Source organism: Muntiacus reevesi, chromosome 3 (assembly GCF_963930625.1).
Source record: "Muntiacus reevesi chromosome 3, mMunRee1.1, whole genome shotgun sequence".
In the NCBI taxonomy this organism is placed as follows: Eukaryota; Metazoa; Chordata; class Mammalia; order Artiodactyla; family Cervidae; genus Muntiacus; species Muntiacus reevesi.
In genome coordinates, this window is record NC_089251.1 from 164,049,254 (window position 1) to 164,121,342 (window position 72,089).

Consider the following 72,089-nt stretch of genomic DNA (forward strand, 5'->3'; position numbering starts at 1 on the left):
CAAAACTTCCAACACTATGTTGAATAGTAGTGGTGAGAGTGGGCATCCTTGTCTTGTTCCTGATTTCAGAGGAAATGCTTTCAATTTTTCACCATTGAGGGTGATGCTTGCTGTGGGTTTGTCATATATAGCTTTTATTATGTTGAGGTATGTTCCTTCTATTCCTGCTTTCTGGAGAGTTTTAATCATAAATGAGTGTTGAATTTTGTCAAAGGCTTTCTCTGCATCTATTGAGATAATCATATGGTTTTTATCTTTCAATTTGTTAATGTGGTGTATTACGTTGATTGATTTGCGGATATTAAAGAATCCTTGCATTCCTGGGATAAAGCCCACTTGGTCATGGTGTATGATTTTTTTAATATGTTGTTGGATTCTGTTTGCTAGAATTTTGTTAAGGATTTTTGCATCTATGTTCATCAGTGATATTGGCCTGTAGTTTTCTTTTTTTGTGGCATCTTTGTCTGGTTTTGGAATTAGGGTGATGGTGGCCTCATAGAATGAGTTTGGAAGTTTACCTTCTTCTGCAATTTTCTGGAAGAGTTTGAGTAAGATAGGTGTTAGCTCTTCTCTAAATTTTTGGTAGAATTCAGCTGTGAAGCCATCTGGTCCTGGGCTTTTGTTTGCTGGAAGATTTCTGATTACAGTTTCGATTTCCTTGCTTGTGATGACTCTGTTAAGATCTTCTATTTCTTCCTGGTTCAGTTTTGGAAAGTTATACTTTTCTAAGAATTTGTCCATTTCATCCAAGTTGTCCATTTTATTGGCATAGAGCTGCTGGTAGTAGTCTCTTATGATCCTTTGGATTTCAGTGTTGTCTGTTGTGATCTCACCCTTTTCATTTCTTATTTTGTTAATTTGGTTCTTCTCTCTTTGTTTCTTAATGAGTCTTGCTAATGGTTTGTCAATTTTGTTTATTTTTTCAAAAAACCAGCTTTTAGCTTTGTTGATTTTTGCTATGGTCTCTTTAGTTTCTTTCGCATTTATTTCTGCCCTAATTTTTAAGATTTCTTTCCTTCTGCTAACCCTGGGGTTCTTCATTTCTTCCTTCTCTAATTGCTTTAGGTGTAGAGTTAGGTTATTTATTTGGCTTTTTTCTTGTTTCTTGATGTGTGCCTGTAATGCTATGAACCTTCCCCTTAGCACTGCTTTTACAGTGTCCCATAGGTTTTGGGTTGTTGTGTTTTCATTTTCATTTATTTCTATACATACTTTGATTTCTTTTTTGATTTCTTCTATGATTTGTTGGTTATTCAGAAGCGTGTTATTTAGCCTCCATATGTTGGAATTTTTAACAATTTTTTTCCTGTAATTGAGATCTAATCTTACTGCACTGTGGTCGGAAAAGATGACTGGAATGATTTCAATTTTTTTGAATTTTCCAAGACCAGATTTATGGCCCAGGATGTGATCTATTCTGGAGAAGGTTCCGTGTGCACTTGAGAAAAAGGTGAAGTTGATTGTTTTGGGGTGAAACGTCCTATAGATATCAATTAGGTCTAGCTGGTCCATTGTATCATTTAAGGTTTGTGTTTCCTTGTTGATTTTCTGTTTAGTTGATCTATCCATGGTTGTGAGTGGGGTATTAAAGTCTCCCACTATTATTGTGTTACTATTAATTTCCTCTTTCATACTCGTTAGTGTTTGCCATACATATTGCGGTGCTCCTATGTTGGGTGCATATATATTTATAATTGTTATATCTTCTTCTTGGATTGATCCTTTGATCATTATGTAGTGTCCTTCCTTGTCTCTTTTCACATCCTTTATTTGGAAGTCTATTTTATCTGATATGAGTATTGCGACTCCTGCTTTCTTTTGGTCTCCGTTTGCGTGAAATATTTTTTTCCAGCCCTTCACTTTCAGTCTGTATGTGTCCCTTGTTTTGAGGTGGGTCTCTTGTAGACAGCATATATAGGGGTCTTGTTTTTGTATCCATTCAGCCAATCTTTGTCTTTTGGTTGGGGCATTCAACCCATTTACATTTAAGGTAATTATTGATAGGTGTGGTCCCGTTGTCATTTACTTTGTTGTTTTGGGTTCACGTTTATACAACCTTTCTGCATTTCCTGTCTAGAGAAGATCCTTTAGCATTTGTTGAAGAGCTGGGTTGGTGGTGCTGAATTCTCTCAGCTTTTGCTTGTCTGTAAAGCTTTTGAATTCTCCTTCATATCTGAATGAGATCCTTGCTGGGTACAGTAATCTAGGTTGTAGGTTATTCTCTTTCATTACTTTCAGTATGTCCTGCCATTCCCTTCTGGCCTGGAGGGTTTCTATTGATAGATCAGCTGTTATCCTTATAGGAATCCCTTTGTGTGTTATTTGTTTTTTCTCTCTTGCTGCTTTTAGTATTTGTTCTTTGTGTTTGATCTTTGTTAATTTGATTAATATGTGTCTTGGGGTGTTTCGCCTTGGGTTTATCCTGTTTGGGACTCTCTGGGTTTCTTGGACTTGGGTGGCTATTTCCTTCCCCATTTTAGGGAAGTTCTCAGCTATTATCTCCTCGAGTATTTTCTCATGGCCTTTCTTTTTGTCTTCTTCTTCTGGGACTCCTATGATTCGAATGTTGGGGCGTTTCACATTGTCCCAGAGGTCCCTGAGGTTGTCCTCATTTCTTTTGATCCTTTTTTCTTTTTTCCTCTCTGCTTCATTTATTTCCACCATTTTATCTTCTACCTCACTTATCCTATCTTCTGTCTCCGTTATTCTACTCTTGGTTCCCTCCAGAGTGTTTTTGATCTCATTCATTGCATTATTCATTTTTAATTGACTCTTTTTTATTTCTTCTAGATCTTTATTAAACATTTCTTGCATCTTTTCAATCTTTGTCTCCAGGCTATTTATCTGTACCTCCATTTTGCTTTCAAGATTTTGGATCATTTTTATTATCATTATTCTAAATTCTTTTTCAGGTAGATTCCCTATCTCCTCCTCTTTTGTTTGACTTGGTGGGCTTTTTTCATGTTCCTTTACCTGTTGGGTATTTCTCTGCCTTTTCATCTTGTTTAGATTGCTGTGTCTGGAGTGGGCTTTCTGTATTCTGCAGGTTTGTGGTTACTTTTTTATTGTGGAGGTTTTACCCAGTGGGTGGGGTTAGACGATTGGCTTGTCAAGGTTTCCTGATTAGCGAAGCTTGCGTCAGTGTTCTGGTGTGCGGATCTTGATTTCTTCTCTTTGGATAGCAATGGAGTGCCCAGTAATGAGTTTTGAGATGGGTCTATGTGTTAGGTGGGACCTTGGGCTGTCTGTATGTTGACGTTCAGGGCAATGTTCCTGCGTTGCTGGAGAATTTGCGTGGTATGTCGTGCTCTAAAACTTATTGGCTCTTGGGTGGTGGTTGGTTTCGGTGCAGGTATGGAGGCTTTTGTACGGTCACTTATTACTTAAAGATCCATGTAGTCAGGAGTTTTCTGGTGTTCTCAGGTTTTGGGCTTAAGTCTCCTGCTTCTGGATTTCAGTTTTATTCTTCCTGTAGTCTCAGGACTTCTCCAACTATACAGCACTGATAATAAAACTTCTATGTTAATGGTGGAAAGTTTCTCCCCCGTTAGGGATACCCAGAGAGGTTCACCGAGTTACATGGAGAAGAGGAGAGGGAGGAGGGAGATAGAGATGGGCAGGAGGAGAAAGAGGGGGATTCAAGAGGAGAGAGACAGATCTACGAAGTTGTCTGATCCCAGAGTGTTCTCCGTAGCCCAGACACCCACAAAGATTCACAGAATTGGATTGGGAAGAGAAGGGGAAAGGAGGAAATAGAGGTGTTCTGAGGTAGAAAACAGAGTCAAGATTGGGAGAGAATAATCAACATACTCGTGAATAAAAATGGGAGTTGAATATTGGATTCTTAAATGTTCACAATTTATATCATATACTGAAAAACAAAAATTAAAAATCTAGAGTAGAGGTTAGACTCTTAAAAATACTATATTAAAAACAAAAACCAAAACACACAAAAGAAATTTTAGAAATATATATGAAGTTTGGTATAAAAATAGGGCTTCTCTTCTTCTTCTTTTTTTTTTTTTTCCCTTTCTTCTGTAAGGTTATAGTGGATTGAAAATGAAAATTAAGGTGTAGTAAAAGGAGTGCTAGAGGGCTTTAAAAGAAATAAGAGAAAAAGAAAAAGAAAATAGAAGAGAAGAAGAAAAAAGAACAGAAAAAAAAGAAGAAAAAGAAGAAAAAGAAAAAAAAAGAAAAAAGAAAGAGAAAAAAAATTGTTTTGCCTAATTAAAAAAAAATCGTAAAAATCTATGAAAGTTAAGGAGTAGTGGGGGAGTAATAAGGAATTTTTAAAGGAAAATAAAAGAGAATCAAGAAAAAAGAAAAAAAAATTTTTTTTTTCCTTACTTAAAAAAAAAAAAGAAAAGAAAAAGAAAAAATATATCTAGGAATTTCTCTGGAGCTGTTGCAGTCAGTGTGGGTTCGGCTCAGCTTCAGATAGCTCCCCGTTCCAGCTTACACTTCTCGATATCTACAGGCCCTTCCGGTGTAGTCAGTCGGTGGTTTCTTCAGGGATTTTAATCTGTTGCACCGGTCCCTTCTGAAGCGGTTCCCTTTGTTTATTTGGGTTCTGTTGCCGGTCTCTCTTCCGCGCCTAATTTCCGCCCTGACACAGGGGGCGGAGGTGGATTCTTATTCAGGTAGCTAGTTCCGTCGCGCTGCGGGGAGGGGCTGTGCGGGGAGGGGCTGTGCGGGGAGGGGCCGGCGCTCCCGGGAGAGGCTTGCGCTCTTTTCTCGGTCTGCGCTGCTCAGGCTCCGGGCTGTTCTGTCTGAAGCGCGCGCCACGCTGCGCGCGGCTCCAGCCCTCGGGCGATTCACAAAAGCGCGGCACACAAAGCTGGGCCCGCGCTCCGGCCCCACGCCGCCCGAGCGGCCCAGGCAGCCAGGCGCCTGACGGGCGCTCTCTCCCCGGGTGCGGCGCGTCTTCTGCCCTGCGCGGTCCGAGTCTCAGTCTCCGCCGGCGCCAGTCGGGCGTGCGCGCCCTCTGCCCTCCGCGTCCCCAGCCCCAGTTCCCGCCCGCGCCGGTCGGGCGCCCGCGCCCTCCGTCTCGCCGCGACCCTCCCGGCGGACTTCGGCCGCCCAGAATCTCGATCCCTTTGTTCTGCGAACGGCCGGCAGTGTGTTCGGGCCGGTTAATTTTCTCTCTCTTTTGCAATCCCACAGTTCAAGCTGGCAACTCACAAAAGCTCCCTCTGATTGTCCTCAGGGCGCTCAGGCCCGGATCCAGCCCCAAGTAATGCCGCCCGCTCCTCTCCGTTCCGCCCCCACTTGCTGGTGGCGGATGCGGGCGTCTGGGGTACTTTTCTGCTGGGAGTTGCTTTTAGGCTCGTAATCTGTGGGTTTTTTTTATTCTATCCCTCCCAGTGATTCAAACTCTTGAGATTCCAACACTTCCCCCAGGCCCGCCAGGTCGAGGGTTTCCCGGTGTCTGGGAACGTCCTCTATTAAGTCCCTTCCCGGGACGGATCTCCGTCCTTAGCTCTTTTGTTTCGCTTTTTATCTTTTATATTTTGTCCTACCTCCTTTCGAAGACAATGGGCTGCTTTTCTGGGTGCCTGATGACCTCAGCTAGCGATCAGAAGTTGTTTTGTGAAGTTTGCTCTGCGTTCAGTTATTTTTTTGATGAATTTCTAGGAGAGAAAGTGGTCTCTCCGTCCTACTCCTCCGCCATCTTGGCTCCTCCCCCCCCATGCCTTTTTTGAATTTGAAATATGATACAGGTGACAGCACAGATTACTAGAAAAGGATTAACTGTTCTGTAAGTGCTGTTGGGACCATTTGCTACCTAGATGGGAAAAAATGAAATTGGACCCAGACATACACAAAAATCAACTCCAGATGGATGTAAAGCTTTTCATATGAAAGGCAAAAGTCTCGAACCTTAAGAAAAAAATACTGGAGAGTGTCTTTAAGAATTTGGAGGCAGAGAAGTTTACATTAAGCATTAACTATAAAAGAAAAATTGATATGCTCAACTGCACTGAAAGGAAGGATTTTTGTGAGTAAGAATAAAATGAAATAGATAGTAAAAAATAAAATGAAACATGCTCCTGTCTAGAATGTGTTTTTTTTAAAACATTTAAGCAACAAGTGATGGTTACTCTTTGTACATTAAAAATTCCTTCACGTTGTCAGTGTAGTAAAAGTCATGTCCAACTCTTTCGACCCCATGGACTATAGAGCCCATGGAATTCTCCAGGTCAGAATACTGGAGTGGGTAGCCTTTCCCTTCTCCAGGGGAATCTTCCCAACTCAGGGATCAAACCCAGGTCTCCCACATTGCAGACAGATTCTTTACCAGCTGAGCCACAAAGGTAGCCGAAGAATACTGGAGTCAGTAGCTTATCCCTTCTCCAGCAGATCTTCCTGACCCAGGAATCAAACTAGGGTCTCCTGCATTGCAGGCGGATTCTTTACCAGCTGAGCTATTAGGGAAGCCCAGGGAAAAGAGAAATAATGAAATAAAAAAAATCAACTGGATATTTTATAGAAGAGGAAGTATGAATGGCAAGTAAGAATACAAATATAGTCAATATCTTTTTAAATCAGGAAAATGTAAACCAAGAACATGCAATATATACCTTGGCTGAACTGTATTAACAAAAATCAATACAGCTGAAAACACTAAGTACTAGAGAAGATCTAAATGCTGTAGAGGTGAGAATGGAAGCTGGTACAATCACTTTGGAGAAAAATGGGGCGTTATCTTCTAAAGCTGAGAAAGTGCTTAACACGCTCTCCAAGTCAGAAATTCCAATTCCACTCCCAGGAGTGGGTACATGCACCATAGAGAGCATCTGTGTATGGGGGTTGGAAGACAGGTACAATTGCATCCTTAATAGTGTTATTAGGGCAAAAACCCTGGAAACAGCCCGAATGTTCATTGTTCAGTTCAGTTCAGTTGCTGACTCGTGTCCGACTCTTTGAGACCCCATGGATTGCAGCATGCCAGGCCTCCCTGTCCATCACCAACTCCCAGAGTTTACCCAAACTCATGTCCATTGAGTTGGTGATGCCATCCAACCATCTCATCCTCTGCCATCTCCTTCTTCTCCCACCTTCAATCTTTCCCAGCATCAGGGTCTTTTCAAATGAGTCAGCTCTTCACATCATGTGGCCAAACTATTGGAGTTTCAGCTTCAACATCAGTCCTACCAATGAACACCCAGGACTGATCTCCTTTTTTCTTTTTAAATCTTTTATTTATTTATTTTCATTTATTTTTATTAGTTGGAGGCTAATTACTTTACAATATTGTAGTGGTTTTTGCCATACATTGACATGAATCAGCCATGGATTTACATGTGTTCCCCATTCTGAACCCCCCTCCTACCTCCCTCCCCATCCCATCCCGCTGGGTCATCCCACTGTATCAGCCTTGAGCACTTGTCTTATGCATCCAACCTGGACTGGCGATCCATTTCCTTTAGGATGGACTGGTTGAATCTCCTTGCAGTCCAAGGGACTCTCAAGAGTCTTCTCCAATACCACAGTTCAAAAACATCAATTCTTTAACGCTCAGCTTTCTTTAAAGTCCAACTCTCGCATCCATACATGACTACTGGAAAAACCATAGCCTTGAGTAGACGGGTCTTTGTTGGCAAAGTAATGTCTCTGCTTTTTAATGTGCTGTCTAGGTTGGTCATAACTTTCCTTCCAAGGAGTAAGCATCTTTTAATTTCATTAACGTTCATTGTTAGGACTGAATAAATGTATTGTACACCCATGCAATGGAATATTAAATAACAAGGAAGATGAATTAATTGAGCAACATATAACAAACGGCATGAATCTTGGAAAAAATTCTGAGTGCAATAAGCAAGTGAAAGAAGGTTGTATATTCACTATGGTACCTTTTTTGGGGGGGGGTGCAGATCTGCTTCTTATTTTATTTTCCATTTATTTTTAAGATTGGAGTATAATTGCTTTACAATGCTGCATTGGTTTCTGCTGTACAATAATGTGAATCAGCTATGCTATGCATACATCCTCTTCCTCTTGAACCCCCCTCCCAACCCCATCCCACCCCTCTAGGTCATCACAGAGCACCGAGCTGAATTCCCAGTGCTCTACAGCTAGCTTCCTGCTAGCTAGCTATTTTCATGGTACCATTTCTATAAGGCTCAAAAACAAGCCACGTACTGTTGAAAGATACATGTGTAAACTTATTTTTAAAAGGTGCAATGATAAACACAAGTTTTAGGATTTTCCTTATCACAGGTCAATCAGGAGGAAACAACTAGGTCACTTCAAAGGTATTGGTCTGGTTGTTCAGTGCTGGTTCTCAGCTATGTCTTTTATAATTATGTTTGATGACCAACATATAGTATGAAGTCAGTCAGTCGTGTCTGACTCTTTGCGACCCCATGGACTGTAGTCTACCAGGCTCCTCTCATGGGATTTTCCAGGCAAGAATACTGGAGTGGGTTGCCATTTCCTTCTCCAGAAGATCTTCCCCACCCAGGGATCGAACCCGGTCTCCCGCATTTTAGGCAGACGCTTTACCGTCTGAGCCACCAGGGAAGTCTGTACCCTGGCTATATTATTCCATTAATGAAGTATTTTGTTAAATATTTTAAGCATAAAAGCAAATCATCTGGTGACTTGTTGGCCTTATTACAAGTCTCAGACTTCATTTTTCCCACTCTTCTTTATCTTCATTTCCCCATTCTCATTTCCTCTGGGACTTCTGAGCATCTGAATAGTCACCAGCCAGATCAGGAGCCAAGTCATCGTGACTTAGTGAACCCTTCTGCCTGAAAAATAATCTCTGCTCACTTTAGTCAGCATCCCTTTTCCTGTCCAACTTCCTACAAACCCAAGACCCAAGCCTCCAGCTGACTGTTTGGAGAAACATTTTCTGAGATCTCATTAGGAGAGGCTCACATTCTGCCCATGATTTCTCCTCTTTCCTCCTCCTCGGAAGGCCAACAGTCACGAGGTTCATGGTTGGGGCTGTCCTCGGAGACCTATTATAGGAATGTGGGCTTCTCGGGGCTTGACTGAACCCAACGCTCTGGCCCAACAGGTGTGTGGGCGGCTTTATGAACTCACTGACTTTCTGTCTGCCTCCATTTTTTCTTTTCTTACATTAGTAGTGATTCTATTACCAAACGGTGGGGACCTTGACATTCAGACTTCATAAAACCCGCTGGAAATGTAAAGCAGAAATGTCCACAGAAGGGGGTGGACCCATCCCCCCACCTCACCTCAAGATTAGGTCAGCTTGGCACCTGCCTCGGAGAGAGCTGGAGCTATGATTCATCACCATCACTTGCAAAACTAAGATGGCAATCTTTCCCAGCTGCTGGCCAGGGCAGAAATCAACACGTCTGTGCACCCGTTCCAGATGAAATGAGTGGGACTCAGAGCTCCTTCAAAGGTTGCTGTGGTTCATGTGCACAAGGCCAAGTTTCAGTTGTGAATAACTCAGCAACTGGCCCATGTGGAAACTCATGACTGAGTTCATGGGACCAATTGATTATGGACATGACTGAATTAAAAGCAGCCTCTGTGTCCAATGAGCCATTGAGAAAACTTAAACTGGAAACGCTGAGTTCAGTGCATTGAGAGGGTAGTTTGGGGTCAGTGATACAGATGAAGCAAGGAGGGGGGCAGAAGAGGAGCCCACAGCAAAATCTAAGGGAACAGAGCAAGCAGCTCTGGGCATGGCAGCCAGAAGACCTCACAGGGTCTTCCTCTGTCAACATCTCATGCCAGGGTCTGGGTCCATCTTGGCGCCCCTTGTGGGCTTAGGGGATCAGGTGATATGGTTGGATGCACGGGCCAAGGTCAGCCCGGCACACCTCTCTGGGTTCCCAGCAGAAGCTGACTTTGGGAAAGACACTTAATCCCTCCAGGTTTCCTTTTATTCACCTGTTAATGAGCTTAATAATAGTGTCAGTCTCCTAGGAGGGTGGTGAGGATTAATTGATATTCTTCATGAAAAAGGACTCATTCCAAGTCTGGCACATGTTGGGGTTTAATATTGATCAACTGATGCTTGTGGTTGCTGGGCCACGAATCAGTGCCACAATGTCGCTGAGATCCAGTTCTGGTTGTCTCAGGTCACTTCTGTGTTTCTGAGTACCAACTTCTCTCACAAAGTCTGGGGCTGGGGGACCAGGGGGGTCTCACACAAGCACCTGGATCTGGGGAGGTGGAGATTGAGACTCAGGCCAGCTGTGAGCCTGTTATTTCAGCTGACAGATGATCATAAGGAGCAGCTTATGAGATTATCCTATTTTACAGTGGTTGCTCTGAAAGTCTGTCACTATGCCCTAAAAATGTAAGTTCAACCATGGGATGGGAAAAAAAAAAAAAAAAACAACCTACAGAAAGCTAGTTTTTACAAAGACACAAAAGAATCCAATGTAATTTGGTGAAACACTGATTTTAGAAAATGCCTTCACTGTGACAGGGCATGTTTTTAGAGCACTGTATCTGTGCATGTCCTCTGAGAGGCTGTGGAATGCTCTGATACCTCCAGAGGCTGAGCTGGGGTAAACAAACCCACCTTACCTGAGGCTTTCACCCTGTCCAGCACCACACCAGATGCCCCTCCAACTGCGCTGGCTGCTACTCCTGAATTATGGACCTCTCCCTGTATTTCTTCTCTTGGACACTTAACAGTTTTGTCATAATCAGGATTTCAAGGAGCAGTTGGCCACGTAGACTCTCAATAATTTCCCTGTGAATCCCATAAGCAGTGTGAGAGTAGGGCACGCAGGCCTCCAGGATGCTTTTCATTTGGTTTCGGGCTCCTGAGTGATCAGCTCCTGTCTTTGTAATGACTCAGTCCTGTCAGTTCCAAACTTGTGTTCTTCATTCAAAGTTAAACTCTCTTGATCTGGGCAGGAGATGGGCATGAAGGACCGCCCTCTGTCGTAAGCTGTGAGCTACCTTTGGGTGCCCAGCAGCCTCTTGTCCATGCAGAGAAGCCGGGCAGTGGGGAGGTGAGATGCTGGGTGAATGTGGGAGGAGGGTGATGTCCTCGGGCCCACGGCTCCTGAGTCAGCCTCCCTCACTTGTTCTGGGGTATCTGGGGGAGGAGGGTTGGAGCCCTACGACATCACAGGAAATGGTGCCTGCTTGCAGTGTTTTCTCACTCATGTTCTCTCAACGTGTTTTCAAAAAGTTGATTTTGAACAGGATGTCCTGCTGTGATGGGTGAGAGTTTTTCAACCAGAAGTTTCTCATTTGGTGGCAGAGAGATACCCCGGTCACATGCTCACAGAGCTACAACTCTAATTCAGCTCCCTGAGGATGGATGCTGGAAGTAGGTAAAAAGGCAATCAGACCAAAGAAGGCCACATAAATCAGTTTATGGACCACATAACTCAGTTTCAAAGTGCTTGTCTGGAGTTCCAGTGTCAAGAGGCTAACACACTCAAGTAGTTCTGTCTCCATTGCTCTGAACTCACAGTGCTCCAGACTAACCACGAGAAGCAGACAAGATCTCAGCTTCAGGCTTCACCCAATAGCCTAAAAGTTACAGAAACTTTTGATAGAAAGAGAAAAAACAGAGGCTGGAGGGTGGGTGGGGAAGACACACACAACACACACACACACACACACACACACACACACACACACTTGAAAACAGGTGTTTGTATTATCAGATTTTTACTTATTTATTCATTCATTCATAATAAACAATTTTGAATATGTGTGGTATACTATATTTTCATTTGGTAGAGGGAATATAGGCATGAATGTGATATGCTGTCATCTCAAAGACTGTATAAACTATTGAAGGAGAAAGGCATTTGTTACATGATACACTGTAAATAATAAATAGTAAAATGCCCTGTAAGAATCCACTAAAAACTGTATAGGCAATATGTGGTGGAAACATAGGTGAAGGGGTTATAAGTAAGCCTGCAATACCAGGGACATTTCCACAGAAGCAAGAATTAGGTCTTAAAAGACAAGAGAAATTCACCTAAAGAAGAAAGTAGGAATAATATCCAGACAGGTTCTGATTACTACAAATGGTTAGTTTAGTCTATACTGAATAATCAAGGCTAGATCATACTTGTGTCTGTGAGGGTTAAGTTGTTGAAAACAGAACCCTCTAGTTATTTTACACGGGCTTCCCTGGTGCCCCAGACGTTAAAGAATCCACTTGCAATGTTGAAGACCTGGGTTTGATCCCTGGGTTGGGAAGAGCTCCTGAAGAAGAGAATGGCTACTCACTCCAGTCTTCTTGCCTGGAGAATCCCACGGCCAGAGGAGCTTGGGGGGTACGGTTTACCTGCAAAGAACTTAGTACAGGTCTTTAACTGACTTAGAGAACCAGCGGCAGTGCTGAGGAAAGAGACTTCGTGCTGAGTTTTCAGGAAATATGTCCCAAAGGCACACATTGACCCACCAAGAGACTGCTGACTCCTCAACGATTCAGAAGCCCCTGGCTCCAGAAGCACAACCCCACAGTAAAGGGACCCTGTGATGGAGAGACAGCCACCGTCAGGAAAGCCGATGTGTCTGCTGCCTCCAGGACTTTCTGTGACCCACAGTATATGCCCTGTTCCTTGTCAGTTAACTCCCAAGGTTTACTAGACACTGATACCTCCACTAACGCTGATATAAAAAGGCTCTAAGCACATCTTTGACTGTGCCTCTTGGAAGCACAGCGTCTGCCTCACTCTGCCATCCAAAATTCACTCTAGACCGTCTGATGGTTCTCATCCTTGGTCACATACAGAACCCTAAATGCAAGAGCCTGAGAAACATGGGTAATAGTTGTCCAGATTCTGGGTCACAGAAACGTGCTCTGAAGCACGGTGGAATGGAGAAATAATAGTTAAAATAGAAACACATGCTTATACACATACAGATAGCTTATGTATATATTTGTGTGTCTTCCTTTTCAATGGATCCTTTTGTTTTTGTGAAATGTCCCTCTTTATCTTCTGTACACTCCTTGATTTAAAATCTACTTTAATATTAATGGAGTCATGCTAGTTTCTGAGTGCTTATATACTGTTTGTTTGCTTTATCTTTCCATCCTCTTAATACTTTCAACCTGTTTGTGCCTTATATTTTAAGTATATCTCTTACAGACAGAACATAGTTCGGTTTTGCTTTATAATCTCTACCTTTTAATTAATATGCCCAGTCCATTTTACTCAATGTAATTATTGATATGGTTGGTTTTGAGTCATGTATTTTACTTTACATATATGTTATAAACCTCATCTTATGATGCTAGTATTTTTACTTAAATAGTTATTTATCTGTTACAGAAATTAAGAAAAGATGTTTCTTTTGTATCTATCCATATATTTAACTATGTTCTTTAATCATTCTTGTGTATCTGTGTTTCCCTCTGATATCATTTTTTCTCATACTAAGTAGCTTCTTTTAATATTTCTTATAATGAAATTCTGCTGAAAATAAATTCTCTCAGCTTTTATTTATCTGAATATATCCTCTTTTTAAAAAAGATCTCTTTAAAAATTTCATAACATTGTCTTCTGGCTTCTGTTGTTTCTGATGAGAAGTTAACCATAATTTGAATTATTGTTCCTCTGAATGTAACAGATCATTTCTTCCCACTCTATTTTATCTTCCCTTCCATTTAAAAATTTTCTCTTTATCTTTCGACTATGATCCAGCTTGGCTTGGTTTTCTGGACATGTTGGCTGTGTGAGTTGGTGTGTTTTCACCAAATCTAGGAAAATTTTGATCATACTTTCTTTTTTCCCCTGCTCCTTGACTTTTCTTTTTTTTTTAATTAATTAATTTATTTTAACTGGAGGCTAATCACTTTACAATATTGTAATGGTTTTTGCCATACTGATCATACTTTCTTCCAATATATTTTCCTGCTTTTATTCTTCCTCTTCTTTTCTGGGATTCATTACATGCACTTTAGATCATTTGCTACCCATAGGTCACTGAAACTCTGTTTATTTTGGCTTGCTCTTACTTCTCTCTATTCTTCAGATTGGGTAATTTATATGAATCTGCCTTTGGATTCACTGACCATTTCTTTGGTCATATCTAATCTGACCACTAATTCATGTTTTCATTTTAAATTTGGTTGTTTTACTTCTGGAATTTCCATTTGTTTCTTTTTTATAGTTTCCATTTCTCTGCTGAGACTATCTCTTTGTTTATTGAGATCATAGTTTCCTTTAAGACTTTCAGCATATTTATTATACCAGTTTCAAAGTTCTTATATAGTAATTCTAATATCTGAGTCATTTCAGGGTCTGTTTCTGTTTACTATTTTTGTCCTTGATTGTGGGTAAAAGCTTTCTGCTTCTCACATGTCTAAAAATTTTTGTTAATATGCTGGACATTTTGGACAATACAAGCGGGCTTTAATTTCCAGAGCTGTACTTATACCTAAGGATAAGCTTTTCTGGTGCCTCAACTGAATACTTGAGATGTTAATAAGATCTCTCCACTGTGGCTGAGCTGAAATTCCACACTCTTTAAGAACTGTGTATCTTTAGTATGTCTGTTCTTCTTTCAACCTTGTAGCAACTCTCTCTGCTTAAGCCTATTGGAACAATATTGAAGCCAGCCCCTGACCAAGGACCCACTGAGAATTGTTATATACATTCTTGCTGCTTCCCACTTCTATCTTCCTTCTTCCCCAGGGCAACACCCTTCTCCCTTAAATTCTAAGCCCTGAAACCCAAACTATGCTTTCCTATCTCAGGAGGACCTCCCTCCTTGATCTCCTTGTTGTCCAAGGGACCCTCAAGAGTCTTCTCTAGAACCACAATTTGAAAGCATTAATTCTTGGGCACTCAGCCTTCTTTAGATCAAACTTTCATGTTGGTAAATGACTACTGGAAAATCCATAGCAAGGAGATCACACCAGTCAGTCCCAAAGGAAATCAACTCTGAATATTCATTGGAAGGACTGATACTGAAGATGAAGCTCCAATACTTTGGCTACCTGATGCAAAGAGCCAACTGACTGGGAAAGACCTAATTCTGGGAAAACTCGAGGGCAGGAGGAAGAAGAGAGTGACAAAGGATGAGATGGTTGGATGGCATCACAGACTCAATGGCCATGAGTTTAAGTAAACTTTAGAAGATAGTGAAGAACAGGGAAACCTGTGTGTGTGTGTTGCAGTCCACGGGGTCACAAAGAGTTGGACATGGCTTAGCAACTGAACAACAATAGGACTGCCCTACTCTGAATTCCATCTCCTCATGCCCGAAGTTAAGAAATTGTCCCCAGTTCAGACCCCAGTTGAGATCTCACCCCAGAGAGTGAGAATGAACATTGGGCTCACATTGTGTAGTTCCCTTTTCTCTGGGATCCCAGTGTGGCAAAGCCTATTGTTCAGTCCCTAAAAACAATGTAGTCATGTTGGTTCAGCCTTATAGTTGTGTGGGCTTCTCCTGTGGTTCAGTGGCAAAGACACGGGAGATGTGGGTTCAATCCCTGGGGCGGGAAGATCCCCTGGAGGAAGAAACGGCAACCCACTCTAATATTCCTGCCTGGGATATCCCACATACAGAAGAGCCTGGTGGGTTACAGTCCATGGGATCACAAAGAGTCAGACATGACTGAGCACCCATCCATATCGTAGTTGTTTGTGGTGTAATGGTAAATCTGGTACCAGTTACCCCAATCTGATGAGAAAAAGAAGTTTCTCTATATGTATATTTGAAATGCATAAAATAGTAAAGAGAAAAATCAAGATGTAATCATCTTAAGGCATCTCTTTTAATTCTAAATCAATTTTAATTTAAAACGCTATGTAAGTAAATACAGATGACATGTAAATTTTATGTTGTAAAAAAATCTAAATATAAGATTTATCTATTTAGAATTTTGCATTTGGGTGAGACAGGCAGGAAAATTCTTGTGTTGCTAACAACTCCTGGAGATTTTAGCATGAATTGAATAATCTTATTTTCCCATTGAGAGTTTCCAAGAATGAGGTGAGTGTTTCCTTTAATAAATTGGCCAGACCAGAGTAGCTTGGAATAGCATAAAATAAATGACTTCAAGAGAGATGATTTAAATAGAATGGAGAGGTTGAGGTGGAGATATAGAATGAGGTTGCTGTTCCATTTTAGATACTAAAGAAAGTGTGAGTCAAAGAGGAGACAACTCTTTATTTTAGCTGCTTGAACTCTGATGGGGGGAGTGTGTGATTGACATCCCAGAATACTATACAACCGTCATCCAGCCACTGACAGGCACACATAAGCCCTCTGGGAAATTCTTTATTTAATATTCTCTTTGCTTCAGTGGTCAAATTTGGGCTCTCCAGGGAAACCTAACGGGCCAGCCACATTTCAAGTTGGAACTTAATAAATGCAATGAAATTTTAAATGAGCTCATGTTTAAAGGAGTCATAAAGGAGATATTGTTATGTGCCAAATATATTGAAGAAAGACTGTGCCCATAACATAAATGAAAGGAAATGTCAGCTCTCTGTGCTTAATTCAATTGCAGGTAATTTTTCAGTGTCTGATTTAAATGATTGTTTCCTGTTAAAGTCAGCTAAGAGCTTTGGTCCTGGCAGGATGTATTACAGCTCCTGACCCTGAGGAGTATGTGGTAACCAGGCAGAGACAGCCTCCTATGTGAACCGCGGAGACTTATTAGGGTTCACCTGAGGCCAGGATTAAGGCAGGGGAGCGTGTGGCTGGCAAAAGATCAAGGCTGTGTGAGCTGGTGGTTAGAGCTCAGGCTTTGGAATCACACCCACCAGGGTCACAGTGCTGACTGTGACTCTCAGTAGGTTGACTTGACCTCTCTGAAGATAGTTTCCTTATCTGCAGAATGTTGATCATAATTGCATCGACTTCTCAGAATCCATGTGATTCTTCAACAAGACTATGGGTGTAAGGCTCTGAGCACAGATCTTGAAGATCTTTTTAAATTAATTAACTTTTATTTATTTTTTGGCTGTCCCGGGGCTTTGTTGCTGCACACAAGCTTTCTCTAGTTGTGGCGAGCAGGGCTACTCTTCCTTGTGGTGCCTGGGCTTCTCATTGCAGGGGCTTCTCTAGTTGCACACCACAGGCTCTAGGTGCACAGGCTTCAGTAGTTGTGGCTTACACACCCTAGAGTGGGGACTCCGTAGTTGTGATGCATGAGCTTCGTTGCTCCACAGCGTGTGGAATCTTGCTGGACCAGGGATCAAACCCATGCTCCCTGCATTGGCAATCAGATTCTTATCTACTGTACCACCAGGGAAGTCCTTTGAAGATCTTAATGTTCAGCGAGGGGTAGAGGTTATGAAATGCATGTCCCATGACCTCTCTGTAACCTGCATGCCACTAACAAAGCCAACACCTCATAGTTTCTGCAGTGTTGAGGTGCTAGTGGATCAGAGGTTAGGAATGAACAAGAGTCCGCTCCCTTTTCCTCCCCTCCCGCCTCCCCTGCAACCTTACCCTCAGGGGACCCTTTTTCTTTGCAGCACCTGGGCAGCCCCACATTGACCCACTGACTAGTTATCTGTCACTGTCATTTCAAAAAGCTTGTGTTGTTGATGTTAAGCAGATAATTGCACACACTGTTTAGGATAATGGCAAAGACTCATCCTGGAATCTTTGTTGATTCACCTGAATTGGGTGAGCAAAGCTTTTTGAGGCTGGGAAAGGGGGCCCCAGGAACGTAGGAAGTTTTTGGAAGAAGGCCACCCTATTTAGTTGACCACTGCTCAAAGGATGCTTTCTGGAAAGCAGGGTGCTGAGTAGAGCTCATTTAGTGCTTGAAATTTATTTGCATGAGTAACGCAAAATCCAGAGACACTGACTTTTATTATGTATTAATTAAGTATCAGTTGGACTATAAAGAAAGTTGAGCACCGAATAATTGATGCTTTTGGACTGTGGTGTTGGAAAAGACTCTTGAGATTTGTTTGGACTACAAGGAGATCCAACCATTCCATCCTAAAGGAGATCTGTCCTGGGTGTTAATTGGAGGGACTGATGTTGAAACTGAAACTCCAATACTTTGGCCACCTGATGCGAAGAGCTGACTCATGTGAAAAGACCCTGATGCTGAGAAAGATTGAGGGCAGGAGGAGAAGGGGATGACAGAGGATGAGATGGTTGGATGGCATCACTGACTCGATGGACATGGGTTTGGGTGGACTCTGGGAGTTGGTGATGGCCAGGGAGGCCTGGCGTGCTGCGGTTCATGGGGTCACAAAAAGTCAGACACGACTGAGCGACAACTGAACTGAACTGAATCAAGTATCTACTTAATTAATTAATTTTGTTGTATCTGCTGACTGGCTTTGCAAAGCTGTGAAGGTTGGGAAGGGACTTCAGTGGTGGGGGGCTGATTTGAAGGTCTTTAAAGGTAAAGAGGAAGTGGGACTGGTTAGAACCATTTGTTGTCTCACTGTCCTGGGACCACTGTGGTTTGGAGTCTCCCTGCCACAGCTTTTATATCGGGCCACTCTGCTCCCACCCTTCTCTTTGTGGAATATTTTGCTTTACTTCCTTTATCAAAATTGTGTCCATCCTTTTTGATCCCTTCCTTCCAGGACTTTTTCTGGTGTCTAATGAGTTAATCTGTGATAAATGAAGTGTGAATGGTTCAGTGAATAATCTGCTCTGCCCCCCTGCCAAATGTATTTTAAGGGGGGCTCAGAGGACTCTCACTCTAAAGTACTGATTGCGGTCACTACTAAGGGATAGCCCTCCTCAGAAAGGTGTAGAAGAATTTGTAGTGGGAGCATGGGTGGTGGTGGTAACTGTGGGGAGTGCCTAAAATCACATCCCATATTTGGCCACATACAGTGGTTGACGGGGAACAGAGGCTCTGGAGATGGGTTCATACAGCCAACAGGCCTCCTGGTCCTGGAATTTAGACCTGGCCATCCTCACCGTATGCTTCAACCACGTGCTGACCTCTGCAGGGGCTGCAGCCCTGGGCTCTGAGGAATCCCCTTGGGGTCCTGACGCGGTGTGAGGGGAGTGGCACATCACCAGCAATGTGAGGAGGCCTTTCCCTCCCCCGCCGGCCCGTCTCATCAGGTGTGTGAGTGCAGAGGCTTCTCCAAGGGGCTTCCCCGATGGTGTCCAGCCCCAGGCCCAGAGAACCCTTCAGGGGCAGGACAGGTAGCAGGGGTTGAGTGTGGCCACATGCTGGGTGGTTGGGTCTGATAGAACAAGGGCCTTCCTTCTCACTGGGAAAAAAAAGAAAAAAACATAAGGAGAATACTAAAGTACCACAGAAAACCCAGCAGTTTTTGTTTCTATGAAAAACCAACCAACCAACCCACTGTGGTAACTCCTTGCTGGACTTGCTGTTGAAAGAGGATAAACCCTAACTGCCCTTAGTCATGGTTTCCTGTAAGTGTCCTGTGAGTTCCTCAGGTCAGGTCCTCAGCCCACCAGGCTCTGGGATCTCTTGTTCCTGCCCTGATCTTCCCTGGGGTGGGAGGGCAAGTTTTTTTACATTATGGTTCGTGATGCTCTTTGACTTGATTATTAAAACTGCTCTTCAGCCCCTGAGTATCTATAGAGATTCCCTGACCGTCCACCACGCTCCCCACTCTGCTGGGGGTCCTTCTATTCATCACCCTTTCACACCCTGAATCTTGTCTGCAAGATGAGAAACATTTTAAATATCCTAAGATGTCATAGATACAAAATCATGTTCCCTGTAGATTAGTTTAGAAGCTAGAAAAAAGGGAAATTTCAAAATGACTTTTCATACTCACTCCCCCCACCGCAATTCACTTTAAGATCAGGTAAAATATGAACTTGGAAGTGGCAACCCCTGATGAACCAAAATGACAAATCTAGACAGCTTATTAAAAAGTAGAGACATTACTTTACCTACAAAGGTCCATCCAGTCAAAGCTATGGCTTTTCCAGTAGTCATGTAAGGATGTGAGAGTTGGACCATAAAGAAAGTTGAGCACCATGAATTGTGGTGTTGGAGAAGACTCTTGAGAGTCCCTTGGACTGCAAGGAGATCCAACCAGTCCATCCTAAAGGAAATCAGTCCTGAATATTCATTGGAAAGACTAATGCTGAAGCTGAAATTCCTATACTTTGGCCACCTGATGCAAAGAACTGACTCATTTGAAAAGACCCTGATGCTGGGAAAGATTGAAGGCAAAAGGAGAAGGGGGCAACAGAGGATGAAACAGTTGGATGACATCCCTGAATCAATGGACATAAGTTCAAACAAACTCTGGGAGATAGTGAAGGACAGAGGAGCCTGGCGTGCTGCAATCTGTGGGGTCACAAAGAGTCAGGCACAAATTAGCAACCAAATAACAACAACAGCAGGTTCACAAAGATCAAGTCACCCCTTTAAGGGAAAGGTGCTTGAGCAACTGAGTCATCCCAAAGAGAGCCTGTCGACTCTCTGATTTAGAGCCTGGATAGGAGGCAGTGCTGACCTGAGATCCTGCACATGGGTAGTCTCCTGAACCAGGGGGAGCTTAGTGCAAATACACTCGAGACATTTTTTACTTCCTTTTAAGAGGATGAACCATACATCTCTGGGTGTTGTCACAGATTTCCTGTGTGAAGGATTCTCTCAAGCGTCTCAATCAGAAAATGTTTCTATTGGGACCAGAAAAACAAATGAAAAGCATGACCCTCCCACCTGGGATGAGAGCAAGTCTCTGCCGCCAGCTCCAGTGGACACGCAGGAGCCGGGGTGCCGAGGCCAACAGTGACCTCAGCTCTGCTCCTCGGGCTCCCAGCCCAGGTCAGAGGGCCTCAGGGCCTTGACCCTGACCCTCGATTCAGCCCCAAACCCCAAGGTTCCCCATCCCAGCATCTGAAGAGGTCAGAGTGGAAACTTGATTGACTCACCGTGGGACTTTCCAAGTGGGAAGCCAGGCTCTTCTTCCCGTATATTACAATAATAAAAAATAATCACTGCTGCCATTGAATTTTTATGCTAACCGCACCAGGTCCAGACATCTGCATTAAACTAAGTTGCAGAACCTTGGGTAAGGATTTTTCCACAGCTGCAAAGCTCTGCAAAAACTAGGAAATGTCCAACAGCTGCTGCAGCCATGAAAATATTACAGGAATGAAGACATTTCAAATGTAAGAGAAATGGCTGATTATGCACATCAAAGCAGCCTTGATGAAGAGTAGTTTCTTTTGGCTAACACTACAGAAGTGAGGAATTAGCCATTAGTTAAAACTATGAAGATAAAGACCTTTCATTAATCATGTAGGAGACTGGAGAAGGGGGAGAAAGGGGTTTTCCTGAGCGGGATTGAGGAGATTATATTCAAATGAGAGGCAGCCTGAACAGCATGGGATGGGATAGAACCTCATTCCCATCAAAGAGGAAGAATCATCTGGAAAAACTTTGAAGAGGACCAATTTTAATGCTGTTTTTGAGTACCCAGTTTAGTATGATGGAAACTGAAAACATTATCATTACCCGATCTTGTTGCAGTAAATAAATATGGCGGTTGTATCTTTCATTAAGTGTGAAATCAATTGTCTTTTTAAAAAGAGAGCAAACTTGTAGCATTTGTAAAAGGGTCTCAGCCTCTCTTGCTTGGTGCACTCAGAGGTCAGTAGGCCCAACCTGTCCTGGGCAGGAAAGAAGTTGCTTTTCTGACTCAGCCACCCCTGCCCCACTGTGGACTACTTTCACCTTCCCAAATTATCCTTTTTCTGGATCCTGTGAGATTATTTAAGGGATACAAATCAGGATTCTCTGGAGAAACAGAACCAACAGGGTACACAGAAATGAGAGAGAGAGATTTGAGGCTAGAAAGTCCAAAGTCTGCAGGGTAGACCAGCAAACTAGAAATTCAAGCAACATTCTTATACTATAGTTGAGTCAGAAAATTCCTTCATTTTAGGGAAAACCATGTTAATGTTTTTAAGGCTTTCAACTGATTGGATGAGGCCCAACCACATTACGGAGGATAATCTTTACTTAAAGTCACCTTATGCTGAGCATATCTACAAAATACCTTCACAGCAACTCCTAGACTAGTGCTTCACCGAAAAACTGGGTACCATAGGCCAGTCGGGATGACACATAAAATTAACATCACACCCTGTATTCATTTCAAGAACATTCCAGAAGGTGCCAATGGGTGTGGAAAAATGTGGGTTGGTGGGATAGTGTTAATACTAATTCCCAGAGGTGGAATAAATGTGATTCTCTTATGTTCAAATTTTAATAACATTTCCAAATTCTAAAGACAATAAGGATTATTTAGGGCTAAAAGGATATTGCCATTTAAAATCAGACCATAGGTTGCTGCTACAGCAGCGAAGCCAGGTTGTGAAAGTGTGAAAATCTCTCCTTTGCTCACTCAGACACACAGTTCACACTGGGTGGTGTGAGGAGCTGGACTGGACAAGGCCCATAGCACACCTCCTATTACCCCTGGGCAGGGGGAGGCCCCTGGGCTCTGCGAAGGCAGGCTACCACCTGCAGTGCAGTATGAGGGGATCTATTTTCAGAAGGCGAACTGTTTAAGGCTGCCCAGAACTCTGTGTTGTGTTTTTTTTTTTTTTAGTTGGAGTATAGTTGCTTTGCAGCATTGTGTTATTAATAGTTTCTGCTGTACAGAAAAGTGAATTAGCCATATATATGTACACATATATCCCCTCTTTTAAAATTTCCACTGAGATCACCACTGAACACTAAGTAGAGTTTCCTGGGCTCCGCAGTAGGTTCTCAGTAGTTACTTATTTTATTCACAGTAGTGTAAATAGCCAATCCCCGTCTCCCAATCCATCCCACTCCCCCTTCCCCCCTTGGTGTTCATACACTCATTCTATGTCTGTGTCTCCATTTCTGCCTTGCAAATAAGTTCATCTATATCATCACCGACTCAATGGACATGAACTCTAGCAAACTCCGGGAGATAGCGGAGGACAGGGAGGCTTGGCATGCTGCAGTCCCTGGGGTTGCAAGGAGTTGGATATGACATAGCGACTGAACAACAATACTATTTTTTTAGATCTCACACATGTGCGTTAATTTAGGACTCTGTTTTGCAAAGTGTTTCCCAGTCATGAGAGATGGGGTCATTGGCCCCAGAGCCACGGGCATGCTGGGAATCCTGTCTGCAGGACCACACCCTTGTCCTTGATGTAGACCCTTCTCCATCCTTCTTGCCCAGGATGCCGTCTCTGGCAGGGACATTCATGACTTCTTGACCTTTAGGTTCTCGATCTGCAAATTCAGGAGGAGAAAAGCTTTCTGGTCTCCTTTTCTGTTTTTTGCCTGTGGAATCTGCCTCTTCCAGGGTGAGTGCAGTCCTTGGCTTCAGTTAAGTTCTCCAGGGCCCCTCTGGCCAGGACTGACCTCCCCCTCCTGTCTTCTTCTGGAGGCTTATTCTTTCTATCATTCATTTGAAAAACATCTGATCTGTCGCTAATTTTTAGGCCCAGATTTTGTCTCTTCAACAAGCTTGGAAACTAAAAGCTTAACTCAAGTGTCACCTGTATATAAAACCTGCCCTATACTGCTCCTCACCTCCCCTGCAAACACGGCCCATCCCTGCTACAAAAACACCCACCATGTGTACACACACACACACACACAAACACACACTGTTTCCAGAGCAGAAGTATCATAAATACTTATGAGTGATGCTGATGACTTAAACTGCTTTACAAACTCGCATATAGTAATTTGACATATAATGACAGTTTTTTCGGAAAAGAAGTTTACCTCAGAGTGTTATGTTAGGTAGTTTTACCACCTTAAAATTTCATTTATTGACCAATTCCTATGTGCTAAAGACCATTCTTTACATGTGTTGTCTTGTTAAATCTCACAACAGCCCTGTAAAGTGGAATTCATCTGAGCATTATTTATTTATTTACTTGTCTTTAATCATCAAGTTGTATTTATTATAGTACTTACTATATATTAGGTGTTCTATTAAAAGTTTAGTTTTAGTTTATTAACCCTGAATTCTACCACTTACATTCCTCTTCATCTTTATTTTTTAAAATTAATTTTTATTGAAGCTACTTGACAATGCTATGTTAGTTTCTGAACCAACCGTACATACATACGTCCCTTCCCTTTTGCACTTCCTTCCCATTCAGATCACTGCAGTGCATTGAGTAGAGTTCCCGGTAGGCACATTATTAAAATGGTTAATTGTGACTTAGAGTGCTTAAATAATTTGCCCAAGGTCACGGATACATTTTGCATCTAACAAGCAGCCCCTGACTTTAAGAGGCTAGAACCCCAAGATAGAAGAATCACAAGGAAAATCAGTCCCTCTGCTTTTCAATTTTCTTCTCACTTCTTGTTGCAACCCCCGTGACATCATGCAGAGATCGCTTCCAGTCTGTTATTTTCATTTTCAATTTTAGTATATGATTTTGGTTTTCATTCATATTTTTGTTAGGAAATAGTTTTTTGTCATGCAATGTCACTTCTGAGGCAGTACACATGAAGAGGCAAAGTTCATCACACTGACATTGATTCAGTAGAAAAGTCAGTCCCAGTTTACCAATTGACTGGTCCACAATAATCCAATTGACATACCAATGCAAGCAGAGAATGGAGAAGGGGGTACAGAGAGAGGAAGTGGGACAGGCATTTTAGAATTCATCAGGATATGAGTACTAGACTCTCTCTTTTTGTAATGACAACAAAACTCATTTTTTTGAAGGTAGAGTTCTTAAAGTTCTACTGAACATAGGAGGGACTTAATGTTTATTTTTTTCTTCTGAAAATGGACCACTAAAACAATATCAAATGGGGTAGAGACTGTTGCTGAAGCAGGCTGTGGAAGTGTCTGCCCACCCTGACCCTCCACCCTGGTTAAATCCATCCCCAACCACCAAGATCAGAACATCCCCCTCCCCCTCCAAACCCCAACCCCACTGCAGTCTGTCTGTCCATCCTGTCCCTGACCTGCCAGGATGTCACAGGCGAGTCTCAGAGGGGCCTCCTGGCACCTATGGAAACTAAGGCTCTTCTAAGGAGGATTGTGTAGTGGTAGGGTACGGCTGCGCTTTGCTGGAGCAGCCATGAAGAGATACCCCACATCTGAGGTAAGAGAAACTCAAGTAAGATGGTAGGTGTTGCGAGAGGGCATCAGAGGGCAGACACACTAAAACCATAATCACAGAAACTAGCCAATCTGATCACAGGACCACAGCCTTATTTAACTCAATGAAACTAAGCCATGCCGTGTGGGGCCACCCAAGACGGTCGGGTCATTGTGGAGAGGTCTGACAGAATGTGGTCCACTGGAGAAGAGAATGGCAAACCACTTCAGTATTCTTGCCTCGAGAACCCCATGAACAGTATGAAAAGGCAAAATAATAGGATACTAAAAGAGGAACTCCCCAGGTCGGTAGGTGCCCAATATGCTACTGGAGATCAGTGGAGAAATAACTCCAGAAAGAATGAAGGGATGGAGCCAAAGCAAAAACAATACCCAGTTGTGGATGGGACTGGTGATAGAAGCAAGGTCCAATGCTATAAAGAGCAATATTGCATAGGAACCTGGAATGTTAGGTCCATGAATCAAGGCAAATTGGAAGTGCTCAAACAGGAGATGGCAAGAGTGAATGTCGACATCCTAGGGATCAGTGAACTAAAATGGACTGGAATGGGTGAGTTTAACTCAGATGACCATTATATCTACTACTGTGGGCAGGAATCCCTTAGAAGAAATGGAGTAGCCATCATAGTCAACAAAAGAGTTCAAAATGCAGTACTTGGATGCAATCTCAAAAATGACAGAATGATCTCTGTTCGTTTTCAAGGCAAACAATTCGATATCATGGTAATCCAAGCCTATGTCCCAACTAGTAATGCTGAAGAAGCTGAAGATGAACGGTTCTATGAAGACCTATAAGACCTTTTAGAACTAACAACCAAAAAAGATGTCCTTTTCATTATAGGGGGCTGGAATGCAAAAGTAGGAAGTCAAGAAACACCTGGAGTAACAGAGTACAGAATGAAGCAGGGCAAAGGATAATAGAGTTTTGCCAAGAGAACGCACTGGTCATAGCAAACACCCTCTTCCAACAACACAAGAGAAGACTCTACACATGGACATCACCAGATGGTCAACACCAAAATCAGACTGATTATATTCTTTGCAGCCAAAGATGGAGAAACTCTATACAGTCAGCAAAAACAAGACTGGGAGCTGACTGTGGCTCAGATCATGAACTCCTTATTGCCAAATTCAAACTTAAATTGAACAAAGTAGGGAAAATCACTAGACCATTAAGGTATGACCTAAATCAAATCCCTTATGACTCTACAGTGGAAGTGAGAGATAGATTTAAGGGACTAGATCTGATAGACAGAGAGCCTGATGAACTATGAACAGAGGTTCATGACATTGTACAGGAGACAGGGATCAAGACCATCCCCATGGAAAAGAAATCCAAAAAGGCAAAATGGTTGTCAGAGGAGGCCTTATAAATAGCTGTGAAAAGAAGAGAAGTGAAAAGCAAAGGAGAAAAGGAAAAACATTCCCATTTGAATGCAGAGTTCCAAAGAATAGCCAGGAGAGATAAGAAAGCCTTCCTCAGTGATCAATGCAAAGAAAAAGAGGAAAACAACAGAATGGGAAAGACTAGAGATCTCTTCAAGAAAATTAGAGCTATCAAGGGAACATTTCATGCAAATATGGGCTCAATAAAGGACAGAAATGGTATGGACCTAACAGAAGCAGAAAATATTAAGAAGAGGTGGCAAGAATACACAGAAGAACTGTACAAAAAAGATCTTCACGACCCAGATAATCATGATGGTGTGATCACTCACCTAGAGCCAGACATCCTGGAATGTGAAGTCAAGTGGGCCTTAGAAGGCATCACTACGAACAAAGCTAGTGGAGGGGATGGAATTCCAGTTGAGCGATTTCAAATCCTGAAAGATGATGCTGTGAAAGTGCTGCACTCAATATGCCAGCAAATTTGGAAAACTCAGCATTGGCCACAGGACTGGAAAAGGTCAGTTTTCATTCCAATCCCTAAGAAAGGCAATCCCAAAGAATGCTCAAACTACCACACAACTGCACTCATCGCTCACACTAGTAAAGTAATGCTCAAAATTCTCCAAGCCAGGCTTCATCAATACGTGAACCGAGAACTTCCAGGTGTTCAAGCTGGCTTTAGAAAAGGCAGAGGAACCAGAGGTCAAATTGCCAATATCCGCTGGATCATCAAAAAAGCAAGAGAGTTCCAGAAAAGCATCTATTTCTGCTTTATTGACTATGCCAAAGCCTTCGACTGTGTGGATCACAATAAACTATGGAAAATTCTTCAAGAGATGGGAATACCAGACCACCTGACCTGCCTCTTGAGAAACCTGTATGCAGGTCAGGAAGCAACAGTTAGAACTGGACATGGAACAACAGACTGGTTCCAAATAGGAAAAGGAGTATGTCAAGACTGTATATTGTCACCCTGCTTATTTAACTTAGATGCAGAGTACATCATGAGAAACGCTGGGCTGGATGAAGCACAAGCTGGAATCAAGATTGTGGGGGGAAATATCAATAACCTCAGATATGCAAATGACACCACCCTTATGGCAGAGAGTGAAGAGGAACTGAAAAGCCTCTTGATGAAAGTGAAAGAGGAGAGTGAAAAAGTTGGCTTAAAACTTTACATTCAGAAAACGAAGATCATGGCATCTGGTCCCATCACCTCATGGGAAATAGATGGAGAGACAGTGGAAATAGTGTCAGACTTTATTTTTGGGGGACTCCAAAGTCACTGCAGATGGTGACTGCAGCTGTGAAATTAAACGATGCTTACTCCTTGGAAGGAAAGTTATGACCAACCTAGACAGCATATTAAAATGCAGAGACATTACTTTGCCAACAAAGGTCCATCTGGTCAAGGCTATGGTTTTTCCAGTGGTCATGTATGGATGTGAGAGTTGAACTGTGAATAAAGCTGAGCACAGAAAAATTGATGCTTTTGAACTGTGGTGTTGGAGAAGACTCTTGAGAGTCCCTTGGACTGCAAGGAGATCCAACCAGTCCATCCTAAAGGAGATCAGTCCTGGGTGTTCATTGGAAGGACTGATTTTGATGCTGAAACTCCAATACTTTGGCCACCTCACACGAAGAGTTGACTCACTGGAAAAGACCCTGGTGATGGGAAGGATTGGGGGCAGGAGGAGAAGGGGACGACAGAGGATGAGATGGCTGGATGGCATCACCGACTCGATGGGCATGAGTTTGAGTAAACTCCGGGAGTTGGTGATAGACAAGGAGGCCTGGCATACTGCGATTCATGGGGTCGCAAAGAGTCAGACATGAGTGAGCAACTGAACCGAACTGAGGGTAAGTGCTCTCCAGACTGTCAACTCGTCCTGGTTTGCCTGAAACTTTCTTAGTTGTTGCCTTGAAAGACCTGTGTCCAGGGAAACCCCCTTAATCCTGTGCAAGCATTTGGTCACCTTACACTCTTCACCATAATATCTGTCCATGGGACCAGGTCCCACCCCATACCCAAGAGACAAACCTTTTTAACTAGAAAGAATCCAAAACATGACTGTATTGCTTGTTAGGTGAAATTATGAGCCTGAGGATTTCCAGAAGTTGCTATTTTTTGTCTTAAAAATCTTCTAGGGTCTTGTTAAGCCAAAATGATGTCAGAAAGTAATGTTTTTAAGTTGTGCCCCACTCCCAACCTCACTGCTCTGCTTGGCTTTTCTGTAAGAAGCTTCATCAGCTCTAATGACACTTCCTTTTTACTTCCTGTGGTGACCCAAGGAAAAAGAGCCAATAAAACCAAGGAGTGTCTTGGAATACAAGAGCAGAAAAAACCAAAGAGGGTCTTGGAATGCAGGAATGGAAAAACCAGACCCTTATCATTCTTCCCTCCCATTCCGATGTTGTAACTATAATGAATTTCAGGTCCTCCTGACCGGTATAACCTGTCTCCCCTCCTTCCCCATATAGGGAGAAGGTGTTTGCCTTACTACCCCCCACTCCCCCTCCCCCACCCAATATACCTACCTTATCCATTCAGCGAATGAGCCACAAGACTCCTATCCCTCTCCTTACACCCTGGGTATAAAAACTAATCAAGGACCCTGTTCACCATTGGCTCTCCCTGACTATCAGGAAGCTGGCCCACAGTGCTGGCAGTGACCCTCTCCTCCCCACTGTAACAAACCTTGTTCTTCTTTCATTCTGCCTCATGCCTGGAAATTCTTTTCCAACACGCGCCTGGACCATGACACTTCCCTTCTGTCTTTTGAATACCAAGAATTTCTACATCTCTATTACCTCTGCTCAAAGACATTTCTTGTATTGTTTCAGGGACAACATTTTAAGATCAAGCTGACCTTCTCTTTCGAGCATTTCTGGTAGAACCTGATTCACATTATATTGAGTTCTTTTATAGTAACTGTGAAACCCCAGTCTCTTAACTCTCAGCCATTTGCTTTCGCCTTCAGGGGCGGGGGTTCCAGCTGTCACAAGACCAGCACAGAGTCAAGGCCACTCCAGATGCTTTTCTGTACTTGCAGCTTCCATTCCCGCCCCCTGCCCCCTGGCCCCCCGCCATCGTGCACTCACTCAGAGACCAGGATCTGAGGATGCCCCTCCTTGCCTGACACTTGCCTCTGGTCCTTCAGAACCACCCATCCCTGGTCTCACTCAGCCTTCCTGGAGAGTGAGGACACACACAGAACATCTCTCTATGAGTCACTCCCTGTGATCCTAAGCAAGTCACTTAACCTTCCTGGTCTCAACTTACTTTAAATAGATGATTAAAATGCCTAACACTTAAAATTATTGGTACGAAATGTTTATTAGAAAAGCACTCCAGAAATTCTGAATCACATCAGTTCAGTTCAGTTCAATTCAGTCGCTCAGTCATGTCTGATTCTTTGTGACTGGAGTATGCCAGGCCTCCCTGTCCATCACCAACTCCCGGAATTTGCTCAAACTCATGCCCATTGAGCTGATGATACCATCTAACCATCTCACCCTCTGTTGTCCCCTTCTCCTCCTGCCTTCAATCTTTCCCAGCATCAGGTTTTTTGCTAATGAGTCAGTTCTTTGCATCAGGTGGCCAAAGTATTGGAGCTTATGCTTCATCATCAGTCCTTCCAATGAATATTCAAGATTGATTTCCTTTAGGATTGACTGGTTTGACCTCCTTGCTGTCCAAGGGACTCTCAAGAGTTTTCTCCAACACCATAGCTCAAAAGCATCAGTTCTTCCACACTTAGCTTTCTTTATGGTCTAACTCTTACAACCATACATGACTACTGGAAAAGTAACAGCTTTGACTAGATGGACCCTTGTTGACAAAGTAATGTCTCTGCATTTTAATATGCTGTCTAGGTTGGTCATAACTTTTCTTCCAAGGAGCAAGCATCTTTTAATTTCATGGCTACAGTCACCATCTGCAATGATTTTGGAGCCCCCCAAAATAAAGTCTCCCACTGTTTCCATTATTTCCCCATCTATTTCCCTCGAAGTGATGGGACCAGATGCCATGATCTTCGTTTTCTGAATGTTGAGTTTTAAGCCAACTTTTTCACTTTCCACTTTCACTTTCAAGAGGCTCTTTAGTTCCTCTTCACTTTCTGCCATAAGGGTGGTGTCATCTGCATATCTGAGGTTGTTGATATTTCTCCCGGCAATCTTGATTCCAGCTTGTGCTTCATCCAGCCCAGCATTTCATATGATGTGCTCTTCACAGAAGTTAAATAATCAGGGTGACAATATACAGCCTTGACATACTCCTTTCCTGATTTGGAACCAGTCTGCTGTTCCATGTCCAGTTCTAACTGTTGCTTCTTGACCTGCATACAGATTTCTCAGGAGGCAGGTAAGGTGATCTGGTATTCCTATCCCTTGAAGAATTTTCCAGAGTTTGTTGTGATCCACACAGTCAAAGACTTTGGCATAGTCAATAAAGCAGAAGTAGATGTTTTTCTGGAACTCTTCTGCTTTTTCAATGATCCAACGGATGTTGGTCATTTGACCTCTGGTTCCTCTGCCTTTTCTGAGTCTAGCTTAAATATCTGGAAGTTCTCAGTTCATGTACTGTTGAGGCCTTGCTAGGAGAATTTTGAGCATTACTTTGCTAGCATGTGAGATGAGTGCAATTGTACAGTAGTTTGAATATTCTTTGGTATTGTCTTTCTTTGGGATTGGAATGAAAACTGACCTTTTTCAGTTCTGTGGCCACTGCTGAGTTTTCCAAATTTGCTGGAATGTTGAATGCAGCACTTTCACAGCATCATCTTTTAGTATTTGAAATAACTCAGCTGGAATTCCATCACCTCCACTAGCTTTGTTCATAGTGATGCTTCCTAAGGTCCACTTGACTTCACATTCCAGGAATGAGGCTTCACATTCTGGCTCTAGGTGAGTGATCACACCATTGTGATTGTCTGGCTCATGATCTTTTCTGTACAGTTCTTCTGTGTATTCTAGCCACCTCTTCTTAATATCTTCTGCTTCTGTTAGAGCCATACCATTTCTGTCCTTTATTGGGCCCATCTTTGCATGAAATGTTCCCTTGGGTTCTCTAATTTCTTGAAGAGATCTCTAGTCTTTCCCATTCTATTGTTTTCCTCGATTTCTTTGCATTGATCACTGAGGAAGGCTTTTTTTAAAATCTCTCCTTGCTATTCTTTGGAACTCTGCATTCAGATATGTGTATCTTTCCTTTGCTCCTTTGTCTTTAGCTTATCTTCTTTTCTCAACTATTTGTAAGGCCTCCTCAGATAGCCATTTTGCCTTTTCACATTTCTGTTTCTTGGGGATGGTCTTGATCCCTGCCTGCTATATAATGTCATGAACTTCTGTCAGTAGTTTTTTAGGTACTCTGTCTATCAGATCTAATCCCTTGAATCTATTTCTCACTTCGACTGTATAATTGTAAGAGATTTGATTTAGATCATATCTGAGTTGTCTAGTGGTTTTCCCTACTTTCTTCAATTTAAGTCTGAATTTGGCCACAATCAGCTCTCGGTCTTGTTTTTGCTGACTGTATAGAACTTCTCCATTTTTGACTGCAAAGAATATAATCAGTCTGATTTCGGTGTTGACCATCTGGTGATGTCCATGTGTAGAGTCTTCTCTTGTGTTGGAAGAGGGTGTTTGCTATGACCAGTGCGTTCTCTTGGCAAAACTCTATTATCCTTTGCCCTGTTTCATTCTGTACTCCAAGGCCAAATTTGCCTGTTACTCCAGGTATCTCTTGATTTCCTATTTCTGCATTCCAGTCCCTATTAAGGAAATGGACATCTCTTTTGGGTGTTAGTTCTAGAAAGTCTTGTAGGTCTTCATAGAACCGTTCAACTTCAGCTTCTTCGGCATCGTTGGTCAGGGCATAGACTTGGATGACAGTAATATTGAATGGTTTACCTTGGAAATGAACAGAGATGTCTTAGTAAGGATTTGGTGTTGATCTGATGGGAGGCAGGACCCCAATGACTTCTGGAGGCCCTGCTCTTCAGTTTAGTTCAGTTCAGTCGCTCAGTCGTGTCCGACCCTTTGCGACTCCATGAATCGCAGTACGCCAGGCCTCCTTGTCCATCACCAACTCCCGGAGTTTACTCAAACTCATGTCCATTGAGTCGGTGATGCCATCCAGCCATCTCATCCTCTGTCGTCCCCTTCTCCTCCTGCCCCAAATCCCTCCCAGCATCAGGATCTTTTCCAATGAGTCAACTCTTCGCATGAGGTAGCCAGAGTATTGGAGTTTCAGCTTCAACCTCAGTCCTTCCAATGAACACCCAGGACTGATCTCCTTTAGGATGGACTGGTTGGATCTCCTTGCAGTCCAAGGGACTCTCAAGAGTCTTTTCCAACACCACAGTTCAAAAGCATCAATTTTTCAGCACTCAGCTTTCTTCACAGTCCAACTCTCACATCCATACATTCTCTGCTTTTAGATGCATTTAAAAAGGAAATGGGGAACAGACACACTGTTTTATAAATAGCAACAGATGTGAATTGAGTCAACCTCCCACAGTGGTTGGTGGGTCCTATAGTTAGAAACAGGAGAGATTAGTGTATCAATTCAACTGTGATGGTGCAAAGACCCAACATGAGGAGTCCACAGCCAGGCTCCTGCTCACTTGAGCACACATCAACCCTGGGGCACAGTAAAGGCGGGGACGGAGGGTAAGGGGATGCCGTGGGCTTTGAGGCAACCCTCCATTTCCAAGGAGAGCTGAGAGCCAAGAAAGAGCTTGCAGATGGTTCTTTAGGAGCTCTGAGCAGGAATCTGCAGAACATCCCAAAGCAACAAATATTTGGTGAGATCCACTCAGGATGGGGTTTCTTTTTTGTCTTGCAAATCTGACCAGGGTCTCCTGCAGAGTCCTAAACACCTTTATTCAGATACAGACATGGAAAATCCCCAATGGCACTGCTCTGTTTGGGTTTTCAATGACTATTTACTGAACTAGAGGGTTTTAGGGAGTTATTAGTGACACAACTATCTGAATAAATCATTCCAATCTTGTTTTAAGTACTACCCTCCATGGGGTTAAGATCTAATTCTGCCTTCATGATAAAATCCTCTGTAGACCACCAATTTTAACTAACCACTTTGTAGGGCCACTGTAAGTTCCAAGCAACAGAATGCCTGACTGAAAGCAACTTAAACCCTAAAGTGGTTTGTCTCACATAGTACATTTGAAAATAAGGGTCCAGGTTTGGTGCAGGAATTCTGAAAATGTCATCAGGATGCAGACTCAACCTTCTAGTCCTTGAGATATCAATATTTTATACCCAGGCTTGTATCCACAAAATAGCTGTCACAGTTCTAATATCAAATCCTTCCAAGAGACATTTAATTTAGAAAGAAAAAAGATTCTGGATGAAAAAAAGGGATTTCCTTTTACAACAGAAGAAAATATCTCCCAGATAACCCCCTAGCAGCTTCCTCAAACCATCTCATGACCAGATTTGGGTCTGCTTTTTTGCAAAGCAGTCTGGGAAAAAGAGTATGTGGCAAAGATGAAAGATTGTCATAACTGGCCTAAATTCATCATGAATCATTGTCTGGGGCTGGTCAAATTGCCACTCTGAATAAAATCAGGGTTTTTGTTAGCAAAGAAGAAGGGTGGGAATAATTATTGGTAGGCAGATTTCACCGCAACTGAATAAAGCAGCTCCAAGTTTTGAAATTCCAGTGGTGATGTAATCACCTTTATGTGGCTACAAGTCAATGGTCTTGAAGGACCAATGACAGCTGTGATGGAATTTAATATTTATGACTTAACAATAGAGTTTGAAGCAAGAATAAAAGGTTTTGTATTGGTGTTATGAAACAACAAAAATTAGACTGAAGGGGAATTTAGTCGTTGGTATATCAACTCTGTATATTCAGAGTCAAGATCTTCCAAATGAATCCAATGGATTATTCATATACTTTTCAACTTCAGTTATTTATTTTTATAAAACAAAAAAGGCAATGGTAAATTTTAGTAGAATATTTCTGAGAAACAAGATAGGTAGTTAATTTCTGTGTGGAGCTTTTAAATATTGGCGCAAGAGAGAAGGAACATTTGTATTAAAGCAAATGGCTTGGAAACTGTGTCAATGAGTAGCTGATCTCATAGGTTAAGTGCTGTTGAGAAATAAGCCCCAAAGAACTTAATTCAGGTGCTCACTCAGGCTGTGAGTTTCAATCATGGGATAAGCTCTCAAGTATAGTTCCTCTTGAAAAAAAGCCACATGTTTTTCTGGTTCCACTGAGCAGTCAAGAAAGAGAAAACACTTAGCATAAATTCATCATTACTGACTCAGTGGACAAGGGTGGAGCAAATTCCAGGAGACAGTGAAGGCCAGAGAAACCTGATGTGCTGCAGTCCATGGGTTCACAGAGTCAGACACGACTTAGAGATTGAACAACATTATTAGCAATACCTCTGAGCCGTTCTTACTTTCCCTGTGCTTTACTTTCTCTGTTAATTTTCACTTTTCTTGCTGTTATGTATGTAGCTGTTAAACCAACTCCCATCCTGTCTGATGCAGATGGTAGGGTATAAACCAAAACTTATCCAATCAATCAGACTCAAAACATGCAGCCCACATGAGTTCAGTGATATTGTGACTATAAAGAAAAGTCTTGCCTTCCATCGTACAGGCCATTTGTAATTTTTATTTATTCTATTATGTATTTATATTTATTACTATAATTTGTTATTATTCATTTATTTTCCCTTCACTTTCTGTCACTAGAGTTGTATCATCTGTGTATCTGTAGTTGTTGATATTTCTCCCAGCAATCTTGCTTCCAGCTTGAAACTCAACATTAAAAAAAATAAATAAATAAAATAAGATCATGGCATCTGGCAACTTCATGGCAAATAGAAGGGGAAAAAATGGAAGCAGTGACAGATTTTATTTTCCTGGGCTCCAAAATCACTGTGGATGGTGACTGAAGCCATGAAATTAAGACACTTGCTCCTTGGAGAAAAACTATGACCAACCTAGACAGTGTATTAAAAAGCAGAAATATCACTTGCCCACAAAGGTCTGTATAGTTAAAGCTATGGTTTTCCTGTAGTCACGTATGAATTTGAGAGTTGGACTGTGAAGAAAACTGAGCACCAAAAAATTGATGCTTTTGAACTGTCGTGTTGGAGAAGACTCTTGAGAGTCCCTTGGACTGCACGGAGATCCAACCAGTCCATCCTTAAGGAAATCAGTCCTGAATATTCATTGGAAGGACTGATGCTGAAGCTGTAGCTCCAATACTTTGGCCACCTGGTAGGAAAAGCCGATTCTTTGGAAAAGACCCTGATGCTGGAAAAGATTGAAGGCAGGTGGAGAAGGGGGTGACAGAAGATGAGATGGTAGGATGGCATCACCAACTCAATGGACATGAGTTCAAACAAACTCTGGGAGATAGTGAAGGACAGGGAAGCCTGGTGTGCTGCAGTCCATGGGATTGCAAGGAGTCAGACACGACTTAGCGGCTGAACAACAACAACAATTTATACTTTTATGTATTTATCTTTTATGCTTACTATGGATTAGGCCAGTGTGTTATGTAAGTAATAGTAATATCAGACTACTGTAATATCTCTGTAGAAATGGAGCAAGCATTCTGAAAAATTGAGATTGCTAATATAATGTCATGATTCAGGGTTCCCTGATGACTGTAGTTAGAAGTCATCCAAACATAGCTGTATTATGCAGACAGTAAAAGACATCTGGGCTCATGTGGTGCAGGGGGAGGAGAGAGAATGGAGGGAAGAAAGAAAAAGGAAGGGAGACAATATGTAACAAAAAGAGACACACAAAGAGAAAAAGATGCTCAATACCTAAATTCTCATTAGGTTCGATAAAGTTTTCTTTAACAATTAAACTTTTAGTCTTTTTAGACTGAATTTGGAAAATCTTAAAAAAAAAGAATCCTAAGAACACAAGTAAAAGCACCAATGAATTCAAATGGCCTAACTCAGAGTATTTTTTTAAAATTAACTTTTTTTGGCTTATAGTTGCTTTCCAATGTTGCATTAGTTCCTACAGTTCAGCAAAGTGAATCAGCCATCTGTATACATACATCCCCTCTTTTTTTGAGATTTCCCTCCCATTTAGGAAAGAAAAATGTAAATATACTTATACATAAAAAATATGTTTATCTATAATTAAATATAATGAATTAAGTTTCATCCCCAAAGTGTTGAAGGATATTCTAATTTTAGTAATATAGATTTGTGCCAACTTGAAGATGAGCATGGAAACAAGAATGCATCCTAAAGCAACCGGTTGGTCTTCTGACTTTTTTTCCCCTTAATCGTCAGCACCGTGATAATGAGAGCAAACATCCCGGCCTTCATGGGACTGGTGCTCACCCTCCCCTCACTGCCCATTCTCTGATGCATCCGCTGTGTTTCACTTCAGTGTTACTGAGTTTCACTGAGCATCAGAGACTTCTTCCCCTTTTGGTTTGATTCTGTGTAGGACCAGCCTCGTGGCATGTGATCTGGGTCATCACCCAGGTCCCTGCTAACCAGGGCCTCAGGCTTAGATCAGGGCTCTGTGGTCAGCAGCCTGAACGCCTTAATACTTTCTGTACAAGGCAGTCCCGATTCATTTTGCACTGGATCCAGTAGCCGGTTGCACCCTTGTGCTCCCCAGACCTCACCCCTTTTTCTTCCTCATCACATCAGAGGATGTAACTAAAGAACGTGGGACTCTGCGCTCTGTTCTGACCACTCTTCTGTGTGTTAAATCTCAATTTTTATAAGCTTTGGGACTTGGACGGCACCTCACAGCCAAGAACTTTCCACCATCAAATTTCATTGTGGCTTGCCTGACTGTGGGCGTATTTTACCTCATTTCTCCAGCTGGCAGAGAACAGGAAGAAAAACAGGATGCCCAGGTTAGGGATGAAGACGGCAAGAGAAATCAAGTCTTCCTAACTCTGGTCTCCAGTCAGACAAGCCAGAACAAGCAGGAAGCAGTCAGGAGCCCCCGATATGAAAGTGCTGGTCGCGGGACTCTGTGTGTTTGTGAGAGAGATACTCATTTTGTTCTTGTTGTTCAGTTGCTAAGTCACGTCCAACCGTGACCCCATGGACTACAGCACACCAGGCTTCCCTGTCCTTCACTAGCCCCCAGAGGTTGCTCAAACTCATGTCCATTGAGACGGTGATGCCATCCAACCATCTCATCTTCTGTCACCCCCCTCTCTTCCTGCCTTCAGTCTTTCCCAGCATCAGGGTCTTTTCCAGGGAGTCAGCTCTTCCTATCAGGTGACCAATGTATTGGAGCTTCAGTTTCAGCATCAGTCCTTCCAATGAATATTCAGGGTTGACTTCCTTTAGAATTTATAAATGTATATCATATATATATATATATATATAAATCACATAGAAAATATGTTTCTGGCACAAAAGAAGTCTCAAAAATGTTTGTTGGATTCAAATCTATATATTGATGAGTCAGATACACTGTTCTCTGTAAAATTTAGAAAAGACCTTAGCTATCTGTCTTCTGTTTTTCAAATTTGACTTTGTCTTTCATGGGTCCACTGAAGAGGCCTCACTTCTCTCGCCAGGCAATGGTTTTGTGAAGTTGTATTTTCCAAGTGAGGAAAGGCTTTCGGCTCCAGGTGTAGGATTAAACTCAGGTGAAATGCCACAGCAGGATATCAGAAATATCCATTTTCTACTTTGTAGTCCCTGATACCCATTTTCGGTAAATCACAAAGATTCTTGCAATAAAGACTATTCCTCTAACAAAAATAGAGAAACGTGATCTTCCCCCATTTCTTTTTACTACAAACGTCACAATTTTCTCTTAGAGAAAAAGGTCTAGTGTGCATGATCCTGACAGCCATTTAAATGTACAAAGCAAGGCTCCTCCAGTCCTAAACAGACCCCCTTCCCCTTTCTGGAGCTCTAAACGTCCCCTCTTCGTTCTCAAACGCTGAAAGCAGTCGTAGATTTTCAGGAACACTGGCACATTTTCAAACATTCCCTAGAAAGGGTGTAACCCTGCATTTCTCATTTATCTCCTCCCCTTACATCAGCCTGACACTTGCCACCCCAGGCATTTTTTACTGTGGTTCATTCAAGGGTGAACCAGAGATAACTTGCTGCTACTCAGAGGGGAATGCTGAACTAGCGAGGCATCTTCCAGGAAGCGAGTTGACAAGTAAGACGCAGCGCCATGATTTCCATCCCTTCTCCAAAGCTGTTTTCTTTCTAATCCCCCCCCCTTTTTTTTTCATACATTTTGACTCCTTCAGAAAAGCCTTGCTATTTTCTCAGAAAAGTCTCCAGTGGAGCAAGCTTTCCAAGCCCACTGCTCACTGTGTGCCAGGTCAACACATGAGAGGCCATTTGTTTACAGAGATGGAATCAACTCTCGGATCACTCTTCATCAAGACCTGTATCCCCACAGCCCCTTCACTAGCAGGAGACTTGCTGGCGTCTAAGGAACACACTTCTTGGAAGCCATTTATTCTCTGGCCTTCTTGACAGCTAGGATGATGTCACATACACTCCTCTTGTTTTATTCCAGATGTATAACATTAACACAAATGTTGGCGGTCATTGCTTGTCTTTTCATAGTCCTCAAAATGGCTTGCACTTCTAAAAACGGAGCTGGCATCATTTCCAGCATTGACACAATTGGAGGTTTGGTGGGTGTAGGAGGTGGGAAGGGGGGTGAGGTAGGCCTCCTTCCATTCACTGGAGACCCCAATAACATTATAGACCCAAGAATGCATCTAGTTCTCAAAGTAGCAGTTTGTTTAGCTATTCTCGTGGATCAACGAGAAGAGCCTCGGATTGCTTTTACCAGGTTATAGAAGGGTTATTGAATGCACTTACTGGGTTGGTTGATTGCAGAGACACTTGTATATGTACAGTGACACTAACTATCAGCGTCTCCATCATGTCTTACCTCCAGTCACCCCACATGAAAACAGAGTGCTCTGGAAGCAAGCAGAGCTGGATATAAGTCCCCTAGACTCCTCTTCCAGACAGATGGCCAAGCCCCCATCCTTGTTATTTCTTTTATTGAGGTTCACACAGGCTGGGAATGAAAACAGTGGTCTCAAGAAGGCTGTGCATTAGTTTTCTGTGGTTACATAACAAATGATTCCAAAATTTAGTGGCTTGAACGATTATCCTTTTATTATTTCTTTAAAAAATAATTTTTAAAAAATTTATTGATTTTTGACTCTCTGGGGTCTTTGTTGCTGCACAGGCTTTTCTCTATAGTCGTGGCGAGCAGAGGCTACTCTCTAGCTTCAATGTGCAGGCTTCTCATTGCGGAGGCTTCTCTTGTTGTGGAGCACAGGTTCTAGGGCACGCGGGCTTCAACAACTGCAGTGTGTGGGCTCAATAACTGCAGCTCCCGGGCTCCAGAGCACAGGCTCAATAGCTGGGGCACACAGGCTTTGCCACTCCATGGCACGTGGGATCTTCCCGGATCAGGGATGAAATCCATGTCTCCTGCACTGGCAGGCAGATTCTTTACCACTGAACCACCAGGGAATCCCCTCCACCCCCAACCTTTTTTAAAATTTCTGACAGTTTCTGTGCATCAGGAATTTGGTTAGGGCACAGCTGGGGTGGCCTGTGTCTGCTGTGTGGCTCCTGGGGCCTCAGATGGAAGACTCGAAGGTTGGGGGTTGAAATCATTTGAAGGCTCACAACTCTCATACGTGGTCGTTGATGCTGGCTATTAGCTGGGGGCCCAACTGGCACTGTGGGCCAGGACACTCCCATATGACCTGGGTGACCAGTGTCTAAGTGTGACCATCTCTAGACAAAGAGAGAGGCAGATCTGTATGCCTTTATGACCCGGCCTTAGCAGGCCTGTGGCATCCTTCCCACTGTGTTCTATTGGCCAAGGCAGTCTCAGAGTTCTGCCCTGGCTCAGGGGGAAGGAATGCAGATGCCCCCTCTCTTTGTAGGTGCATCAGTCACACAGTCAGAGTGCATGGGGTAGGATGCGTGTTGGTTCACCTCTGACAAATCCAACCTGCCGTGGGTACCTCCATGTACACTGGCTTCCCAGCGGAAGTGGTGGACTCGTCATCAACCCTAAACAACAATGTCACTTCCTGAATAAATCCTAGTGGAACTCTGAGATCGGCAGGGACTCCAGGTCTCCTGCGGAAGACAACAGCGATCAGAAAGCCTGATTCAGTGAGAGCCCTAGACGAACTGGCCAACTGGAAACAGCCGATTGCTGGACTCTTCTCCCAGCTAGGATTTTGGACCAAGGTCTGGAGAGCACAGGGCTCAGCTAGTCAACAGCCAGCTAGAGCAACATCATAAAGACAGCACCCTGCATTGGACTGCGCCTGGGCTTTCTGTAAGCGTTGCCGCATCCGATTCCCCAGAGAGCAAGCCGATGGCAGTGTGAACGGTTTTTCACAGAGATTCCATGGGAAACAAGAAAGACACTTCCCTGTCTGAGGATTTCACATTCTAACTGGAGGAGATGGAAAATAAACACAACAGAGTAAGCAAAGTAACAGGTGAGTGAGAAAATACCAGCGAGGGATGGGCATTGTGGTAACACTGGCCCGGTGTGATGGTGGGGACACAGCCAACACATGTCTTCAAAAGGTTCATGTAATGCATGGGTTGTGTGGGTGCTTAGTCACTCAGTCGTGTCTGACTCTTTGCAACCCCATGGACTGTAGCCCACCAGGCTCCTCTGCCCACGGGATTCTCCAGGCAAGATACTAAAGTGGATTGCCATGCCCAATTCCAGTGGATCTTCTCAACCCAGGGATCAAATCTGGGTCTCCTGCATTGCAGGTGGATTCTTTCCCATCTGAGCCACCAAAGAAGCCCTATCCATGGGTTCCCACCTCTTAATTCTCTCCCCTCCCTTCATTAGCCCAGAATTCTAAACATTATGAAAAGGAAACTGATGAAAAGAGGAGAAACAACTTATGGCTGTTGAAAATATTTTCACCATATTTTTAAAATTTTTCAAATAACACTGTGTATAAGTGTTGTTCTCTTCATCTGGAAGAAAGTAAACAGACCTGAATTCAGCCCAACCAAGAAAGAAGTTTCCTTGGGAACCTTGGGGACAGTCCAGTCATGAGGCTCCTTTTGTCTTCTTTCCACCTTGACTGATGTGGCAACCTCTCAGGGGTCTCACACCTTCATCTCCCACCGAAACCCCCAACTCCAGGATCTATAAACAACAGCAAGGCAAACACCAGATGCTCACCATTTGCTTATCTTTCTTTTTAGGTGATGGGATTATGATTTCTCATTTTTGTAAATTATGTTCAACTTTCTTAGTGTTTTTTGTGCTCACTGAGTTTTTTTGATCAATGAGCAGGCAGTAGTTTATACTAAAAAAAAAAAAAAAAAAAAAAAGGATTCACAACTTTTGAATAGCAAATGCTGTTACTCCTCAGCTTAAAATCCTTCATCGGCCCTTCCTTGACTCTTCATTGCCTGAAAGAGAAAATCCAAACCCTCTGACTTGGTCCCTCCCAGCAGCAGGACCTGCACCCTCCCTGGCCTGATCTACCTTCACACTTCTTCCCTCACCTCCCACCCTCCCCTCCTCAAGCTCTTCCCACCCACGCCCCACTCCCTGCCGCCACACCACACCCTGCCTGGGACCTGCCCCAGCTCTGCTGACACTGAAGCGTTCAGAAGACTCTCCCTGCCTCCCCGCCACCCCCGCACCCCACCTGGCATGCTCTGTGCCCCCTTGGGAGGCATTTGCTGCCCGCCTCTGCTGAGTCTCCCTCTGGGCACCTTCTCTCATTCAGACTCTTTCCTTCTTTTTCTTTTGAATTGAAGTATAGTTGACTTAGAATGCTATGTTAGTTAGGTGTACAGCAAAATGATCGTTATATATATATATATATAAATATATAGATAGATAGATAGATAGAGAGAATGTGTGTGTTTGTGTGTTTTCCAGGTTCTTTTCCATTATATGTTACTGCAAGCTATTGAGTATAGTTCCCTGTGTTATACAGAGCGTGCGTGCTAAGTCTGCTTCAGTCGTGTCCAACTCTGTGTGACCCCATGGACTGTAGACCACCAGGATCCTGTGTCCATGGGGATTCTCCAAGCAAGAACACTGGAGCGGGTTGCCATTTCTTCCTCCAGAGAATCTTCCTGACCCAGGGATCGAGCCTGCATCTCTTATGTCTTCTGCATTGGCAAGCGGGTTCTTTACCACTAGCACCACCTGGGAAGCCCGTGCTATACAGTAGGTCCTTGTTTTTCTATTTTATATGTAGTCATATGTATCTGTTAACCCCAAACTCCAAACTCCTCCCCCCTTTCTCTTTTGGGCTTCCCTGGTGGCACAGATGGTAAAGAATCTGCCTACAGTGTGGGAGATGGGAGTTCGATGTGTGAGTTGGGAAGATCTCTTGGAAAAGGAATTGGCAAGCTGCTCCAGTATTCTTGCTTGGAGAATTCCATGGACAGAGGAGCCTGGTGGGCTACAATCCATGGGGTTGCAATAAGTTGGACAGGACTGAGTGCCTAACACTTTTCTTTCTCTTTTGGTTACCATAAGTTTGTTTTATATGGCTGTGAGTCTGTTTCTGTTTTGTAAATAAGTTTATTTAATCATTTTTTAGATTTAGCATATCAGTGATATTACACATTATATTGGTACTTCTTTGTAGTTTTGGTCTGCATTTCTGTAATAATTAGCAAGGCTGAGCATCTTTTTATGTGTCTGTTGGCCATCTGTATGTCTTCTTTGGAAAAATGTCTATTTAGGTCTTCTGCCCATTTTTAATTGGGTTGTTTGGTTTTTATTGTATTGAGCTGTATGAGCTATTTGTATATTTTGGAAATTAATCCCTTGTTGGTTGCATCATTCGCAAATATTTTCTTCCATTCTGCAGTTAATTTCATGAAAGAATGAAATTAGAACATTCCCTAATACCATATACAACAACAACAAAAAAAATCCTCAAAATGAATTAAAGACCTAAATGTAAGACTGAATACTATAAAACTCTCAGAGGAAAACATAAGCAGACCGCTCTTTGACATATATCACACAAATATTTTTTGGATCCATCTCATAGAGAAATGGAAATAAAAGCAAAAACAAACAAATGGGACCTAATTAAGTTTAAAAGCGTTCGCACAGCAAAGAAAAACGCCTAGCCTTTTTCTGAAGCAGCAGGCACTGTACCCTGCAGGTTTCACTAGACCGGAGGGGCCCTGATGACAGGTTCAGTGTCTTTACTCCTTGCTTGTGTTCTTGCTGAGTCCCCAAGTCACGTCCAACTTTTTGGGACCCCACGGACCACAGCCCACCAGGCTTCTCTGTCCATAGGATCCTCCAGGCCAGAATACTGGAGTGAGTTGCCATTTCCTTCTCCAGGGGATCTTCCTGACCCAGGGATCAAACCTGTGTCTCCTGCATTGGCAGGTGGATTCTTTACCCCTGCTCCACCAGGGAAGCCCATCTTTATTCCTTATGTAGTTTTTTTCTCTCTTTTCATCTTCATAGAGTTTTTTTGTGCATAGCACAGTGTCAAACACACAGCAAATATAAATCACTGGAGTCTTTTTCTTTCCCCCAATAAAGACCACTTGGGAATAAAACCACCGAGAGTCCTATATGCATGCATAGGGACATCCTAAACACAAACAACTTTCTTGTGCTGTTGCTGACTCCCCTTGTGCTGGGTTTGTGCTTCTCCCGGAGCCCATGCTCTGGTTTCCCAACAGCCCAAAGAGGTGGGACCCTCAGAGAGTGTTGTTTTCACATCTGTTTCCCCCAGAAAGTTCCCTGGGGACTCTGTCTAGTGTACCATAGTGGAGTGAAGTCGCTCAGTTGTGTCTGACTCTTTGCCACCCCATGGACTGTAGCCCACCAGGCTCTTTCGTCCATCAGATTTTCCAGGCAAGAGTACTGGAGTGGGTTGCCGTCTCCTTCTCCAGGGGATCTTCCCAACCCAGGGATTGAAGCCGAGTCTCCCACACTGCAGGCAAACACTTTACCGTCTAAGCCACCAGGGAAGTCAAAGGAAGCCACCAAGGTATACCATAGGTGCTCATTTAATGCTCATGGCAGGAATGAATTTCACACTTAGGTGGTCCATGTGCCGGAAGTGTCCAATCAGTATCAATGGAGGCATTAGGGGTGGATGAGCGTGGGGCCTCTTGGAGAGTTCTGCAGTTTGATTCCTGGACTGGGTCACCGGACTGGTGGGGTGCATGCGGCTTCCAACCCACGCCAGCTCCTCCAGGACCCAGCCGGCCATGGAGCTGCCAGGGGGGTTCTGGGACAGTCAGCTTCAGGCCAGCCTGGTGGGGGCTAACAAAGGAAGCCACGCATTTGAGAAGTGCCCGCATTTCTTCCTTTCCACAAGAAACTCCGGATTCTCTGTAACTTGAGAGTTCTCCTTCTCCATCATTTCTCCAGAGCTTTGTCGGTCCTGAGACCGAAGCATCGTAGAGCGTCACCCTTTAGGAATGTGAAATGATTCTTGTCCCAACATGGCTTTGCTTAATAACATACTCCACAAACTCAGGGAGCTCATTTGGGTAAAACACAGTTTTCTCTTTTCATACGCTTGCTGCTTTCTCCAAACAGACTCTCGGAAAGACTGCAACCTCAGCAATTCATCTATTTGGAACTGAAATACAGAGTCGAGAGTCTGGAATTTTGTGTCTCTTCTGATTGAAAAAATAAAAAAACTCTTTGAAGTGTATGAATTTGTGCTTGGCTCTGCTTTCAGTTGGCATCGTTTCACTCTCACAGACCACGCTAGAGCGGGAAATATTATTCCTCAACCCTTCTCCGCTAAGATTCTCTGCCCTCTAGACCTTCCAGATAACCAGCACCAGAGTCCTCCCTAAAAGGGAGTATGGGCTCCCTTCCATCAGTGCCGACCATAAAGAAGAACCACCCTCAACCCCACCACGGCCACCTCTTCATCTTCCTGATGGTCCTCTCCCCACCCAAAATGGCACACACCACGGAACACAGCTCCTTCTGAAGAAGAGGAGGATGGATGATGGTAGCAGTACCCTTCAGTTAAGTCTGCTCGGTCCTGGGCAGCGCAGCGCGGGGCTGGAGGTGTGTGACATTCCAGGGGAGGGACTGTGCCACCCAATGGGGAGATGCATGTGCCTCAGCCCTTCCATGGACTCTGCCTTGATGCCACGGTGGTGATGACAGTGGTCAGTTGATATATCATTTATTTCCCTGTTGAACTGAGCGTCCAAGCACCGCTAGACTCCTGCACTATATTTCAGAACAACAGAAGAAAATACCCCTTGGAGTTTGGGAGAGGTAAGTGTCCGTTGAGATTGTTAAAGGACTGCTCTACCCTAAAGAAAACAAACTGTCAACACCTGATATCCCAAGAAAACAAACATGGCCAGAGCATCCCTGTCACCCAGTACTCTGGGGATGGTTTGAGAGTGCCTGGTGGGGACTAGAATTTGGCATTATTTTACATCTGAAAAGACAGATTCTTCAGGGGCCAAAAAAGATTTTTGTCTTTTGGTATAGAGATTAGAATATATCCACCAGAAATATTTGGTTGCAGAAGAACTATCTATCCACAGTCTGGAGGGAACCCTGAGTGCAGCAAAGTAACCCAAACAGAAAGACTGAAAGACTGAGGGCAGGAGAAGAAGCGGGTGACAGAGGACAAGATGGTTGGATGGCATCATTGACTCAAAGGGTGGGTTCCTCACTGAGTCATCGACTCAGCTGGACCTTGTGCCTATCTTTGATTTTAGTTTCTCCAGATGGAGTTGATGTCCACTGGCTCTTTTCATTGCATCTGGTGATCCAGTGCTATTCCCCACCACCCACAGTCCCCCCATGCCCAGTCATGAGTCTGGGACCTCATATCCCAAGTGGAACCAGGACCTGAAAGCCCTCACATTTCCAGAAGGAAGGTTAGACATGGTACGTAGCTGACCAAGCAAGGCTTAAAGTTGGGACTTTCCTAGTGGTGCAGTGGTTGAGAATCTGCCTTCCAACGCAGGGGGCAAGTGTTCGATCCTTAGTCAGGGAACTAGGATCCCACATGTCACAAGGCAATGAAGCCCATGTGCCACAACTAGAGAGGGGCTCAGGCCGTGCAAAGGAAAAGAGCCTACATGCCACGACAAGAGATCCTGTTGCAGCCAAATAAATATAAATATAATAAATACAATTGCTTAGAGCAATTAATGTACGATCAGTCCAAAACAAGTTAGTAACAGGAGCAAAGAGCAAGATTTAAGGGAATATCAGACAACAGCTTTTAAATGCATGATCTGTGGTCCTTTTACCAGATGCGATCTTTGGTATCTGTTCATGACTCATGGCAATTCCAGAGGAGACCTATCACCATGAGTGTCTAGAGAAAATTCAGCAGAACTTTGTCATCCAGGAAGTTGCTACCTCCTGTCTCTTCATACTTCTTGGGTGTACTCGATCTGATGAAGACAAAGACCTAATTTCTTGATCTGTTCCCCTTGGTTGGAATCCAGTTCAAGGGGAGAATTTGGATATATCAAAGTCTGAAGCTGGAATGATATGGTCTTAAACTTTTATGAGCCTCTTAACTTCTCTGATATGAAACCTGATGGGCTCTTCCTTTTAAGTGGCCTTCTTGATGTTGCAAGTTCTGCCATACTTTCAAAGTTTGAAAAAACACTGAAATGCCTTTCTGCAGTGAATAAAATGCTGTGTTTAGGAAATTACCCACATTTTTTTGTTATCAAAAATACTTTTTCTGCTAATTTGCTTTGTATCAAAGTGTTTAGATTAAGTTTATTTTAAATGTAAACTGTTTGGAAGACTCTTCTCTGTATCAGTCATTTATACCTCCTCATTTTGACAGCCTGTATAAATACATCACCACCTAGAAATAAGGATGAAAGGATCCACCTGTGTGACCACATTCTCAGGCTTGGCCTTTACACAGAAGTTCCTGGATGAAGATTAAATCAGACAACAAAGCCTGTAGGGTGCATAGTCTCCTGCAAGTTTCTGCACATAGCATCTTTGGCCTTGGAAAGCCGGTTGGTTTCTGGACCAGGAGGGAAGTTAGCTGGGTGGACCCAGGGGTTAACAAAGCTGGATACCACAGGGCGCCGGTGATGTCAGGGGCTCCAGACTTAGTGTTGGACCAGATAACTCCCAACTCTTCTATCCCAATAAACTTAGTCACCAAATTCTTTTCATTGGGAAGGATGAGTCCACGAAATTCTGTGGAATAGGGGCTAGATTGCGGGTGTGATCATCCGGGGCAACATGAAAGTTCAGACCAAGAGAAACAACAAAACTGGACGGTGTGCTCAACGTTCTTTCCTTGGCAGTGGGTCTCCCGGGATCTGGCCTTGGCCTGGGTCCTGGGAGCCAGCCAAGCTCAGAGGAGGGATGTGGCTGCAGACCTAGAGCCCAAAATCAACGTTCAAAATCAAACCGGCAGAGACGGAAGAGTGGGAAGAACCTGGGCAGAAAGGCTGCAGCGACAAGACTGCAACCAGGGACTCCAAGGTGAGCATGGCCAAACACACGGGGAAGGAGGAGACAGCAGAGAACAGGAGAGTCTGGGAGTGCTGGGACCACTGTGCGGCCCTGGGATGTTGTTTCTGCGTGGGGAAGGTGCAGAAAGGCAGACTGGGCACAGCAAAACCAGGGTTCCCACGCCGGGAATGGAGTTGAGAGAGTTGCCAAGATGGAAGGGCGGCCAGAAGCTGACGTCAGAGCCATGGTCTAGGGTTAGCAAGACACAATCAAGTTCAAATAAGGACCAGTAGAAGGTGAGATGGCAGGGTGGATGGACAGCTTTGGCCTTGACAGGATGCCCATTTCAGTGTCTGCTTGTGTGAACAAATTGAACAACCCATGACGTCTGGGTGGATCACGCATGTGTTAATAGGGCCGGGGCTGGAAGGGACACTTTATGCTCAACACAGATGCTCCTTGCACAACCAGCAATGGAAAAGAACTCCAGTGGCTCAGGACGATTTCATCCCAGTAGTGGGAAAAAGAAACACAAATCACAAGGTCATGACACCCTGGGTCTGTTGCTTCCTTCTCGTTCACAGGGAACAGTGTCTGCCCGTGGGAGTGAGCCATCTACAAGGCAGAGCTGGATTTCATAATCTGGTCTGGAGCTCCAGGGGCCAGGCTGAAGTCTTGCAAGGGGAGAAGGCAGGTTCTGAATGAGAACATTGAGCGGATGTTTTCTGGAAGCCTGTTCAGGGCTTGTCATCCAGGCTGGACCCTGGGGATGCTCTGGCTGCTGGAAGGAAAACTGCTGATGAAGGAGGATGCAGATCTATAAGCTAGAGGATTTATTTTTATTCGCTGAATTTTTGCCATTTTCAGATTTTCCTACTTCAGTTATTTTGTCATCAGGATTTTTTTTTTTAACCTTATTTTTCCCTCCTTTGCCAGTAGGAAAATGTGTGTTTCACAATTTCTCTAGAATGTCGTCTCCTCTTTCATCCAGGGGCAGGGGCGGATCTGGTTTTGTGGGGCCTGAAGCTTACACAGTTTGGGAGTGGTCCTCTTTAAGAAAAAGAATATACAAATTTTAACATGAAGCCCGAGTCACTATGTAGTCTGGCCATCTATGAATGAACTAGTGACTAGATGGCTTCCCAGATAACACAGTGGTAGAGAGTCCACCTGTCAATGCAGGGGACATAAGAGACGTTGGTTTGATCCTGGGGTTGGGAAGGTCTCCTGGAGTAGGAAATGGCAAACCATTTCAGTTTTCTTACCTGGGAAATTCCATGAACAGATGAGCATGGTGGGCTACAGTCCAGGGAGTCGCGAAGAGTTGGACACGACTGAGTGACTGAGCAGGCATAAGATGAAATTAGGTGCTATGATGAAAATATGAATTTGGTATGAGAAAATAAGCCACAACATGTTACAGAGTTTAAAAAGTTGTCAAAAAGCATCATTAGATCTAGAAATTATTAATTAATTATTAATGAGGTGTCTGGCTATAATATGTTTTCCTACATTTTTGACTCCATATTCTGACCACTTTTTCATTTAGTAAAAATTTCACAATATTTTTGTTGTTGTTCAATTACTGATGTATCCAGCTCTGTGACCCCATGGACTGCAGCACACCAGCCTTCCCTCTCCTTCACTGTCTCCAGAAATTTGTTCAAACTCATGTCCGTTGAGTTAGTGATGCCATCCAGTCATCTCATCCTCTGTCGGCCCCTTCTTCTCTTGCCCTCAGTCTTTCCCAACATTGGAGTCTTTTCCAGGGAGTTGACTCTTCACATCAGGTGGTTCAGTCTTCCCTTGAACTTGGTTATTTTACTGTTTGATAGTTTAGCAAAGTTTCCTTAGCTTCTTGACTCAATTTTGATGATGCTGTGTAAAGTTTTCGGATCAGGATTAAATTGGGGGAAATCTCTATCAATCTTCCTTCCCCCAGGGGCTGTTTTGGACACACTCAACTTTTTGGGTTTGCTGCTGCAAGTTTGTGCTTTCGAAACACAGGGGTTCTGATGCTATCTATTCTGCATTGTTCCCAAGAAAGAAGGACAAAGTCACACAACATGTCTACAATTTCACACACTGCATTTTGTAGTATAATCCCAGTAAGAAAGAACTTAAATTTTGAATAGGCATCTGAACTAAATCCTCTGCTTACAATTTTTGTGCTTGATGTGGAGGAACTTCTATGGGATAACTTTTTTTTTTTTTTTTTAGCATAAACAATAGAAATCTATGTTCTCACAATCCTGAAAGCTAGAAGACCAAGATCAAAGTGTCTGCAAGGCTGGTTTCTTTGGAGCCTGTCTCCTTGGTTTGCACATGGCCTTCTTCTCCCTGTTTTCACATTTTCTTTGCTCTGTAACTATTGATGTCCAAATTTCCTGCTCTTATAAGAACATCAGTTATATTGGATTAAGGCCCACCCTAATGACCTCATTTGACTTCCTTCAGTGGCTCAGTGGTAAAGAATCTGCCTGCAATGAGGGAGACAGGGGTTCAGTCCTAGGGTCGGCAAGATCCCCTGGAGGAGGAAATGGAAGTGGTGTCACTTCTGATGCTGTCCATTTTAACCTTGTTTCTTCTCCACTGCCCACGTGAATCCAAGGTCAGGCCCTGGAGCTCCCACGCATGTTGCATGGGAAGACAAAGACTTCCTGAGTCTTCGTCCCATCTGTGGCTGACCTAGTGGAGTCAGCAGGTGGGAGGGAGGAGAATTGGAGAATTCCTGGAAGCTTCTCCTATATCAGCTGGGAATGACTTAAACATACATGGAAACAACTGTAACTATAGATAAATAGAGACATAAACACAGACATGGATATGGATATAGATGAGTTTAGTGGGATACATATTTATACATATAATATAATAATAATATATATCTAATACACGTATGTATCCCACTAAACTCACCTGCTCTTTAGACAGATCCCCAAAATGCCCATTGACTCTCCAGTGCCACCTGATATGGGGAGAGGGGTAGCAATAGGGACATTGAAGGGCAGAGAGATAATGGCCTTGGCCATGAGCAGCCAGCACATCCTCCTGTGTGAACATCACCAAAAACTTCTGATCCTGTGACCACGTCGCTAGGGTCCACCCTAGGTTATGGAAGAAACTTGGTAAATGCAGAACCCAAAGTTGATGGGCTGGAAAGTCAAATCTTTTCTCAAATACTCAGAAGTCCTGTTCATAAGTTCCTAGATTGCCATTTCATTCCTAGAGAGAGGAGCTTTAATTCCTACGCTTGTAATGCTCATTTTCTTATTGTTCTCTGAGTTTTCCAGGCAGGCACTTTAGCCAGCTTCCCACATGGTGATATAAAATACTAAGGTTTTTTGATTTCTGTTTGGAAAGTGCAAAGTTTTCAGATACCAAAGTTGATTGGGTTGGTACGGTCCAGAAACACAGGGAGCCAGCTACTCGCATTCAGAATCTCTACTTTGGTGTCATCTCCTCCTGTCGCAGATTTAGGACACAGTAAAGTGATGTTGCTGGGGGCTCAGAAAAGGAAGATGAACTCCCAGGGTTAAGACTTATGCTATTACATTGTAAATCACTAGACTGAAAAAAAGAATCTGAAGAATTTAAACCTCCTGGATTTCTAAAATACTATACTCTATGTTTAAAAAATATAAGGTGTTGGCAAGGGAATGGTTTTATAGATCTGCCTGTTCTCGCTGGTGTGTGATGACTCAGCATGCAGGGTGGGCAGAACGCTGGCTCTGTGTGGCCCCCTGTACAGGCTGGGTTCACAGCCAGCCACACCCAGCCCGGGGCATCTGGCCCCATACAGACCTCGACGCAGAGTCACTTCCTCCACAGATGCACCCTGGCCATGAAGAGCGTGGACACTCCCTAAGATTCTGGGATCCAGGTAAACTTCAGGCCTCATTTAAATTTTTTTTTAAAGTTGATTTTTTACCACTAACCCTTCTAAAAGAGGAAAAACAGCTTGAGGTAATATTGTATTCTATTATGAAATAAAATTTTAATACTAATATCTTGCCTTACAACTTGTTTAAAAGAAAAATGAACAGTCACTTATAAGACAGAAAAAATAAAAAATTATGCTCCAATATCTCAGTTTCAACTTTTTTTCAGTTCAGTTCAGTGCAGTTGCTCAATTGTGTCCAACTTTTTGCAACCTCATTGACAGCAGCACGCCAGGCCTTCCTGACCATCACCAACTTCCAGAGTTTACTCAAGCTCTTGTCGGTGATGCCATCCAACCATCTCATCCTCTCTCATCCCCTTCTCCTCCTGCCTTCAATCTTTCCCAGCATCAGGGTCTTTTCCAATGAGTCTGTTCCTCCCATCAGGTGGCCAAAATATTGGAGCTTCAGCTTCAGCATCAGTCCTTCCAGTGAATATTCAGGGCTGATTTTCTTTAGGATGGACTGGTTGGATCTTCTTGCAGTCCAAGGGACTCTCAAGAGTCTTCTCCAAGACCACAGTTCAAAAGCATCAATTCTTTGGCACTCAGCTTTCTTTATAGTCGAACTCTCACATCCATATATGACAACTTTTTTTTAAACCATGTTAAAAATCATTCAGCTTAATAAAGCTGAAATGAAAAATTTGAACCTGAAAAGCTGAATGAAAATTTCCCTAACATGGGAAAGGAAATAGTCAACCAAGTCTAGGAAGCCCAGAGTGTCCCAGACAGGATAAACCTAAGGAGGAACACACAGTAATCAAACTAACAAAAACTAAAGACAAAGGTAAAATATTAAAGCAGCAAGGGAAAAATGACAAATAACATACAAGGGAACTCCCATAGGGTTATCTGCTGATTTCTCAGCAGAAACTCTACAAGCCAGAAGGGAATGGCGCTGTATATTTAAAGCAATGAGAGAAAAGAAACTGCAACCAAGAATACTCTTATCCAGCAAGACTCTTGCTCAAATCTGATGAAGAAATCAAATCTGCTTTTCCAAACAAGCAAAAGTTAAAAAAATTCAGCACCACCAACTGTACAACTGTACATTTACATAAAACTGTATATTTCCTCTAGGGAGGAAACAGAAGTGAAAGAAAAGATCTACACAAAATAAACCCAAAACAATTAAGAAAATGGTAATAGGATCATGCATATTGATAATTACCTTAAATGTAAATGGATTAATTGCACCAACCAAAAGACAGAAACAGGCTGGGTGGATGAAAATATGTGCATGCATGCACTGTCGCTTACCACATCACTCTACTTAAGTTCCCAAATTGTATGTATTTATTTTATATTGTTAGGTTAATCATGCTTCCACTATGGCTTGCAATTGTAATTATCTTTTATTTTTTGTCTGGCTATTGACTGTGAAAGCTGATAAGCATCTTTTACTATTGTGATTATGTAACTATTATTCATTTAATATCATTGTATCATAATTGGTCAGCAGAAAATAATAGAATGCTATATCACCAAGTGAAGCGAAGTCGCTCAGTCGTGTCCAACTCTTTTTGCGACTCCATGGACTGTAGCCCACCAGGCTTCTCCGTCCATGGGATTTTCCAAGCAAGAGTACTGGAGTGGGTTGCCATTTCCTTCTCCAGGAGATCTTCCCGACCCAGGGATTGGACGCAGGTCTCCTGCATTGTAACCAGGTGCTTTACCGTCTGAGCCACCAGGGAAGTGTTTTTATATCACCCAAACTACCATTTAATAGAAAAGCCTATAATTGCTCTTTAAAATACAGATGCATATAAGAGTTATCTTGGAAGTTTTTGAAAAACACAAATGCCTCGGTATTCCTTTGTTTCTCCAGAGCACCAGATGTGCTTCTAATGAGAAACCATGTTTAAAAACAACTGGACTATATGAGGATCCCTTACTTTTATCTAGTCTGTTTCACTTTTTCTATTAATATGTCATATTCAGTGCTCCCATTTCATTTAGTTTATGTTTTCCAATTTCTCCATCTCTTTTTCCTTTATATTCTTTCCGAAGCTTTTATCAAGCATAGTAGAAAATCCTTTTTGACCTAGTATGAATAGAATGCTAGATTTCTAATTTAAAAAAGATACACAACAAGCAACAAAAGTTTACAGTATAGCATAGGGGAATATAGTTATTATCTTGTAATAACCTATAATTGAAAATACTCTGAAAAATAATATGTGTATATGTACAACCCAATATGCGTAACAACTGAATCACATTTCTGTGTTCCAGAAACATTGTACATGAACTATACTTCAATAAATATATCTATATATAAAGAGAAAAATCATTTGACTTTATTAATTAACATATACTCAGTTCACACATAGTCTAAATAAATCTTTTCACAATGCACTATACGATTCTAGCCCAAAACACAGGTTACAAGAATTCAGAAGCATTCTTGATGTTCTGATATAAATGATCTAAGAATTGTGTTTCTTATGCTTTACAAAATAGAGGTTAGTTATTTAGTAAACATGGATGCATATTAATGTTAAGATCTTTTAGGGAAGGGCTACCTATACTATACCTACCTATACGATACCATACCTAAGGAGACAAAATATAAGTACTCCAAAAACTATAAGACACTGATGAAAGAAATTGAAGGCAACACAAACAGATAGGAAGATATACCATATTCTTTGATTGGAAGGGTCAATATTGGTACAATGACCATACTACCCAAGGCAATCTACAGATTCAATGAAATCCCTATCAAATTACCAATGGAAGTTTTCATAGAATTAGGACAAAAAATTTTAATTTTGTATGGAAACACGAAAGACCCCGAATAGCCAAAACAACCTCGAGAAAGAATGGTGTTGGAAGAATCACACTTTCTGATGTTTTTCCCCTACACTGTTGGTGGGAATGCAAACTGGTACAGCCACTATAGAGAATAGTGCGGTGATTCTTGAATAACTGGGAATAGAACTGCCATATGACCCAGCAATCCCACTGCTGGGTCCCCAAGGAAACCAGATTTGAAAGAGACACATGTACCCCGATGTTCATTGCAGCACAATTTATGATAGCTAGGACATGAAAGCAACCTAAATATCCATCAGCAGATGAATGGATAAGGAAGTTGTGGTACATATACAGAATGGAATATTACTCAGCTATTTAAAAAGAATGCATTTGAATCAGTTCTAATGAGATGGATGAAACTGGAGCCCATTATACAGAGTGAAGTAAGCCAGAAAGATAAAGACCTTTACAGTATACTAACACATATATATGGAATTTAGAAAGATGGTACCAACGATCCTACAAGCTGGGCAGCAAAAGAGGCACAGACGTAAAGAACAGAATTTTGGACTCAGCGGAAGAAGAGGAGGGTGGGATGGTTTGTGAGAATAGCATTGAAACATGTATATTGCCATATGTAAAACAGATGACCAGTGCAAGTTCAATGCAAGAAGCAGGACACCCAAAGCTAGTGCTCTGGGACAACCCAGAGGGATGGGGTGGGAAGGGAGGTGGGAGGGGGATTCAGGGTGGGGGACACATGTGCACCCATGGCTGATTCTTGTTGATGTCTGGCAAAAACCACCACAATGTTGTAATTATCCTCCAATTAAAATAAACTAATTAACTAACAATTTTTTTCAATGCTAACACAAGGGAACTTTCAAGAACGCCTTTTGCTCCAAGAAGTGGATGTTCTGCAGTGGTTGTTCAGACATGAAGGGTCTTGGCAGGTAAGGTAGCTGGTTCTCCTTCAGGGCAGGAGCACAACTCAGACCCTGGAAAAAATATATTTCCCATTCAAGAACCTCCAAATAAGAATATTCTAGAACCTGTTCATTTGGTCATTTGACAATTGTCTATTTAGCATCTTTGGTGTCTCAGATGAGGTGCCCAGGATGGGAAGATACAGGAACCAGCCTGAGAGGCCCTCCCAGCTGGTCAGGGGGCAACCAGATGCACCATCCTGGGGAAGATGGAGAGAGTGGAGACTGTCACACCCACTGGCAGCCTGTGGGCCAGGTCTGGCTCACAGCGTGTTTTGTTTGGCTTCAACAGTGCTGTGCTAGATTAGTTTTTAAAATTATGAAATAGCTGCCAACATGAAAAAATTTGGAAAATTCATGCACACTCATGAACATGCACTCCCCACACACATTTACCTCCAGATGTTCGACATCTTTTTATAAGCTCAGGAGACCTAGAGACAACCAGGCCCACATTTCTGCCTCACTAGGAGGTTCCCCATGTTCCCCTGCAACTGCCCATGGACGCCCTGGAAGGGCCGCCTGTGTTACCAGTCAGACCACTGACTGGAGATTCGATAATGTGAATGTATCATGCATCAGCCACAGGTGCAAGCTATATATGCAATGTACATTTTCTAACAGCCACATTTTTTTAAACAGGAGAAACAGATAAAAGTAATTTAGTAATGTATTTTGTTTAACTCAATATGTCAAAATATGATTCCACCAATAATTTTTATATTTAAATTTTTAAAATATATTTAAAATTTTATTATCTCAATAATTTTTATTGAAATACTTACATTCTTTATTCATATTAAAGTGAAAGTGTTAGTTGCTCAGTCATGTCCCACTCTTGGCGACCCCATGGACTGTAGCCCACCAGGCTCCTCTGTCCATGGAATTTTTCAGGCAAGAATACTAAAGTGGGTTGCCATTTCCTTCTCCAGGAGATCTTTCTAATCCGGGGATTGAACCCAGGTCTCCAGCATTGCAGGCAGATTCTTTACTGCCTGAGCCGCCAGGGAAGCCCATGCCAAATCTTCGTAATTCAGTGTTATTCTTACAGCACATCCCAATTCAGCCTCTGCCTATGTCAGTGCCACAGACAGGACAGCAGAGGGTTACAGCGTGGTACCTGGTGTGGGGCTGGGTGGTGGAGGGCCAGGCTGTAGAGAGAGGTTGACATCGGATCATGAGTGTCCTTAAGGGGGTGCTTTCTGTACTTCTAATTGAGCTGACTCATTGGAAAAGACCCTGATGCTGGGAAAAATTGAGAGCAGGAGAAGGAGATGACAGAAGCTGAGATGGTTGAATGGCATCATCGTCTCAATGGACATGAGTTTGAGCAAGCTCCGGGAGTTAGTGATGGACAGGCAGGCCTGGCATGCTGCAATCCATGGGATCGCAGTGTCAGGCATGACTGAGCGACTGAACTGAATTGAGAAATCACTGAAATTCTGTTTGGGGGCTTGAGTTTGATGTTTTTAAAAAACCCTGTATTGTATCTAATGTTCCTCCCCTCACATTTTAAATTCACTTACTCTTGAACCACCTGAATGTGTACGGAGAACAGTCGAGTGGGAGCTTCTGGATGTTTCCCAACTCTTTCTTGTAGAGTGCTGGGGATTCCAAGTCTGGACCTCCGAGGGGAGGGGGATGGGACAGAGGGACGTGGAGCACCATCCAGAAGTCAACAGGAGGAGCTCCGTCAAGTCGGTTTTACATGTTGTGAGTATGTGCAAGATTTTATTTATAGAAAGAACTCTGCTGGTTTTTGTTTTTTCACTGTTTGAAAAACACTCCTTTACAATATAATTTTCCAGAACATATAAAATAGTCTCTTTCATGTTAGCTGGTTAAGTACTTGATGTGTTTCCCATTTTCTTCATACATCTTTTATGGAGCCTTTATTCACATTAAATCTCTTTATCCGGGTTAGCCCAAAATAAACTGGGTACCAGAAGTACTCATATTATACCAAAAGAGGTCTTTAAAAAAATGTAGTCGTGTTTAATGCCTTTAAATCCTAAAGGGGCTATTTTGTTATCATGTATCTTCAAAAATCTCACGTTAATGAATAATTATGGATCCGATTGCATAATTAATTATAAGATTTTTAAAATAACTGTTAAACTTCATTTTTATTAAATGAATCAGTAACAGATGATCAGAAACAGACTACAAGAGGAAGTGGAGTGTGAAGAAAGAATTGGCTTCTAAATCTACCAACCAAACTGACCAAGCTCACCCACGCCCTTCCCCAAACCCATCTGTAAGTTGATCTCTCGGCAAAAGAAAGAAAAAGGGCTTTCTGTTTTTGTGACTTACAGGGAGTAAAGAACACATCTCTACCTCTAGACTCTGGCCACCTCTGATTTTCCTGAGATCTCCGGTCCTTCCTCTGTGGTGAGAGGGTGAGCGCACACAGGGAAACTCATCTGCATTGCTTGGGAGCATTTATCAGCCTCCATTCCGGACTTATCTGGTCTTCTTCCCCTTCTCCTCACAGGCTTTCTCTGTGTTGTCATTAATAATTGGTCATTCCTCACCTGCCAGTCAACTGAAACCTTTTATGATGGTTCCAAATACTCCTCCATGACACCAGGCTGAGTTTTAGGGAATTCCCTCCATCTGATGACTCTGATGTGTCCAGGTAAAGCCTGTGACAGAAACCTATTCAAACCCAGAACTTTTGGGAAAGGAATTCCCCAGGATGTGTTCAGTTGGAGGGCTTCTCTAAATTTCCTCAGTATCCCTCACTGTCTCCTGAAAAGGCCTGGGGGAAGTCACATGTGACTGTAAGTTACAGTGGCTAGTGGAACAAGGGCTGGGGTGGGGAAAGCATGATGGCAGACTCTGGGGGGAGGGGACAGTGGCTGTGCCATTTAGACATTTGGTCATTCATTCCACTAGATGCATTAAGGGGCTCATTAATCCAGGGACAGGCGCATAAGACATCATCCAGAAAGTGGGGAATCAAGGCTGGAGAATTCTCTAGGGAGAAAGATGGGGAGGACAGGGGATGGTGCTCCCAGGCATGGCCCACCCACGAACAAGTCCCAGCTAGATCGCACTGATTCCACCTCTTCACTCTTGCACAAGAATATGTGCATATGTTCATGCTAGATCATTTTTGTCGTGCCCGATTCTTTGCGAATTTATGAACTACAGCCTGCCAGTCTCCTCTGTCCATGGGATTCTCCACATAAGAATACTGGAGAGGGTTGCCATTTCCTTCTCCAGGGGATCTTTCCAACCCAGGAATCGAACCTACACCTCTTATGTCTCCTGCATTGGCAAATGAGTTCTTTTACCACTAGTGCTACCTGGGAAGCCCACAGGAATACATAGAAGAATGCAAAGAAGAGTGATACTCTTGGAAAATTGCCTTTATTTGCAGAAGACATGATCTTATATTAAGAAAATCCTAAAGACTCCACATCAAAAAAACTGTTAGAACTGATTTTAAAAATGCAATAGTTTCAGGATATGAAATTGACATACAAAAATCAGTTGATTTTTTTTTGTACAGGAACAATGAACTATCTGCAAAAAGATAAGGAAAAAATTCCATTTAAAATGGCATCAAAATAATAAAATTCTTAGGAATATATATAATCAAGGAAGTGAAAGATCTATATATTGAAAACTATGACATGGATGAAAAAAACAACAGAAGACACAAGTAAATGGAAATATATCCCATGTTTATGAATCAAAATAATTAATATTGTTAAAATATCCATGCTACCCCAAACCATTTATAGACTCAATGCAATCCCTATCAAAATTCCAAAGGCATTTTCCACAAGAATGAAAAAAGTTATTCTAAAATTGATGTGCTGCTGCTGCTGCTAAGTCGCTCCAGTCGTGTCTGACTCTGTGCGACCCCATAGACGGCAGCCCACCAGACTCCCCCATCCCTGGGATTCTCCAGGCAAGAACACTGGAGTGGGTTGCCATTGCCTTCTCCAATGCATGAAAGTGAAAAGTGAAAGTGAAGTCAAGCAGTCCTGACTCTTTGTGATCCCATGGACTGCAGCCTAACAGGCTCCTCCATCCATGGAATTTTCTAGGCAAGAGTACTGGAGTGGGTTGCCATGTAGGGAACCACAAAAGACTCCCAATAGCCAAAGCAAGCTTGAAAAAGAACAAAGCTGGAGGCATCACACTTTCTGATTTCCAACTACATTGCAAAGTTATAGTAATCAAAACATATTAGTACTGGCATTAGAATAGACACATAGACCAATGGAACAGTATCAAGAGCCCAGACATAAACTAATGCATATAAGGTCAGCTAACATTTGAGAATGGATCCAAGAATCCTCAGTTGGGAAAGACAGCTTCTTCAATAAATGATGTTGGGAAAATTGAATATTCACATGCAAAAGAATGAAATTGAACCCCTATCTTATATCACTCACAAAAATGAACTCTAAATGGATTAAGAATTTAAATATAAGACCCCAAAGGGTAAAACTCCTAGACAGCAACACAGTGGAAAACTTCCTGACATTGGTGTTGGCAATGATTTTTTTGACATGACACCAGAAGCATAAGCAATGAAAATAAAAATCAACAAGTTGAACTATATCAGATGAAAGAGTTTCTGCACAACAGGAGAAATGATCAAGAAGATAAAAAGACAACCTATAGAAAGGGAGAAAACATTTGTGATGATATGTCTGATAAAGGGTTAATATCCAAAATATATCAGGAGCTCATACAACCAATAGCAAAAAAGCAACTAATCTGATTTAAAAATGGAGAAAGAACCTAAATAGAAATTTTTCCAAAGTAGATACACAAAATGGCCCCCAAATACATGAAGAGATGCTAAACATCACTAATCATCAGGGAAATGTAAATGAAAACCACAGCATGCTATCACTTCACACCTGTTAGAACAGCTACTTTAAAAAAAAAAGAGAAAACAAGTATTGGTGAGCGTGTGGAGGAAAGGAAACCCTAGTCCACTGTTGGTGGGAATACAAATGATACAGTCATTGTGGAAAATAGTATGGAGATTCTTCAAAAAATGAATAAGCTAATTTAACAACATGACCACATGAGCCAGTAATTCCACTTTGGGGTATTTATCTGAAGGAAATAAAAATCACTATCTTGAAGAGATCTATATACCCACATATTCATTGCAGCATTATTCATAATAGGCAAAATATAGAACAAACTTACTGTCCATTGAATGTATAAAGAAATACATATACCTAATAGAATATTACTCAGCCATGAGAAAGAAGGAAATCCTACTATTCGCAAAAACTTGGATGGATGTGGAAGGCATTGTGCTAAGTGAAGTAAGTCCGACAGAAGAGGCAAAATACTGCATCATGTCACTTATATGGAGAATATGAAAGAGCCAAACTCATAGAAATAGTAGAATGGTGGTTGCCAGGTGTTGGGGGTGAAGGGAAATGGGTGTGATGGTCAAAGGATACACTTTCAGTTATAATATGAATAGGCTCTGGGAATTAATATACAACATGGCGACTATAGTTAACAATATTGAATCTTATCCTTGAAAGTTGCTGAGAGAGTAAATCTCAAATGTCAGCACTACCACCACCACAATTAAAAGATGATAATTACATGAGGTGAAGGATATGCTAACTAGCCTTATTATGGTAATCATTTCATGATATACATGCATCAAATTATCACACTGCATATCTTAAACTCATATGATGTTATATGTCAATCATATCTCAATAGAGCTGGAGAAAAAAGAATGATGTAGAGTTGACCTGTAGGTTTAGTTTCCAGGTTTAAGGACATTTAAGGAACTTGGGTTTAAGAAGCTTATTGCTATAGTTGAAATAGATGCAATGCAGTTGACCCTTGAACAACACAGTATTGAACTGAGCTGGTCCACTTATAGTGGATTTTTTCAATAAATAATAATAAATAATAAATGCATACCATGTACTATAGCTTCCTAGGTGGCTCAATAGTAAAGAATCCATCTGCCAATGCAGGAGACGCAGGAGATACGGGTTCAATCTCTGGGTCAGGAAGATCCCCTGGAGGAGGAAATTGCAACCCACTCCAGCCTTCTTGCCTGAAAAATCCCATGGATGGAGGGGCCCGGTGGGTTATAGTCCATGGTGTCGCAAGGAGTCAGACACTACTGAGCAGGCACGCATGCACAGTACCATATGATGGTTGAGTCTGAGGATGTGGAACCTCACATATGGAGAGCCAACCGTAAAGTTATACTTGGATTTTTGATTGTTTAGAGGATTGATTCCACCAACTCTCTCATTGCTCGAAGATCAACTGTACTCAAGGTCTTGAGACTTCATGAGACCCAGAGGGATGTTTAGAAGCCCAAGGAACAAAATACTAGCAGGGAGGGATCTCGCCAGGGCTTGGAGGGTGAGAGGAGCTTGGAGGAGCTTGTCTGGCTCCTACCCAGACAGTAGGAGCATGACTGGGTCTCTCTGTTGGCTGAACTGTAATCTGTGCATCTTGGCTGAGGGCAAGTTGAAGTCTTGCTGATACAATCCTGATGGCCATGTAGACTATAACAAATGGGGCAGGCCAAGCAACAAAGGCAAGTAATGTTATGTCTGAACTTGAAAACCATATTCTGGGTATATAAACATACAAAATGCATATGTTTATAGGAATGGAAAAATTGCAACAGTTCATCCATTTTTTCCTGGGGACTTATGAAAATAACGTGGGTCATTTTTCAGGCCCATTGTTTCTGGTAAGGTAACATATATGCACACAGAAAAATATACAAATACTTGCAACAATCTGAGGTTTGCCATAATAACTCTGTAAAACTTACAGTGGTTCTGCCTCCAGGGTATCATATTTACTATGGGGTGATGTCTTTATTGAAATGCGTTTGGGGGTGTGTATATTCTTCACTAGGAGAACTACCACAAATTCAGCATGGCTTGGGTATGTCAGTTCTTCCAGAATCCAGGACTTGGACCCATGAGGCTCTCTTCCAGGGCAATAAGAGCCTTCACACAGATGTTACTCTCAATAGAATTCTGTGGCTATCATCTTCAGAGATCGAATTTAACATAGTTATGATCTTTAGCCATGTTTTCTTTTGGGAAAAGGAGAAAGTCATCAATGAAATTCACCGTAAAACACTTTAACCAAAATATTTTTTTAGGAAAATGAGAAATGTCTATAACAATAGAGAAACCAGTAAGCTGTAATATGACTTCATAATATGGATTCCACCAATACTGAATTCATTTGTGAGGCTGTGGAAATTGACCATGCCACAATATATAAAATCAACATATTGTAATACAATAATGAAGACAACTATGACATTCAGGGAAACTGTTGATCTTTTATGTTTATTTAAAACATCAACAGCCATGAAAGGGTATTATCTTAAGATATAGGATATAGTCCGTTGAATTGTGTCCCCTCCACCTCCCTGCCCCGCGAAAGATATACTGAGGTCATAATCCCCAGTGCCTGTGAATATGACTTCATTTGCAGATAAAATCATTTTAGGCTGAGGTCAGTGTGGGTTAAGTTGGATCCTAAAGCCAATGACTGCTGTCTCAAGAAAAGGAGAGAGAGATTTAGGTACAGAGACACACACGCCGAAGGAAGAAATGTGCGTGATGACAGAGGCAGAGACTGCAGTGAGGCAGCAATAAATAACATCGAGGATTGCTGGCAACACCAGAGGCAAGAGAAATAAGGAAGCATTCTCCCCTTAAGCCTTTGGGGAGCCTGGCCCACTGACATCATCATGGCAGACTTCTGGTCTCCAGGACAATGAGAGAATAAATTCCTGTTCTTTCAAGCCACCTGGTCTCTGGTAACTGTGTCAAGTCAGCTCTAGGAAACTAATACAAATGTAAACAAAAGTTTGCAGTCAAATGCTCTACCCGCCTCTGCAACTGTAAACAAAGTTTTGAACAAACGAACGTTTCTGTTCCCTCTTGGGCACTCTCCATCCACAATCCAGGGCTGTCCTTTCTGGTTCACCCTCTTGGTCTCATGACTGGTCCATTTCTCCTTCTCTCCATTCACCCCAGTCGGGACTCAGGCTCTGGCACCAATACCACAGGGTTCTCTGTCCAGCCTCCCCACTCCCCTGCTTCCAATCCTTTCTGCTGCAGCCAAGGCGATCCTAGCATGTAAATCCAGTTATAGCCCACCCTCACCCTCCCAACCTCCCCCCTCTCTTTTATATAGTTTTAACCATTTTGCACTGTGGTGTTGGAGAAGACTCTTTGAGAGTTCCTTGGACTGCAAGGAGATCCAACCAGTCACTCCTAAAGGAGATCAGTCCTGAGTGTTCATTGGAAGGACTGAGGTTGAAGCTGAAACTCCAATACTCTGGCCACCTGATGCGAAGAGCTGACTTATTTTAAAAGACCCTGATGCTGGGAAAGATTGAGGGCGGGAGGAAAAGGAGATGACAGAGGATGAGATGGCTGGATGGCATCACCGACTCAATGGACATGAGTTTGGTTAGGCTCCGGGAGTTGGTGATGGACAGGGAGGCCTGGCGTGCTGCAGCCCATGGGGTCGCAAAGAGTCAGACATGACTGAGTGACTGAACTGAACTGAACTGAACCATTTTGCACTTTTTCCTTCTCATGGGATAAACCACGAAACTCTTGATGTGGCGTCTGGTGCCCCTGTAGTCTGGTCCTTTCTGGGCTCTCTAGCTCTAGCTCATCTCTGTCTTCCTCTTGCTCCCTGCTCTCAAGATAAGATAATCCAGTCATCTTTCTGATCCTGGAATTCTCCAAGCTCTATCTTCTCTCAGGACCTTGGCATATGCTGTTCCCTATGCCTGGAGCTGGAGACGAGAACGGCAACCCACTCCAGTATTCTTGCCTAGAGAATCGCATAGACAGATGAGCCTGGTGGGCTACAGTCCCTGGGGTCACAAAGAGTTGGATACAACTTAGCAACTAAACAACAAGATGCCTGGAGTAGCCATGCATCCTCTGTGGGCTTTATTCCATGTCCTGCCTGCAGAGTTAATCAATCTTGCATCCTGTGTGCTCATAGTTTCCAGAACTCTGTAATGCCCCTCCTTTTTGAAGAGGAATCCCCCCCCAAAGATATGCATTTGAGGAACCTTGATCCTTTGTTCCATTCCTTTCTCTCTCTCTTGCTCCATCAAACTTGAAAAAATTTGTATATGACTGGCACACAAAAAACAAATTTAGCTAAACAATCCCAGGTTTGTGGAATTACTAAGTGATGAGCACATTTATTCCAAGAAACATTTTCTCATTGAAAAAGGAAAAAGACCATAAAAAGATCATATCTTGTCTCGAAAGCTCTTTGTAAATACTGTCAAAGCAGCAGCTCTCTACAGCTGTCTGGCCTGCCTCTACACGGAGCAGCAAACTAGTTTGCTGATAAGAAAGTTGGCTCTGATGAAAACTGAATTCATGGGACCCAGTCAACAAAAGAAAATTTATAGGGAATTGCTTTAGCCCAGAAACAGAAATCGAGTTTCTAAAAGATACACTGCGCCCAGTTAAATGAACTGTCCTTCCTGGACAGGGCCTGGCTGAGCTCTGGCCTCTCTCTAGTCCGTCTCCAAACCTTGGCCATCTCTGCCTCCCCCAGCCCCAAAATCGCTGCCCCTCTGAGTGGATTCTGGAGTGCAATCCTATCTAGAAGAGCGGTCCCCAAGACATCCTATCCCGCATCCCCATCACTTTACCAAGGCAGTTGACGATTCTTTGCAGGTGACCAAACCCGCTTCAAACGATGTGCAGATGTATTGGGTATTGCCATTTCTTTGCAGTAGCTGGAGGTGCTTTGCAGAGACCAGCACTGGCCTCCCTCCACCCTGGGGCTCCAGCTCGGGGACAAAATACAGCTGCTGGGGGCCCTGCTGTTCCCAGGCCTCACCCAGCCTATTTCAGTGCCCCGACATGCATTCAGATGTCCACTTCCGTCCCAGGAGAGGGGGCTTCCTGGGAAGTGGCTTGCTGACGGGTCTACAAGGTGGACAAAGGATGCTACAACAGATGTCCCCTGGCATGCTACACAATAAGAGTGTCTAACAAGCAGTGTGACTCACACAGTTACAAAGCACCCCTTTAACCATCCAAATTAGCATATTGCTTTGATGCAAACTGCCGGTAAGAGGTTTGCATTTTATTTGTCGGTTGGTTGTTGTCGGTTAGTCACTGAGTCATGTCCGACTCTCGTATGACCCCGTGGACTGTAGCCTGCCAGTCTCCTCTGTCCGTGGGATTTTCCATGCAAGAATGCTGGAGTGGGTCACTATTTCCTCCTCCAGGGGATCCTTCCAACCCAGGGATTGAGCCCATGTCTCTTTCATTGCAGGCAGATTCTTTACCCCTGAGCCACCAGGGAAACCCACATTTGTTGGTCTACTCCTATTTTATTTGTTGGCCTCTATTTATTTGCCTGATGTAAATTCATTTATTTGCCTGATATATGTTCATATGCTCTTTGAGCTAACGTAAAAGATATACAGGCCTGAATGATGGTTTACTCCAAGAACCCAAAGGGACTGTAAATTCATTTATTTGCCTGATGTGTGTTCATTTGCTCTTTGAGGTTACATACAAGATATACAGACCTAAATGATGGTTTATTCCACAGGCCCAAAGGGGACAGGGGGCCATGTGGGATGTCCAATCCAGGGAGTGAAGGAAGCTTCACAGAAAACCAGAATCACAGCTCAGGATGGTTGAGGAACAGGTCAAGCATCTTGAATGTGCATCTGTCCTCAACCACACCAAGGAAGATGGTCCGAAGGATATTCTCGGCTCATCCAAAACCACCTCGTGTTCTGTCTGGGCCCTCATTGTCCTCGGCTGGTGCACCTGCCTTGTGACGAGGACTAGCAGGAGCAAATGCCCTGTTTGGAGAGCTTTCCCCAGAAGGGAAGCATAGCCTGGCAGCCACAGGCATTCAATGGAAGCTTCCGTTCTAGAGCTTTACACACTTCTAAATACCTTCATTCTCACAGCAAACTCAAAAACCCAATATCATCATGGTAGTTTCAAATATGAAAGAGCAGCGACCTGCAGGGTATCAGGTCATTTGTGGAGAATCCAGGATGAGAACCAGGCCTGGGTTCGCCTCAAAGCAGAATTCTGGGGCAGCTCCCTGGCAGAGCTGGGTGGCATCCTTATTATCTATGCACAAGTGACTCAGTCTCACAAATTCCCACAGAATTGGCCAGTTTGGTTTTGTGTAGCAGGAGCTAATTTTCACAGTTGCAAGCTGGAGTGGGTGAAAGTTAATTTTTCATAATTAGAACAATTAGATACATTTCTGGCTCTGAATCCTGTTCAATTAAAAACTAAACACATCCAGACATGACTTTCTTCTAGTCGTGTCTAGGAAACTCCGTCAAATGTAGAGACTTCTTGGCAGCTGTGGGTTCAAAGGCTGGTCTTAGCATCACAGTCCCCGTGCGTCCCCTCCCTGGGTTGTTCCCAGGTGAACCCAGCAGGTGGGGCATGGGGACGTCCCCACCTCAGTCTCCATCTGCTTCTGGGATCAAGGGCAGGTGAAGCTCGCCCTGTGTGGTCCTCGTCATCAGGACGGGCTATGCCAGGCGTGCGGCCTTCCTGTGCCAGCTGGGCAGTCTCCCAGCTGTGCGGGCGCCCCTTGTGCTCCTGAATTGCTGCTCTTGGTTCAGGTCAGCGACCAGAGCGCTTGCCACTTGCTTCCCGCTCTCCTCCTCCTGCCTCTCCCCTAACCACCGCCCCCGCAGCCCCCAATTCCCATGCTGCTTTTGGGCCCATGGAAACTTCAAGATGCTATCTTCCCACACCCCTCTAGAGGCACAGACAGTCTCTGGATCTGTCTCTGGCCTCCGGAGCCCTCTGGAGCTGCTGCGACGTGTCTGGGCGGGACTCCCCAGACTGCACCCTGGAAGCACAGCACTGCTACTGGACGCCCCCTATTTGGATTCCCCAAAGTTCAGAAAGGGATTCCATCAGGTGGCCCCAGCTCCCTCCCAGGTGGTCCTTAGCCTCAAAACTCCCTGCTCACATCTTCCTCTGCCTCATCCCTGACTCTCTGTCCTCGTCCCAGCTCAAGGGATTTTGACAAACCTGGAAACCAGAAGGGAAGGCAGGGGACACAGTGATACCAGGTCACCACCGCCTTTCAAATCCTTTGTGTCTCACGCCTGGCTCAATCGCTTTTAAAGTGACTGGTGAATAATGTTCCCCTTTGTTTTCTGGCCCAAGGCAGTGGGGCCTCTTAGGCTGAGCTGTGTGGGCTGTGAACTGAAGGGGAATGAGACAGTGATAGGAAATCCTATGGTGGGGGCGGGGCAAGGGGCCGGCTGGGGAGCCTGGGGACTTCAGTACTTAAGTCTCTGCTCACAGGACCACTGATCAGAGGGAGGCCCTGACGACTCAGTCAAAAAAAAAGAAGTCACTGTCAGCCATCACTCTTTCTCCCTAAACACTGTTGTATTTCTCACAGTAGGTATCACCCCCTCGCATGTACATTTATTTACTTGTCCATTATTCATCTCCCATGACCCTCTCTCCCACAGGCATAAAGAAATACAGTCTCCTTGAAGGATGGACTTTTTTCTTTCCTTTCTTGTGCCTTAATACAACATTATATTTGTTTCAGGTATACACGAAAGTGATTCAGTTACGCACAGAAAATTAAATGTCTATATTTTTTTTCAGATTCTTTTCCATTACAGTTTGTATGGTCTATAGCAAAATATTGAATATAGCTCCCTGTACTATACAGTAAATCCATGTTGCTTGTCTATTTTATTTATGGTAGAGTGTATCTGTTAATACTCCTACTTGAGGGATGGACTTACCTTTATTGCTGAATCTCCAGCACCTAGAATATACCAAGCAACTCTCAGTAAGTATTTATTGAATGAATTAATAAGTTGAACTCCATAAACTCCCCCACTTAAATCGAGTTTACAATAAAGACCCAGTTTTTTTTTTAACTTATTTTTATTGGTTTGGCTGCATTGGGTTTTAGTTGCAGCACGGGATCTTTCATAGTGGCATGCAAGATTATTCGTTGCAGCATGCAGACTCTATAATTTTGGCTCAGGCTTGGTTGCTCCATGGCGTGGGGGATCTTAGTTCCCTGAACAGGGATTGAACCACGTCCCTGCATTGCAAGTTGCATTCTTAACCCTTGGGCCACAAGGGAAGTCCCTAAAAATCCAGTTTTGGTTTTACAAAGTTGCTCTATTGGAGATGTGCTGTTACATGCCTCATGACCTGAGATCTACCAGCAAGCTAGCAAGACAGCATGAAGCCTTGGCAGTGAAGGGAGGTGACGGCTTCCGTTCTTTTCTCCTCTCGGCCCATGAGACCTCAGGCCATCTTTGCCTCTCCACCACATCGAACAAAAGAAACCAATAGATGAATGCAGTCACCATCTACATACTTCCAAGGCCTTGCAGTATATATGGAGGACTTTACAGAGTAAGTGGCAGTGATTACAAGTTGGGATAAAGCATAAAAGACTCCTGGGGTCCTTCTAGGGGGTTGGGGTTGGGAAATTGTTAAAAATCTATTTGGACGTTTGAACTAGGCAAGCAAGGTTCATCATTTACCATTTGTTAGCCAAGCAGTCTTCTGGCTAGAAACCACTTCTCCCAGCCAGGATTGGTGTTAACAGGTTTCCCGAGGATTATCTATCCATTCATTTCCATGGTGAATACTGTAAATATGGAAAAATAGAGCATTCCAATTTGAAGAAGAGGATTAATCTCAATCTGTTGATAACAGATAATATTTTGCACAGTTCTAAACATAACTGAACAACAGATTGACCCTACAAAACTGCAAACATTATGTAAACAGAACTGCCTCAGATCTGAAATTTCAGACCCAACACTGACGGGTACATAAGTGTAAATGGCAGTATTTGAAAACATCAAGAAGAGTCTATTACTTAAGATAGGCTCTCTGCTGGTGTTCAGCTGGGCTGCATGGATTTCTGGTTCCTTCCTTTGATCCTTCCAGTTTTCAGCATAGCACAGATTCCCAAAGTGGATCTCCATATTTTCGTGGCTACTGGCTTTTACCATCCTGTCAGTCAGCAACGTTGGCTTGTTCCCTTGACTCTGCTCTCATAATTAATTCTGCCTTTGACTTTGCACCACTGCTTCTCTGATCTGGGTTTTATGATGCTCTGTATCTAGTTGTGAGCGCTAACTAGTGAGTGATCATCCATGCTCCACTCGACCTCAGTCTTCGAAAGTGTTCTAAGCAAGTATAAACCCTGTTTTGGGTCAATATTTCATTTGAGTTGTGTGGGAATAGCCGTATGAGTAACAAACTGAATGCTTCGTTTTAGAGTTTCATTTTCAACTAAGTAAAACTGATGCCAAAGATAATATGGTGTATCTGGAGATGTCCATAAATGTTCCCAGGCTGTCTATATTTTTGACATTAATATTAACTCAAACTCAAAGATTAGTGATATCTTCACACTGTCAGCTGGCAGAAAGAGTGAGTCAGGGCAGAGAAGGTAATTCCAGCCTCAGGCAAACATGAGCTCCCTAAACAACGGGGTGCTTATTCAGCAGGCGGGAGGAGGGAACAGGGCGGGAAGGCAGAAAGGGGGGTCCACAGGCACAAGGACAAGAGCCCTTGGACTTGGGTGCTGACTTCTCAGTGACAGGAGTGCTGAGACCACCCTGAATGTGCGGGCCTCTGTGTCTCTGAGACCAGATGTATTTTCAGGGGCTGAGATGGGAGGGGCTTAAAAACCATGTGGTACTTAAAAGTGACTACTCCATACACAACTGAAATAAATAAAGTAGGTAAACATCAAAGACCTACATGTAGCACAAGGAAGTGTATTAAATATATTGTGATAATGTATAGTGGAAAAGATGCCTCTTTTCTGCCACTGGGAGAAGTTCTTCTCATCTGAGAAGGAGACAGCCCTGACGTCAGCTCTGGCCCTAGTGGGTCCTCGGTGTCAAAGGTGAGTGAACAGTGAGAGCACGGATGTCTTCGAGATGCCGGTGCACGAACTGGTTCATGTCTGAGCTCTCAGACCTCTCAACACGTATGGCTTGTCTAACGTTTCAGGAGGAGAAATAAAAGTGTTACCTAATTAACTGGCTCCGAGACTCCTTAGTCACCTGCTCATTCATGCAAGGTCACTGACTTCATCACGCCACAGGCTTGGCTTAATGAGCCATTGGAGTTGTAGCTGAATATAATGAGTAATTTGATTTTGAGCTAAATTGAGTGCTTGACACTAACAAAAGCTGAAGATTATTTATAAAAGAAGACAATGTGAGTAAGAGTCTCCAGGGGCCCTGGAATGAAATCAAATCCAATTTGAATTCAACACCAGTACAGACCTGCTTCGCACACTCTTCTTGACCTGCTTGTCATCAACCATAAGTCAGGCTGACTGCTCAGGTAAGGATTCCTGCTTCCAGTGTCCACTGGGTAAAAAGCACAGCTTCTCTGCCTTGAGAGCCTGAGACGGTGGATGCATCTCTGAAATGAGGGATGTGGCGAAAGACAGCCTGGGATCAGAAGTCTTTTGACTTTTTAAAAAGATTTTTTTAAGTCACTCTGTGCAGCATGTGGGATCGTAGTTCCCAACCTGTGGTCGAACCCATGGCCCCTGCATTGGGAGGGCAGTGGCTTAACCATTTGACCCCCAGGGAAGTCCCAGAAGTCTTTCGACTCTTGGAAATTGTTCAGAGCTGCCCAAGGAGGAGAAAGGGGCCTTTAATGGGCTGAGTTGTGTCCTCCTCCTCAGCCCCTCACCCCACCACAAAAAAATCGCATGGTAAAGTCCCAACCCTTGGTATTTCAGAAGGACTGTATTTGGAAATGGGGTTAATGCAGACGTAATGAAGTTAAATTGAGGTCACGCTGGAGTGTGGTGGGCTCCTAATCCAATGATTGGTGTCTTTATAAAAGAAATGCCATCTGAAGAGAATGAGGTGTATATGGGGTAGGGGAGACAACGTGAAGACCCAGGGGGAACCCCACTTACAAACTGAGGAACCCTAAGGATTGCCAGCCAAACACCAGAGGCTAGGAGAGAGGCATGGACCAAAATTTTCCTCACAGTCTTCAGAAGAAACCAACCCCTCTGGCACCCTGACCTTGGACTTCTGGCCCCCAGGACTGTGCTGTTTAAGCCCCCAGCCTCTGGTCCTTTGTTACAGCCTCTGACAGAGTCAAATGACAAGGCAGATAAGCAGTCACAGCCTTGATCGACTCGGTCAACCTCCTTCCCTGACACAGAGCATCCAACCTGGGGGTAGAGTTTGGGCTCGTGTGAGAAGGGCAAAAGCAATTTGGAAACGAGCGTATTTGAGGTGTTACCTGAGATTCTTTGCACCCACTGCTTGCACCACCTCTGACGGCACTGATGGCGTCTCACACAGAAACCTCAGCGATGATTTCCTAAAAGTAAGGACTTGCCTCATTCCCAATCCATTACTGTATCAACAAAAGACATCTAGCTTTGGTTGCTAATTACGTGCACATTACACCTCAAGCCCCCCCCCCCCAAAAAAACCCTGTACCCAGGACTTGTGCAAGTCCTAGATTTAATCAATTTAAAAAT